The 53342-nt window shown below is 40.7% G+C and overlaps 6 protein-coding genes across 6 annotated transcripts in view; 3 read left to right on the forward strand and 3 right to left on the reverse strand.

The window, feature by feature from the left end:
- Nucleotides 1-3351: 3351 nt before the first annotated feature.
- LOC309326622 (olfactory receptor 11G2-like) lies at nt 3352-4290 on the reverse strand (the record flags this gene model as incomplete). Its single annotated transcript, XM_081835491.1, has 1 exon — nt 3352-4290. One exon carries the CDS (start codon nt 4288-4290, stop codon nt 3352-3354), a length of 939 nt encoding a protein of 312 aa, XP_081691617.1.
- A 5913-nt stretch (nt 4291-10203) lies between these two features.
- On the forward strand, nt 10204-11163 carry LOC309326884 (olfactory receptor 11G2-like; the record flags this gene model as incomplete). The annotated part of the gene is made up of 1 exon (XM_081835916.1): nt 10204-11163. The coding sequence occupies one exon, from the start codon at nt 10204-10206 to the stop codon at nt 11161-11163; it is 960 nt and encodes a 319-aa protein (XP_081692042.1).
- A 2803-nt stretch (nt 11164-13966) lies between these two features.
- On the reverse strand, nt 13967-33706 carry LOC309326885 (olfactory receptor 11H6-like; the record flags this gene model as incomplete). The annotated part of the gene is made up of 3 exons (XM_081835917.1): nt 13967-14732; nt 30945-31159; nt 33701-33706. 3 exons carry the CDS (start codon nt 33704-33706, stop codon nt 13967-13969), a joined length of 987 nt encoding a protein of 328 aa, XP_081692043.1.
- On the reverse strand, nt 18471-25630 carry LOC309328422 (vomeronasal type-2 receptor 26-like; the record flags this gene model as incomplete). Its single annotated transcript, XM_081838423.1, has 5 exons — nt 18471-19372; nt 20345-20471; nt 20589-20816; nt 21391-22248; nt 25340-25630. The coding sequence occupies 5 exons, from the start codon at nt 25628-25630 to the stop codon at nt 18471-18473; spliced, it is 2406 nt and encodes an 801-aa protein (XP_081694549.1).
- Nucleotides 33707-41438: 7732 nt separating the features above from the next.
- Nucleotides 41439-47006, forward strand: LOC309326575 (vomeronasal type-2 receptor 26-like). Its single transcript, XM_081835421.1, has 4 exons — nt 41439-42474; nt 43229-43456; nt 44385-44511; nt 45822-47006. Exons 1-4 carry the CDS (start codon nt 41638-41640, stop codon nt 46721-46723), a joined length of 2094 nt encoding a protein of 697 aa, XP_081691547.1. The 5' UTR covers nt 41439-41637; the 3' UTR covers nt 46724-47006.
- A 2951-nt stretch (nt 47007-49957) lies between these two features.
- Nucleotides 49958-53342, forward strand: part of LOC309328423 (vomeronasal type-2 receptor 26-like) — a gene marked incomplete at its 3' end in the record, with an annotated part of 10385 nt that continues 7000 nt past the window's right edge. The window contains exon 1 of the mRNA XM_081838424.1: nt 49958-50080. Within this exon, the coding sequence (XP_081694550.1) occupies nt 49976-50080 (105 nt within the window). The 5' untranslated portion in view covers nt 49958-49975. The remainder of the gene's footprint in view (nt 50081-53342) is intronic.

Below are 53342 nucleotides of genomic sequence, written 5' to 3' on the forward strand. Positions count from 1 at the left end.
ACGTTCGGTCCCTGGCATCTTCAGACAGGGCTGAAGACCCTTGGCAGAAGCTCTGAAGAGCCCCTGTCAAGTATGTATAGAGAATACCAGCCTAGATGAACCAAAGGTCTGATTCAGTATATCATCATCATCATCAAATTTATTATCCTGCATTCACCAGCCAATCCCAGGGTGGCTTACAACCATTTAACATTGTATACACGGTTAAACCAAATTGGAATCAAAGCAAAAGGGTGAGTCTAGTGAAACCAGGGTAAGTAGGTGTCTCTTCAGCATTCACCAAATGCTGTATAGTGATGCAGCTCTGTGGGGAGAGAATTCCAGAAGACAGGAGCTGCTCTCTCTGGGAACTCTGAGTGATCTCTCCCTGGGAACTCTGAGTTCCACCCTACCATACATTTTACAGAAATTCTATGGAAATTTAATAATCATGGCTTCCCCCACAGAATCTGGGAACCATAATTAACACTTCCCAGAGCTATAATTCCTAGAACCCTTAACAAACTACAAGATACTTTCTTTACTGATGTCCCATCCATGTGAAAGGCACAATAATGTGACTTCATATCTGTTCAGTCAGATATAGGCTGAGATGTATGCTACCTGCACTCTGCCTGTCAACCCTTCTGTTTCATCTCATGTGTAATCAGGTCACAAGACTACCAAAGAGATCAACTTGCTCCACTCCACAGCAATGATGAGGGCACTCAGGAGCTATAGGGTCCATGGTTTGATCCATCTCACCAAGCTACAGTGTGAAATGAGCCCCAATAGGAGCACCAGCCATGTCATATGAAAAGACCTTCAAAGAATTCAGGAATCGATCCACTCCTACAGCACAAAGTAGACATTTTCAGCCCAAAGCTCAGTTGGGAATATGTTCCCCAACCCCACTTTGTGGCAAATACAACATCAAGGATTTGTGCAGCAGCATGTGTTGGACCAGAGAAGTTCTGAAACAGCCCCATATTTGTCATAGAGGCCATGAAGTCATGAGACTGCACATCTGAGGCAGCCTCAGCAAGGCTATTGAAGTCCCTCAACACTACTGTGATTGGGTTATCCAACACGGCATCTAAGACCACCTCTGCCAGCACAGTTAAGGAGGTTATAGTACTGTGGAGTGAATGGAAGACAAACAGCACCCTCATTCTGTCTCTCTGGCCCAACACAATCCCAAACAATCCCTCAAACCCAGACGCTGTGTAAATTACTCTCATGGTGAGGGAGATGGAATTGCTATGTATGATATCAGGTGGTTGGTGCTGCATTGAGTACAAGAGTGGACACTGCTGGAGTAGCAGAGGGCCACCAGGTCTCAGTTGTAGAGGCCAAGTTACCTTCCTCATCCATTATCAAATTTTGGATAGATATTTCCTTCTGGGCAGACTTAGTATTAAGCAACAATACTTGACTAGGGGGTCAGCTGACCAGCATCCCCAATTCTGAGATAGTGGGTAAAGAAGAAGGGACTAGGTTTTTGATATAATTAGTCCCCTCTTGCCCCATCCCCCATATACCTTCAATCACCGGTACCATCACAAGGGTGGCAACCCTTCTCCCCTCTTCCCCCTATCCTTGACCCAGGTACATGATTCCCTTAACCCACCTCTAAGCATAGTGATAGAATGCAGACTAAATAGACAGATCCAAAAATCCCAGGAGGAAACTACCCCACCCAGAGAGCTGCCCAGGGACTCAATAGTGAGGGGCTTGGGAAATTAACAACTAGAAAAAAGAAAAGTGGGATAAACAAACCCTGGGAATTACTCTTAATTTCATTTACAGATAGGTAGCCGTGTTGGTCTGCCATAGTCAAAACAAAACAAATTCCTTCCAGTAGCACCTTAAAGACCAACTAAGTCAGTTCAAGATATCTGAAGAAGTATCTGAAGAAGTGTATCTGAAGAAGTATCTGAAGAAGTGTGCATGCACACGAAAGCTCATACCAAGAACTGACTTAGTTGGTCTTTAAGGTGCTACTGGAAGGAATTTGTTTTGTCTTAATTTCATTGTTTTATTTAGATGGCCCTTCAGCCAAAGTTCTCAGGACAGGATACAATGAATGAAGTAAAATGCAGCATAAATCAACAGTCAAATTATCCAACTCCCACCTCAATTACACAACAGCAGCAATAGAAACATAGGCAGCTGCCTTATACTGAGTCAGGTCATTCTTCCACCTAACAAAGTACTGTTTACATTGTTTGGCAGTAGCACTCCTGGATTAACAGGCAAGTGTCTGTCTCAATTGCCTGGAGATGCCTTTTATTGGACCCGGAACCTTCTGTATGCAGTCAATACTCTTCCACTGAGCTACAACACTTCATCAAATCCATAATGTGGATTTCCTATAGGCAAGACCATAAAATTGTTGTTGCTATTCGTATAAATACGATTAATATGTTACTTGTCTTTCAAACCACCATCTCAATGTGATTTAAAGAGAGTTAAAAGACATTAAAAACAGAAGTACAACAAATACATTTAAAACAGGATTAGGAGCCTAACTAATGGTAAAGACTCATTTATTCATCTAGAAAGTCTGCCGGAACAAAAATGTATTCAACAGTGATGGAAGCTAAATGAATAATCAAAGCTAAAGAAAACAGAGCTGGCCCCACCGTACTGGAAACACAAGGGATAGTGAGATCATGAGGAGTTCGATTGCATCCAACAAGTAATTTCTTTGTGCCTTATGTAGGACCAATATAGGGGCATGAAACTGCTTAGTTACTAATATAAAAATCCTTCTAGGCTGTATCCTTTAAGGAGTTAATAGGGCATAGATATGTATTAGCTCATGATTAAGGGCTACTGGGTTTCTGGTTAAGACCAGGAAGAGCAGTTGTGAGTTTTCCTTCCTGGTTACTGAATTATAGCACTGAACAGCTGCCAGTTACCTTAAGTGCACAGGAAATTGAGCTTTCTCCTTGGCTATCAGCCAGTCCTTTAAAGTAACACATTGGCTCTGCACTTAGCAGCCATTAAGGTAGAAGATTAGGTAGCTTCATCTTAAGACATGAAAACTGTATATAAAGCTGAGTGAAGTTGTCAGACAGACCTTGTGAATAGGAAGGACTTGAGAGGATGTAACTTCACTCTCAGGAGTTTTGTACCATTGCACAGGAGATGATCTCCCAGCAACTGAAAGGATGATATGTTATATCTGCTTTTCTGTGCTTTCTGCTTCATATTCTCATCTACCAATAAAACATGTTGAAGTACACACTTGGTATATCCTTTATTGCCTATCTGATCCCAAAACAATTCCTTGCTCCTTGGCAAGTCACCCTCCCTCCCACTTTTATTCCAGATAAAATACGGTACATCCCTTTCCCCTCCACTTTCCTACATCACCCTCTTTGTTCTCAACAACTGGAACAATGCTTCTTTCACTTGATTATTCCTGAGACAATAGATGAGGGGGTTGAGCATAGGAACCAGAGAAGCATAAAATAGAGTCATCACTTTCGTGTTGTCGCTGTGACTCTCTCCACTGTGCCCTATATACAGAGCCGCCACAGATCCATAAAAGAATGCCACCACTGCTAGGTGGGAAGACACTGTAGAAAAACCCTTGATGCCAGTGCTCTCCTTGGATCTTTTTGCCAGGGTGAATACTACACATGCATAGGAGACCACAATGAAAAGGAAGGTGACCATAATCACACAAGAGGTGACAATGAAGCAGAAGAGGGGGAGGTACCCCAGGGGAGGACAGGCCACTGCTAACAGTTGGTCAGAGTCACACACAAAGTGATCAAGTATATTGGAGCCACAGAAGGACAACCTGGAGATCAAAAACACTGGTACAATGTAGCACAGGAAACCGAAAATCCAACATGCAGCCACCAGGGCATAGCAGAAATCAGGGGTCATAATTTGTGGGTAGCGCAGTGGGTGGCAGATGGCCAAAAACCGGTCCAAAGCCATGGCTGAGAGGAACAGGCATTCAGAAGTACCAAGGGAGAAATAGATGTAAAACTGGAGGAAGCAAGCATGGAAGGAGATGACCCCACCTGGGAAGGACAAGTCAAAGAGCATCCGTGGTGCAGTGGACGTCACATAACACATCTCCAGCCAGGAGAAGTTGCTCAGCAAGATGTACATGGGCAGGCGAGCCAGGCGAGCATCATGAACCACTATCATGATGATGATGAAGTTCTCAGCCAACGTGAGGGTGTAGACTGCTGTGAAGAAGATGAGAAGGAGTAGGCGTCCTTGTGGTCCAACTTGGAAGCCCACCAGAATGAATTCCTGCACCGTGGTCCCATTGGCCAGCTCCATCTGGATCACACACAAAACCGCCTGGAAGCTAGCCTCGAATTATCAAGTGTTAAAATGTTAATCTAATGTTTGGAAGTCTCTGCTGATGTGGCAAGAGTTGTCCTCAGCATTAAGCTACTTCCGACATAAGGGCTGGTATCTGTTAATTTGCAGAAGAAGAATACCAGTAGGGTAGAACTACTGTGCTGGGTGGAGAAAGGGAGGGTTAAAGAAGTTTCTCTGGAACCCTTTTTCATCTACTGCTGTGTTTGAAATGTCTCAGTACCTCTTCACATTGAGGATCTCTGAAGAATGTATAGCAACTTTCAGGCAAGTAGATGACAGCAACATGAATTTGGGTCAGGGAAAAAAATGTCTGCCAAGGCAACAAAGCGTTCAACTGACTGAAGGCTGATCAAGCCATCCAAAGACCTGATGCAGATAAAGTCTCAGTATTTAGATTCCATGGATATTTAATTTTGTCATTGCACCTGCTCAGAACTGGCTTTGGTAACTGAGAAATAAAGGACTGCACTACAGGGTGTGTCTGAAAATCTTAGTTGTGGGTGCCATGCTAAGCTCAGAGCATTATTTGAAAAGGTTTGCATAGGTTTTAATTGAAGAAAGGAAGCACTCTTGAGAATTGCCCTATCAAGGGTAATTCTGTTTTTCTTCAAAGCAAGAGCTCCTCAGAGATTGCTGAAGACCTTAAATTTATAATATCTTAGTTTGCTAATATCCCAAACTCTCCAAATTGGGTTATTGGAAGGTGCTTCTCTTTCTTTTTAATTTTTTTAATTAAAAATGGATTTCTATTTTGAGATAAATTTTAAAATACAAGCAGCAAAACACGCATTACAAATAAAACAAGATCACTAACTAAAGGAAATAGAAAAGTCACTGATTATAATCCTTTGTGTATTACTGTGGTTAAGGTTGTGCAACACTTAGAGAATGGGTAGGCAAACTAAGGCCCAGGGGCCGGATCCAGCCCAATTGCCTTCTAAATCCGGCCCGCAGATGGTCCAGGAATCAGCGTGTTTTTACATGAGTAGAATGTGTCCTTATATTTAAAATGCATCTCTGGGTTATTTGTGGGGCATAGGAATTCGTTCATTATTCTTTTTCAAAATATAGTCCGGCCCCCCACAAGGTCTGAGGGACAGTGGACCAGCCCACAGCTGAAAAAGTTTGCTGACCCCTGACTTAGAGTAAAAGAACCTAAGGAGGAACTCACAAACTATTGAGGAAGTTTGCTGGTGTGCCATGTGGCCAAATCATATTCAGAAATAAACCAATTGGAAGTTTTTTAAGGGAAGGGCCATAGGTTAGTGTTAGGGCATCCCTGGAAATGGCTGAACACCCCGGCTGAAGCCCTGGGGCATAGGAGCCAACTCCTAAGGGCTGAGGGGTCTTTGACTCCATCAACAAAATATTTTGGGGGGGGGAGCAGGGCCCCCCAAAGTTGATGGGCATTGCCATTCAGATGCTGTAAGTGCACCGTGCCATGTGATTATGTGGGGCGGGCCTTACCTACCCCCCCCCCATATCTTATTCAGTTTGGGACTCCTGCCCTGGGGAGCCACTATTAAGTGAGTATAAAAAATACTGACTCATTGCTGCTTTATAGCTTGTTTACTGATAAGATTGCCAACATATAGAATCTGAGCAAGGCCGGTGCCCAAACTGTGGTCCTGTTTTTCAACTTGGGTTCTCTGTGTGTAAAGCTTTGGTTCATTGATGAAGCTTAGGTTCAGGGGAAGGGAAGGGAAGGGAAGGGACCTTCATGTGAGGTCCACAGGGTGGCAACACAAGGATGGACCTTTTCTGTAGCGGCTCCCTGTTTGTGGAATTGGCTCCCCAGGAAGGTTTGCCTGGCGCCTTCATAATATAAATATATTATATTATATCAGGCGCCAGGCAAAAACGTTCTTCTTCAACCAGGCCTTTGGCTGATTAATATCCTACAGCTTTTAAAATGTATCTGTGGGAAGGAGGTGGTTATAGTTTTACAAACTCATTGTTAAAACCGTGTTTATGGAAGACAATCTTACTCGGCTACGAGTGATCGCCGAAGAAGAAGATTGTTTCAGTTTAATTATCTAATTGTGTTTTAACTTTTATTTTATTCTGTGAACTGTCCTGGGATTGCTTGATGAAGGGAGGTATATAAACTTAATAAATAATCTAGTCCAACCCCCTGCAGTGCAAGAAATTTCAGCTAAAAAGTCAATTAAAGAATCTTAAATATTTCATTCCTATCTGGTAACAGGGTTCATACTGTGCTACTATTTTAATATTGTGAATGAAATATAGTCTTTATTTTTGTGGGATTATTTGGGCAAAGGCTTGGTCTGAATCAGTGCTTCAGATCACTTCGGTCACAATTGATTACTGCACATTTAGCTAGTTTTGCTTCAGACTCCAGGAAGCAGAGAGTGGGGGCTTTAGAACTTGCTCCAGATTCCAAATTCCACCACAGAACCTGTTCCACAATGCACCCATCTGATTACTCTTCTTCTTTTTATTTATTTGCAGTAAAGACACCATTATAACATTTTAAAACATTAATAATAAATAGCATATATAAAAATGCACATTAATACAACTGAAAGCACACAATGACAATAATAGCTAGAGGAATCATAAGTGGTCTGATAACAATGGTCTTATTCAATAACATTGCCATTTGCCTTGTGAGTGACTTCTTGGAGTCCTGAAGCAAAGAGATTAATAAGAGTGGCCAGGGAGGGGTTGTGTAATGGGGCATTTTGGATGACAGAATCCACCTTTGTGTTGCTAGAAGGGAAGTATCCATTGTTCATTGGTGTTTTATTGTATCTGCCATCTAATAAATTGGAAGGGAGAACATTAAACCTTACCAGAGGGAAAACCCTGCTATATTTAGGGATTGTTAAGTATCCCAAGTATTGTTAAGTATCTGTTGTCTAACTTAAGAGCCAGACTGATCAACAGAGCCAGACTGATACCCAGAGAGAACTTGCTGCAAGACAGACCCAAAAAAGAAAATAACAGAACACCTCTAGTCATCACATACAGCTCCCAAGTTAAAACAGTACAACGCATCATCAGAGATCTACAACCTCTCCTGGACAATGACAGTTCTCTTTCTCAAGCTCTGGGAGGAAGACCTTTCATTGCCTACAGACAGCCACCCAATCTTAAACAACTCCTAACCCACAATAATACTACAACCAGACCTAACACGGACACTGGCACCAGAGCCTGCAATAAACCCAGATGCCAACTTTGCTGCCACATACACCCGGACAACACCATTACTGGCCCCAACAACATCACACATACCATCTCGGGACTATTTAATTGCTCATCGTCTAACATTGTGTATGCCATCAAATGCCAACAGTGTCCTTCAGCTCTCTATATTGGACAAACAGGCCAGACCTTACGCCAAAGAATAAACGGACATAAATCGGACATCAGGAATCACAAGACAGAGAAACCAGTAGGAGAACACTTCAATCTCCCAGGACATTCTATACAAGATCTCAAAGTAGCTGTTTTACTACAAAGGAATTTCAGAAATAGACTGGAAAGAGAAGCTGCTGAATTACAACTTATCACCAAACTTAAAACCATGGAGAAACCTGGTCTGAACAAAGACCTTTTATTCTTATCTCATTATACATAACAAAGCCATTTTTCACCTTTTCACCCCTTGCTTTTTCCTGTAAGACCTATTGCAGTCGTTAAGAGTCGTCAACAGGCTCATCACAGCTATCTGCCAATCACCCATTCCCACCACCCTTCTGAGTAATACCCCTCCCCACCTTCTCACTATATAGAAGGGTCTGGTGACTTCTGTTTCAGTGTATCTGAAGAAGTGTGCATGCACACGAAAGCTCATACCAAGAACTGACTTAGTTGGTCTTTAAGGTGCTACTGGAAGGATTTTTTTTTGTTTGTTTTAAAAATAACCAAACATTGCCTCAGAGTCCAATGAATTGGGGGTAAATACAAGTCAGCAGCGGAGCCAAAAATGGGTAGAATGAATTCACACAAAGCACGAACAGAATATTCAGTCCCTGTCTAGCCAGAAAGAAATAAAAGGTTTTTAACAATGGAAATTATCTGTGTTTTCACCGTGGTAGAAGGAAGTAACCTGTCTCTTGGTTTTTAATAGCTAATGGCATTGGTTCTTAAGGGACACATTCCCAAGGGACACCTAATATTTAACAGGAGCAATCAAGGTTTCTGTAGTAAATACAAAGACTCACTCATTCTTCTCATATAGCCCATGACTATGACAACTGAACACCCATGTTAGGCAGAGGGAACAGCAACATTTTCCCACCTACAAATCCTGACACAACATTTGTGATGAGCCTTCAGCTGGATGGAGGAATGTATCAAAAATTACTGAGGTAAAGAAATGGAGACTGGAGTGGAACTGGGGAGGATCAGATCTGAACGAGTGCCACCTTCTAAAAAGAGTTGAAGACTGCTTCAAGGAAATGTGATAGATCATTATAGAAGTGTGTGGTCAGAGAGACATAGATGAGTACTTGGGAAAGGCTGTGAGATGTCTCTGGGATTCCTAGCTGCATCCCTGATTTTTATTTAACAATCAAAATAAATAATTTGGTTCTCTGCCTTCATTTGGAGCCTACAAACCCTCTTATATTGCAAATTGACACCACCTTAACTAACTAACTAACTAACTAACTAAAAGTAACCTCACTGGACCTTTTTAAAAAAATCTCTAAATCACATGGGTAATAGTTTTATTAGGTCAACTGAAATGTCACTAAATAGAGTGGAAGCTTCATTGGACTTGATGGTACACAATGAAAGGGTTGTAGGGGGGAGTTGACTGTTCCACTAATCTGTATCTCAAAAGTGTTAAGACAGAACATGGGAGAAGAGTGTTAGTCACATCTCTCCTCCTTCTTCCTATGCTCCATCTTAAGGCCCTTATACAAGGTGTAGGCTCATGGCTTTGCCACCACCCAAAGTTTCTTCTCTCCCCAGCACCCTATGCCACAACTTTGCTTGACATCTAGTCCAATGAAGAATTCTGGGGAACATGAAGGCCTTCGTGCTATTTTGTGATATTTTGGTTGGTCTAATAAAGGTATTGCACTAATATAGAATTTTTGAATAGATCTCACGCAAAAGTATCAATTAAATTGTTTAGTAACATAAGATGGGATGACTTTCATTCAAGGTGCTTCACAGGTCTATGTTTGCTCCTTGTCTCAGGAAAGAGCTGAGAAGCTTTAGGGAGGGGGTCACCCATCTGCAAAAGAACAAAAGGTGGTGTTGCAGGGGTGATAGACTAGGAATAAAATTGTAGGTAGATGAGTGTACTTCTAGTTAATGTCACTTTTGCAGGTGTTCATTCATAAGTCTGTTCAGTCTTGATGCTGCATTAAACTGTATTTTAATAGCTACAAGAAAACTCCCATTTAAAATAGTATTTTTGAATGGATTTTCTTGAAAAATGCACATTTCTAAAATATATCCTTTATGAAAGGATGCCTTTCTAAATATACTTTATCCCAAGATTCACATTTTGTAGATATTGTGCATGTGTGTGTACACACACAAGCATCATTGCAAAATTAGGAGAAAGGCTGATGGACAGCTATTTAATTTCAATGAATTAAATGCCTCAGGTTCCAGCAGCCAAGTGACGATACTTCTATAAGACTGTGAACAATATTCACAATAAGGGTCAAGGGGTCAAGCTTAGATATGTTCAAGACTACACTAACCCAAGCCAAACTATTCTGAATACATTTACCATGTTTACTTTTTATAATCAACTGTGATCTGAAAGAGAAGTTGGAGGCATCACTTTTCCTCTGTCTTTCAGTGGTAACAGAGAGACAAGAAGGCAGACATAACCTCTATGCGGTTTAGAGTGATCATTCATCCATCTGATTCCAAATGGAGATGGACAATACGACTTCTGTCCAGGAATTCATTTTGCTGGGATTTGGAATTGGACAGCACAAACGGTTCCTGCTCCTCATTTTTTTCACCATTCTCTACATGCTCACTTTGGTGGAGAACATCACCATTATCACACTGGTGTTTCTAGACAACCACTTGGCTCAACTTCCCATGTATATTCTACTGAGCAACTTCTCCTGGCTAGAGATGTGCTACGTATCCACCACTGTGCCTCGCATGCTTTTTGACCTAGCTTCCCCTCATGGGGTCATTTCTTTCCATGAGTGCTTCCTCCAGTTCTACATTTTCTTTTCACTTGGTTGTACTGAATGCTTCTTCCTCTCAACCATGGCCTTGGACCGGTACTTGGCTATCTGCTGCCCACTACGCTACCCACACATAATGTCCCCACACTTCTGCTACACTCTGGTAGCTCTATGTTGGGTTGTTGGTTTCCTGTGGTACCTTGTCCCAGCAGTTTTGATCTCCCTGTTGTCCTTCTGTGGATCTAACACCATTGACCACTTCTTGTGTGATCCTGGACCAATTCTGGCCCTGGCATGCCCGCCACTCGGAAATGCTCCCCTCTTCAGCCAGATTTGCCTCAATGGTCTGATTATAGGCAATGTCTCCTTTGTTGTGCTGTCCTACAGCACTGTAATTCTCACCCTGATGAAAACCTCTAGCCAAGGTAATCGTAGAAAGGCCTTCTCCACCATATCATTCCACATTGTGGTGGTCACACTTTTCTATGGCTCAGTTGCAGGGATGTACTTGATTCCAGGTGGAGAAAGCCAATCAGAGGTCACCAAGGCAGTGACCCTCTTCTACACAGCCATCACACCCTTTCTCAATCCTTTGATCTACTGCTTGAGGAATGATCAGGTGAAAGAGGCAGTGGGCAGGTTGCTGAGGAGAAAGGTGAGGTCACTGTGGAGAAAGCAAACAACTTAAAAAGTGGGGAGAGGAGGCAACAACAACAAAGCAAAGCACCCAAGTATGTACAGCTGATATGTACAGAGCTGGATAGAGAGAAGCAACTTTCTCTGCTGATGTGTTTTGCACAGCACATCAAGAAAGGTATGATAAGAAATCAGGAATGAGTTCATAGTTACCTGATGACCACATTCCCCGACAAGGCAGTTCAGTTCTTAGCTTTAAGAAGGAACCCGAAACCATTTGTTGGGATTTTTCACAATTTGTCTGATGGCCAGTTACTAAATTATAATGAAATGAATCTCACTACCCTTGATAACATCTGGGTTGTGGAAGCCTATTCAGACCAAAGGCTGTGTTGCCTTCTTGTCAAGCTTCCAGAGGAGCACATGGGAGTGGGCAGGGCCAGAGGTGAAAGCAGGCAGAGCACTGAATGTGAATTCTAGCTTTGTATTAGTCTCCATACACATTCACACAACCTTCTCTGTTCTCCAGCTAAACAAGTAGGAGGCATCAGCTAAGTTCAAGGAAATATTCCATCAAGGGAAAAACACTTGGGGTGTGAAGCAGGGTTAGTGAGAGTGTGACTTGGGAAGAGGAGTGTGACTGAGGACCCCCACCCTGCATTTGGAGTAAATTCTAATTATTTTCACTTTAATAACAAAAAAAAAATGTCATTGTAAAATGATTTTTGGTACATATCTCCCAGGGGGGCTTATGGAAACAGTGAGGATGTTGGCATAAAGCAGACAGGGTCACTGATTTTCTTAACAGGTGCAACAGGAAGCACAGATAGACGCTTTGCATCATCCTAGTGAGCTGCTATTGGATGAGAAAACCTCTGTCAATTTCTAGTTCTTATCACTTATGTTTAGTCTTTGTTCCAAATCTGTGTATACTGTAATTTGTGGTGGGTGGGTGTTTTGCAGAGTCTCTTTTATTTGTATAAAGGGTAAAGTGATGCCACACTAAGAATAGGCCTGGTATTGGTTGTCCCTTGAATAAATCTTTTTGGTGGGTTAACTGTTCTGGAATGGCTATAAGCCTATATAGACACAGTGGTACCTGGGGTTACAGACAGTTCAGGTTACAGATTGCTTCAGGTTACAGACTCTGCTAACCCAGAAATAGTACCTCGGGTTAAGAAATTTGCTTCAGGATGAGAACAGAAATTGTGCGGTGGTGGCACGGCGGCAGCGGGAGGCCCCATTAGCTAAAGTGGTACCTCAGGTTAAGAACAGTTTCAGGTTAAGAACGGACCTCCAGAACGAATTAAGTTCTTAACCCGAGGTACCACTGTATAAACATACACACAAACACACACGTATCCAAGCTTAGGTCTTTCATTGTTGTGAAGTGATCCATCTGGCTGCAATATAAGCATGAATGGTTTAAAATTGTGTATATTGTGTAATATTTTGCAATTTTTCTTAATAAAAAAATCATTTGAAATTGTGCTCATTGTATATTTATAGATTTGGATTACATTTTAAAATGTTTCTTTGTTGTAAACAGCTTCAAGATCTGCAGACATCAAGTGATCATGAGGTGGACAAAATAAATAAATAAATAAATAATGTATGTTACTAATTCGTTAGATTTAATATCCATGTTATTGTAGCCAAGTACTCTTTGCTATTTGCTCTATATCTTTAGATGACCTCAATAAGTGCTTTCATACACTGTAGATGTTAAACAGCACAGAACATAAGAACTTAACTGGATCAGTCCAGGGGCCCATGTAGACTAGCATCCTCTTCTCACGGACCAAGCAGATGCCTATGTGTAAACACACAAGCAATTCACCCCACCGGTGTCTTCCAGCAACACAACAATGTAGGGAGACTGTAGCCACAATGTCTAGCACCCATTAATAACATTATTATGATTTTTAGTAGTATTTTAAATTTGTATACTGTCCTTCATCTCAGGCACACCAAGTTGGGCACAACATGGGGGGGGGGCAGGCATTCCACATACATGATGTCATATGTGTGATGTATCCTCCCGGTCCGGCCAGGCCTGCTGGGATGGACAGGTGTCCTTTTGAAGATCGCCAGAGTGCAAATCTCTACAGAAGTTTTAACTTCAGTGCATGCATGCAAACATTACATGTTGTGCAAATTAAACTTTAACCTTTACCCCCTGCCCCCCATCCTACCTCTTGTTTTGGAGGGAGCTTTTATCCTCCCCCCACCTTCTACGTTTTCCATACTTTGCCAATTATCCAGATACCTCCCTTTTGTTCATTGTGGTGGGTGTGATTTGGTTACAAAACAATTGGCACAGCCCATCCCAAGTTCAGCACTTGAAGGAAACATATTCAAAGCAAGACTGAAAGTAGAGAATGTTTCGAGTTGTGCTAATTATCATTATATACACTTTTTATAATAATCAGGCAGGAGTAACAGAAAATGATGGGCTTTATTTAAACCAGCTGGCATTCTCTTTCTCTCCCTCCTGCTCAGTCTCTGTACTGTTTGTGCTGAGCCACTTGCTGGTAGCTGCTTCCTTAATCTGTGCCTTCCCTCTGGGGCACAAAGTTTCTGTCTTAACCCTCTTGCTTTGTGACACATTCAGGAAATACCATTTTTGAATATTCTCTTAAGTAAAACAAAGACAAAGACAAAACCATGCTAGTATAAACTTGCCAATGCATCATACTTCTAGCAGCAAGAATTCCATGTAAAAAATATATATATTTCAGAAATGTGATACACCCATCTGCTATAATAAGTGCAACAGCCCAACCTACCACAATTTTGATTGTGGAAGGCTGGTGTTCTGCTTCTCCTTCTTTTTTTCTTCCAAAATTTTTACACTATCGATATTCTCCAGGGCACCAAAATTTCTCCATTCTCTTCAACAACCTCCCTGCTGCCTCTTTGATCTTATCATTCCTCAGACAGTAGATCAGTGGGTTGAGGACAGGTGTGACGGCAGCATAAAAGACTGTTGCTGCCTTTGTGACCTCTGAGTTGCTTTCTCCACCTGGAGCAGCTAAGTATACCCCTGCCACAGAACCATAAAAAATCGTCACCACCATTAGGTGGAAGAATATGGTGGAGAAAGCCTTCTTACGACTTCCTTGGCTAGAGGTTTTCATCAGAGAGAGAATCACTGCACCATAGGACAGGATGACACACAATAAGTTACCCAAAATCACAGCATTTACGAATATCTGATAGATGAAAGGAGCATTTCCTAGTGGAGGGCAGGCCAGAGACAGAAGTGGCCCAGGATCACACAACAAATGGTCAATGACGTTTGGTCCACAGAAGGACATCTTGGAGATCAAAGTCACTGGGACAATGTTCCACAGGAAGCCAAGGATCCAACAGGTAGCCATCAGGGCATAGCAGGCATTCTGGGACATAATTTGTGGGTAACGCAGTGGGTGGCATATGGCTAAATACCGATCCAAAGCCATGGCAGAGAGGAAGAAGTCCTCAGTGCAACCAAGAGAAAAAAAGATGTAGAACTGGAGGAAGCAAGCCTGGAAAGAAATCTTCCCATGAAGGGTTATTAGGTCAAAGAGCATGCGAGGTATAGTGGTGCTCACATAGCATATCTCCAGCCAGGAGAAGCTGCCCAGAAGGAGATACATGGGAAGTCGTGACAAGTGGGAGTCTAGAACGACCAAGGTGATAATGCTCATATTCTCAGCCAAAGTCAGCACATAAAAAGTGGTCAAAAAAATGAGGAGCAGCAAATGCTTCTTTGGCCCACCTCCAAATCCTAGCAAAATGAATTCTGTGACATCAGTCCCATTGGCCATCTCCATCTGCAATCACAAAACAGAAACACAGTCACATACCAAGAGCGAGTATCATCTCCCTGTCTGCCTGTAGACTCAGCAAGCTTATCATTTGTGGATGGTGTGTGCTAAGGGAATAAATCCTTAGGCTGAGAGGAAAACACTACTACAAACCAGCGTCTCCCTCTCTATTTTCATTGAAAAGCAAACACTAACCAGGCATGCTGCTTTTAAGGAGGGCAGCAGAATATTCTGCCTCCTTCATTTTAGATTACATATACTTATTCTTGAGATTGCATATCAGTTATGAGGCATAACAAGTAATTGTGTTGCATCCATTTAATTTATATTTATTTATTGAGGCGAAGATCATAGGCCACTTAATCAGAAGATTCTCTAAATTATGAACATAATAAAGTAGTCAATAGCACATTATAGCTGAATTATACCTCTTAGGACCAAAATATGTAAAGTTTCAGAAGAATATAGGAAGCAGCCTTATAACAAGTTGGGCCATTGGTCCTTTTTCCTCAAAATGGTCCACACTGATGGGCAGCAGCTTCTGAGGTTTCCAGTGAGGTGCCCCAGAGATACTCTGTATGCAAAGCAGTTGGTCTACCATTGAACTATGGCCCTTCCCAAGTATTCTAAACTTACCTATGACCGCTGAAATGTGCATCACCATATCATTATCAGATTGGTATGTGAGAACATGGAATATCTAAATGGCATTCCCCAGATTATGTTGGACTCCCCACTCCCATCAGCTCCAGCCAAGATAACCAACGGTCCAGGATCATGAGAGTTGTAGTCCATCGTCATCTGAAATGCATCCTGTTGACTACCTATGTTTTTATTTCTTTGAAACATCCTTTTAGTCCATAGGAGTGGACTTCCTTCAGCATCTGTTGTCATCAACATAGTCATTTCTTTTTATGTGTGTAGGAATCTAATGCTAGTGTATTGTTTGTTTGTTTGTTTGTTTATGTATTATGTATTTTGTGCTCTTATTTTGTATTTTTTGTTGTTGTGAACCATCCCGATTTAGTAAGAAATCAGGGGTGGACAAGTTTTAGCACTCTGTATGCTGTTGGATAACAATTCTGAGGAATTCATCTGCGAGCCCTGTACTTGAGCCCTGTACTCCCTCCCTCCCTCTGAGACCCTCTTACATTATGATGATGATGATGTTGTCGATGGTGTTGTTGTTGCTGCTGCTGCTGTCATTGTTCTGTAAACTTCTCTGGGATCTTTTTTAGATTATGAGTATGGTAAAGTAAAGGTAAAGGGACCCCTGACCATTAGGTCCAGTCATGACTGACTCTGGGGTTGCGGCGCTCATCTCGCTTTATTGGCCAAGGGAGCCGGCGTAGAAATGTTATAAATAGATAAGTAAAGATATTTCTCTCCTACTTTCCTTTTTCTCTCAGATGATGCTCCATATTGGTGTGTCAACATTTCCTTGCCCATAATCTTTCTGAATAGGGCTACCCATTGAAATACATGCCCTCTGGTCTCTTACCACAGTCTCATTTGCCTTGTTAAAGGTATCAATTTATGTACCTCAGTAGCATGTAAGGAGTCAATCCCTCCAGCAGAAGGCTCACCACCTTGGCTGTGTCGGAGTTCACAGATTGTGCAAAAGAAATATATAGTTGTTTCCTGTGTCGTTTAGAAGGAGATGGTAGACTTGTCTGTGGACTAATGCTTGAATGCTGCTGTTAAATATTCAGCAGCCCTTGGAGATGTGTCTCTAAGGAATGTTCTCATTATCCACTAAAACAAACTCTCTTTTGGGATGGAACATCTTCATTTGCTATAGTGAAACATGGGTAATTCCGCACAGGCAATTGTCTGTTATTTTGAGTTGAAGACACCCAACAGTTCAGGGTGGTAAAAACAAAAGGGGATTGTGAGGAGCTCCAAAAGAGTCTTTTCCCACTGCATAAATGTGCATTAAATTGAGGAGGGGCAGAAATGTAATTCAGTGTAAATAAGAGTAAAGTGATGCACATGGGACCAAAAATCCTAACTTCACATACACACTAATTAGGTGTGAACTGGCATGGAAAGACATGTTGGCTTAATAGTAGAAAGCTTGGTGAAATTGTGGAGCCATGTGTGGCAGCAGTGAATTAATTTCATGTTAGGGATCGTCGGGAAAGTGGTTGAAAATAAAACTGTCAATTTCTTGAAGATTTGCAGTACCTAATCTTAAGCAGCATAGACAGTCTGCTCATTTACGTAATATTATTTTGAACCAGCAAGCTTCGGGTTCCATAATTTAAAATGGAAGATGGTAGAGTTTGAGATTTTCTACAATCCCTCCCTTAACAAAAAACAACAACAGCCATGAACTAATAATAATAATAATAATAATAATAATATTTTTTAAAAAATTTATATCCCGCCCTCCCCAGCCAAAGCCGGGCTCAGGGCGGCTAACAACAATCAAATAATCCAACATTCTAAAAACATTTCATTATAAAAATTAATTAAAATCAAATTGATGGCAACCGTTAAGCAAAATTCTGTGCAGGCTGCCAGAGGAGGGAGTCAGGCTGCGCCCTGACCAAAGGCCTGGTGGAACAGCTCTGTCTTGCAGGCCCTGCGGAAAGATGTCAGGTCCCTCAGGGCCCTAGTCTCTTGTGACAGAGCATTCCACCAGATTGGAGCCGCAGCCAAGAAAGCCCTGGCTCTAGTTGAGGCCAGCCTAACCTCTCTGTGGCCTGGGACCTTCAGGCATAACCAACCTTTTTGAAGTCAGATTTGATGGTATAGAAAGAATGGAAGGCAAAACTGCTACCTCTTGATGCACCCTTACTCCCAATAGCTAAACATTTGTCATTCTGCAGCGCAAGTAGATCATGCTCATTCACCAGATTGGAATCAATGGGGTTTACAAATTAAAGGATTTTTTAAATAAATAAAAACCTTAAAAAAACCCTTACAGCTCCAGAAATTAACTTTATATTGGGTGACATACCCTGCAGCTGGCTATAGATTTACCAGGTCATACACTTTCTAAAACAATCAAGTATATCACCTCAGGTACCATGCAACCGAAATAGTTTTGAATAACTTGAAAGAGCCAAGCCTCTAGGGAAGGACATTGTTTTTCAAATATTCAAAATTGGCAGAAAAATCCAAACAGTGATTTAGACCTCCATTCCAATTAAAATATAACACGATGGTGGCAATTGAATATGATAATGAACAAGACAGTTGCGTCAATTCTTTATTTTTCTAAGCTGCTGCCTTTTGTTCAGTTCAGTCCTCGACACAATAAAAAAACATTTTGGGGAACATATGAATTCCAGTAACCCAGCACTGGAGGCCAAGATCTCTACAGTAGCCATTCTGTATATTATCCTTATATGCTCAGATATGTTAGAACAGAGGAATTTAACAAAAATATATCACAGATTTATAAAGAATTATTCCTCAAGTAAGCATACAGATTGCATTCCATTTACATTTTATTGAGGGAATAAAAATAGCTGCAAATATCCCATTGGTTTATCACAGCTGATTTAAGATGTATAAGGGCTACAGAATGTTAGATATGTCAATCCTTTCTTCTTCTTAATTGCTCCCTGCTGTTCAGCTGAGGCCTCACCAGAATAATATAACACTTTGGGGAAAATATACAGCTTAGTAAACCAGCACTGGAGGCCAAGATGGAGAAGATCTCCACAGCCACCATATATTTTCCTCTTGTGCTCAGATAGGTGGGAACAAAGGACAGCCACACACTGCAAAATACCAGCATGCTGAAGGTGATGAACTTGGCTTCATTAAAACTGTCAGGTAACTTCCTGGCTAGGAAGGCTACAGTGAAGCTGACAATTGCTAGCAAGCCCATAAAGCCCAAGACACAGTAGAACATGGTGACTGAGCCTTCATTACATTGCAGAACAATTTCTTTAGTCACAGAGTGCATATCAAAATCTGGGAATGGGGAAGACGTTGCCAGCCATACACAACAAAGAACAGCTTGAATCAGGGAGCAGGAAAGAACAATGGAGGTGGCCTGTTGTTTCCCCACCCATTTCCTCATCTTGGAACCTGGTTTGGTGACCCTGAAAGCAAGGACCACAATGATTGTCTTGGCCAACACACAAGAAACTGCCACTGAAAAGATGATGCCAAATGCTGTTTGTCGAAGGAGACACGTCACTTTCTCAGGTCGACCGATGAATAGCAAAGCACAAAGGAAGGCGAGAAAGAGGGAGGTGAGGAGAGTATAGGTGAGGTTCCGGTTGTTGGCTCTAACTATGGGAGTGTCTCTGTGTTTAATAAAGACCCAAAGTACCAAAGCTGTGGTGAAAGAAAGGGAAAGAGCAAGAACTGCCAAAGCAATCCCCAAAGGTTCTCCATAAGACAAGAAACTGATGTCCTTTGGCATGCATGAATCCCGTTCCATGTTTGGGTAATGATCTTGTGGGCACTGAAGGCATTCATCCATGTCTGAAAACAAACAACAAACAGCATGATCAGGTTTCTATATGTTGCAGCAGAATTTGTGTTGTTGTGATGTAGTAATATGAAATATCAGACTTACAAATGTCAAACTTTCATTGGCTAGAAATAGATTGATCCCTAAGTAGATTAAATAATGTTTAAATAGATCCCTAAAAAGATTGTGTTGCACATTTATAGATGTGCAAAATTCAATATATAATTATACTCCCATCCACATATGGGTCCAATCACTTTTTTTAAATATACAGCAGAGTTTTCCAAACTGTGTGTTGTGACACTTTAGTGTGTCAGCTGCAGTGTGTAGGTGTGTCAAGTGAATGCTCCACACACTCCTCCTGGGGTTGGAAACGAAGCGGGCAGATCATGAGATATGTTGTGTCCCCATACATTTCATTATTAGAATTTATGTATGTGTCTCTATATCTTATAAGGGGTTAGTTTAACCTCCAGTTTGCTAGTAAAACTGAATTCCTGTGTCACAAAATGATGATGCATGTCTAAAGTGTGCCAACAATATGAAAAGCTTGAAAAGCTCTGATATAGCAATATAAATTTATAATTCTTTCTTTTTTCTATTTTCCATGACTTCTCACCAGATCATTCTTTGGACATTGAACATGCTCAGTCCCTTTGTGTTTTTTCTTTAAAAGAAAAGGGTTTGTCAAAAAGAATTGTGTTCCAATTCTGCAATCATGCTTTTTTCCAAAATAAACATTATACCTCCTTCTTCTGAATGAGTGTGGTTTTGTTTTTTTCCTCTCCTCCCTGTTTGGTGTACATAATGACCAGCTCTGAATGACTTGGGACTGCTATTGCTAAGTTTATCAGGCTGTATCCTCATATGAGGAACCATAAACTTTACTGAATTCTGAGGAAAGTTCTCAATTTAAGGGAAATGAATGTCTGAATACCTGAATGACAGTACATTTGATAGGCTGTGTACATGATGTCTCTTACCCATCTGGTTGGAAAACTTCCCTTGTGGACACAGAATGCAATCATAGCAGCAAAATGGTTCCCCTTCCTTCTTTGCTTTATGGTAACCCAAAGGGCATTTATCATTACAAACAGAAAGGGGCTGCACCTGTCCACAAATGAAAGAAGAGAAGGTTTTCTCTTTTGCAAGCTTGTATATCAACATTGGGAACTGTGAATAACTCTGGAAGTAATAGATATGGTACAAAATATGAATGGACCTCACCTGGTTAAAACTGCTGGGCCACACAAAGTCTTCATCCCAAATCCTCAACACTTCTCCTTGGGGAGCCATGGAGTCTATATTTCCCACTTTGATTCTCTGAAAGGACTGATTTGGAAATGTGATCCAGTTTATAATATCAAATCCAGCCTCTAGCTCTCCATTTTCATTGAAGGAAACCTTTTCCCCAACAGTATTATTAAATACTATTCTCTTAACAAAGTGGTTAAGCTAAAGAAAGAGGGGATAAAGAAAAAAAGTCAATGGATATGTCAAAGGCTGTGGATCATTCCCACTTTATTCCAAACTCTTGAAAAACTTTATGCCAGATAATCGTAAATATAGAGAGAAGATGTGCACATACCACCTTGAGGTAGTAATTAGTAAAGCAATCTTAACCCTGCAGGGCAGCAGCAGGATATGACAGGGAGGAATAGCCACCACTGCATCCACAGCCATATCACTCACACCTGCTGTGGTTGAAGGCAGGGACAACAATACTCTACACCTTGCTCATCATCATGTCTTTTTGGAATTTATACAGATTTTCAATTATTTTTATAATCATTTGAATCTGGTGAGACCTTGAGCTTCAGCAAATTCATGAAGGAAGCAGGAAATCTATTGCTAGTATTCAATGCTGCTTTATACATTCTCAGGAAACAGAGACATCATGCATCTGAAAACCAGGCCCTAGGGAAAAACAGTGTGAGAATACTATTGCTATCTGGTTGGCTGGTAAAGGAAGGCTCTGTACTGATCGAGCAGGATCCTTCCTTTGTTCTTGGTGTATTCGGGACATTACCTTCCATAATTCTTGATGCTGAAGCTTTACTCCTCCATCTACTATCATTCTGCCTTTGTATCTAGATGAATCCATGGCCTGCAATGCATGTGCTATTGCAAAGGCAGCTGTGTAGACACTGTAGCTGTGGCCAGTCATGCTCATTTCAAAAACAGATGCAGGAAGAGTCTCCAACTTCTCCTCTCCACTGCAGATTTCTTCATTCTGTAGGTCTACCATAGCTCTGGGGAACAGACACCCAAATGCCTGCTCCCAGAAAACCCTAACGAAGCCATCTTCCTTCTCTGAAGTGGGGTTTCTCATCAGAAGAAATTTCTGGAATCCTAAAACTTCACTGGAGTGAACAGCAAAGGATATAGCACCATGTAGGAAGTCTATGTCCCAATCTCTTTGAAGAGGAATGGAAGTGAACTCCATCTCAGCTGTCATTATCCAGACTTTACCATTTCTCTTTGTTGATATATGCTCATATGCTGAAACCTTAGAAAATATCCTCAGGATGAGCATGGTCTCTATTTCACCATGAATGACCAATGCAATGACAGTGCTCTTCATAATGATTTCAGTCTTCTCAATTACATCTCCCACCATATCATTAATAGTACTGGAAAAAGACACTTTGAGAAGTCTTACTATGAAATCAAAGCAGATACCTTTCTGGGCAAACATGGGGATAATATTCTGTTCAAACCTCTCTCCATTGTCATCGTGCCGAGAAATTACTCCAATCCATGTCCACTTGAAATATAGCAGTATGTGGAGAATTGTCTCATATTGAAGCTTCAAATTTGGGAACATTTGGAGATAGAAAGCAGCTTGGGTTTTCTTATCTATCACCACAGGAGAGCCATATATGATCTAATGGAAATTTAAAAAGTTAAGAAGTGAGGAGACCTGTAGTGGCCAGCAGGGTAGGACAAGTGTGCTCAGAGATTCCGTGATGTTCTGGAAAGGTGAGTAGCAGGGTGAAGCAGCAGTAAGATTTGTGCAGTGCAGATACACTGATGAAGTCAATATGACACTCCCACCTGCCTCCCCACCTGAAACATTGCAATGACTCAAGTTCAGGGAGGTTAGGTGAGCACTCTGCTGATTGTTACTGGTTGTTACTTCAGCAGCCCACAGAGTGTGGACCTAGAGTTTAGCAAATACTTTAATATTTTCATTTTTTATATTATCACTTACCGTCCAGCTATTTAATATTTATTTTAATGTATGCATGGCGGGTGAGTTCAGGTGGGAAGTGGTTCCAGGTCCCAATGAGAATTGAGAGCATCTTTGAATTGGAGTCTATGTCAGATGTCAAAACAGAAGTTGCAAATTTAAGCAGTGCCTTTTGCAAATGAGGGAAGAGTTTGCCCTGTCCTTTGTCCCTATCAGATGACAAAATTTCCCCCTATGCTCTCTTTGGGACATGGGTGGCACTGTGGTCTAAAGCACTGAGCCTAGGGCTGGCCGATCGGAAGGTCAGAGATTCGAATCTCCGCGACTGAGTGAGCTCCTGTTGCTCAGTCCCAGCGCCTGCCAACTTAGCAGTTCGAAAGCATGTCAAAGCAGCTTAGTCATGCTGGCCACATGACCCGGAAGAAGTGTTTGTGCACAAATGTCGGCTCCCTCGGCCAGTAAAGCGAGATTAGCACCGCAACCCCAGAGTCGTTTGTGACTGGACTTAACTGTCAGGGGTCTTTTACCTTTTTTTTTTTTTAATGCTTTCTTTATGGAATTAGTTTTGCCATGATTTAAATCCTCTTCTATTTTCCGAGCTCTTGAATGGTGCATCTTAATGTACAACAAACTGTCTGAGGGGGAAAGAGTTTATTCTCCTTTTCTCTCCTCCTTAATTTAAATCTAGTACATCTAGCCTTTGGCTAAGAGGCTCTAATCCCTGTTTTTATAACTGATTTCATCAATTTAAATGGAATTGTTCATCTTCTTAAGGATTTATTTGTTCTTGCATACAAATGCATCAAACGTCATAACTATGAGTCTCCTATTCCTATAATCTTCCTATAATCTTATATGGAGAAATGGGGTAGGAACAATGTACACAAACTGGCCAAGAAGGGGGAGAAACCTGAACACAGAGAGATCACTTCTGCAACAGTGATGGTGGAAGCAGTTAATGACAAAGAAGTCCACACGCCTCTTTATTTACAGAGTGGGGGAAAGCCTTTAATGCTGTTAAAAATAATCTACAAAAATAAGTCAGAAAACACACACAAAAATAGAAATAACTCCAAATGAAGCTACAGAACTGAGTGTGGGGGGAAATCTAATCTTTCTAAAATGTAAGAGGAGAATTTAAATTTAATATTCTGAGACACTACAGAAGATACAGCAGGAATTAATTTTTTTAAAAAAATAAATCTTACTAACGTGATGGGCAAGAAAAATGCTAGAAGTCCTCATAACAGTCAGACATAGAGATTGCTCGTTGCAAGCAAAAAATGCAGTATTTTCCCATCATATTATTATTATTTGCTTTGAGAAATTTCTCATTAAGGACAAATTCATGAAAACAGTGGCCAATAGGTAATCAAACAGGAATGCTGCTGCAAGAGAAAGAGAAAGGCAGGCCCTGAACTTTGCTACAGAGAAATTACAGACACCTCAAATACATTATTATTGGGGCAAATATTACTGGGGCTTAGGAAGAAGAAGAAGAAGAAGAAGAAGAAGAAGAAGAAGAAGAAGAAGAAGAAGAAGAAGAAGAAGAACCAACAACAAAAACTTGTGAAGCCACTCAGTGTTTTATGTTGGAAGTCACCCACTTCTAAGAAATGTAAACCTCACATCTGGCAAATGAGAGAAGAGCCCAGAAACATCGATCCATTGCATTAAAATTCTTTCTCCTTATCTCTCATCAATTTAAATATTAGCTTTCTTAAATTCCAAAACCTAAAAAGTAAGTGCTCTTCCTCACTGCTCTTATTCAATTAGCAACTTTTGGTTGATAGGTTAGTTATAATAAAAAGTTATTTATATAATAGAGTTAATTCCTCATGCAATCCATAGAATTAATATGATTTACTTCCAATATGCAGAGGAAGTGTAGTTCATAATTTTTCATATATTATTCACTTTCTTCTCTTCAAGTTAGTGTTGTACCTTTGCAGGCTAAAACACAGTTTAATTGTCATGTTACAGGATTCCAGGACTCTGCTTAAGGTCCTTTGCATATTGTTCATTGTTAATGTTCTCTTTTATTTTTTGCATGCTTGGAACCCTGACTGGGCACAACTTCACTGAAAGCAATATATTTGCTGATCATCTGGATAATCCTTTTTTACTATACGTTGGGATTTGCTATTTATTTGATAGTGTTGCATGACAGATCTCATTTTCAATTATATATTTTATATGTCTGAGTTTTTACAAGGTAATACCTTGAAATGTTAAAGGTTTTGGCAATCAAATTGAATACATCTTAACTGTGGGATCTTATGTACAGTGATACCTCGGGTTACATACGCTTCAGGTTACAGACTCCGCTAACCCAGAAATAGTACCTCGGGTTAAGAACTTTGTTCAGGATGAGAACAGAAATTGTGCTCTGGAGGTGCGGTGGCGGCAGCAGGAGGCCCCATTAGCTAAAGTGGTGCTTCAGGTTAAGAACAGACCTCCAGAACGAATAAAGTACTTAACCCGAGGTACCACTGTACAAGCATACAGCATCTTGAATTAGATACTGAATGCCAATTGCTGGGTATGGCAAATGTGGACAGTGACATTGCACTCATGTCTTACTTATGGACTTCCTCCAGGTATTTTGTTGGCCTCTTTGAAAAAAGAATTCAGGGCTAGGTAGGTTCCTGGTCTGATTCAGTAGGACTTTTCATATAGTCTTACTTCTGGAAGCCTCACTTGCAAATACAACTGTTAAAAGGAAAACCTTTACAAGTAAACAGATGAGCAAATGGTTTGTTTATCTTTCCTACTGTCTGCATACCTGAGGAATTTTATAGATGCACAGGGTATCTGCCATGTAGAGACAGACTTCAGAGATAGGTCCCCCAATGACTGCTCCTAGATTGTTCTGACTATCACATTTGTAGTTGGGGGTGAATCTGTCCAGTGTAGAGAAAAGTTCCAATGATGCTTGATAGGTCCATCTTGTGTCAAAGTAGCTATTATAGATATGAAAGCCCAAGGTGACGTTAGGTAAAATCTGGGGATTTTCATTGATCTCTTTTAAAGCAAATATCAAGGCCAGGCTATGCTGATAGATCTGGGTCATCATCCTGTAATTAGAGTTACTTGCACTGTGAGAGTGGATTTTTTTCAGAATGTGACATATGCTTCTCTTCAGTTAAATGCATTATTACTGAATACATTATAGTATAATGGTTCTGATCTAGATAAGCATTATAGAATCATAGAATCATAGAATCATAGAGTTGGAAGAGACCACAAGGGCCATCGAGTCCAACCCCCTGCCAAGCAGGAAACACCATCAGAGTACTCCTGACATATGGTTGTCAAGCCTCTGCTTAAAGACCTCCAAAGAAGGAGACTCCACCACACTCCTTGGCAGCAAATTCCACTGTCGAACAGCTCTTACTGTCAGGAAGTTCTTCCTAATGTTTAGGTGGAATCTTTTTTCTTGTAGTTTGGAACCATTGCTCCGTGTCCGCTTCTCTGGAGCAGCAGAAAACAACCTTTCTCCCTCCTCTATGTGACATCCTTTTATATATTTGAACATGGCTATCATATCACCCCTTAACCTCCTCTTCTCCAGGCTAAACATGCCCAGCTCCCTTAGCCGTTCCTCATAAGGCATCGTTTCCAGGCCTTTGACCATTTTGGTTGCCCTCCTCTGGACACGTTCCAGTTTGTCAGTGTCCTTCTTGAACTGTGGTGCCCAGAACTGGACACAGTACTCCAGGTGAGGTCTGACCAGAGCAGAATACAGTAGCACTATTACTTCCAATATTATGAAATATTATCACATGCATCTGTACTTTTATATTTTGTTTTCACCTGCACAATGCTGATACAGTATTTTGGGTCTGGATCTTTGAAATTTCCAGGTGTTGGAGGACTTTAATTACATAAACTGAAAAAAGTAACCCAATTTTCTTGATTTCAATTGCTTTAGTTGACTATGACCCATAGAGTTGCTGTTCAAAATGGGATCAGATAGAAATCAAATGAAATGAAATACAACTTAGGAAACCAAAAAGCTGACATATTGTCTACATTGGCTGTCTGTGGATCTCTGACATTTCTATTAAAGAAACTTTCCCTGCCCTATCTCACGATGCCAGGCATTGAAAAAGTGACCTCCTGTGTACCATGATGCTCTCCCTTTGAATGACAGCAATTTCCACTTATCAATACTTTCTCTGAAAATATGACCATATTAAAGTAACAATCCAGAGAAAGCAGTAAACATAGTTGCTCAAAAATAAAAAGGACCAAAATTTAAAAATTAATCCTCAACCCCAGTCACAGCTCTCTCACAGTTCCTTCACTACAACCTGGAAATTCTTAAATACTTAACGCTCCTAAGCAGAAAACAGTAGGGTCATCAAAATGCTGAAGGGTAATGTGGCATAGCTAGGACAGATATATGACATTATAAAGGAACTTTTTTAAAAAGAAAAACAGCAAAGCCTTACACAGTGCCTTCAAAGATGTCATTAGAAGGCAGTTCTCTGAAATTGATTGGAATCGAAAATCTATATATCTGAGCTATAATGCTGGCAATGATGAAGTCTCCTGGTTGATAAAACTTGTGAAGAATAGGAAGAGAGTTGCTGACACTGCATTTGATGTCAGGCGTCTTGTATGCCACCAGAGGCAAAAAGAACAGGACTGCCAGTGGCAGTAGCTTCTGTGAAAGAATTCCTTCTCTACACCCATTCTGTTGCCTCCACATTATACCTAACTGGGTTCTGTGCTGAGTCCCACAGCCTGATTTGAATGGCCCCACACAGGATGATGTGTGGCTCAGACTATGCCTTCTAAAATGTCCATGATCTGATTTACAAAGCCCTCAGACCAAACTGGATGGGGGATAGTTATTGAATCCTTGTATCTTGTAGTTTTCGTCTTGGTTACTACAGCTGCCTTGAGACCGGAAGAAGTAGTAGCATGTAATCACAATTAATTAGATAATTATAAGTGAGATAATCACCTATTCAGAATTACAATTTCTGTGAGACATTGCAGACATTTTGTCTCCCCGGATAGCAAGAGATATTGAGGCATCTACTGATTCACATAAAAAAGGCCTTCTGTATAATGAGATATTCATAAGAAAAGAGTACCACAGAAAAAGTTTGCATTTGTCTTAAAAGTGGACATGTTATTCATTCATGTGTATATATATATATATATATATATATATATATATATATATATGCTTTCGTAGATTTTCACGGGTACAGGAATGCAGGTTTTGGTGTCCTCGGGTGTCTTCCCGTGTAAAAGTTGGGGTGTCTAGGCGACGTTTCGACGAGGTCTCACTCGTCATCTTCAGGCTGGTGCTTTCGGCTTCTTGTTACTGGAACAGAGCAGGATCTCAGTGTTTGAGTTCCTATAAATACTGTAGAGGGGGTGTGGTGTATAACCTCCAATGTTCTGGGCAGAGAGGAAGTTCCCAGGCTATGAAATACCCTGCAAAGTCTGCCCAGCCACGTACATTGGACAAACAAACAGACGAATAAATGCACGTATCGCAGAACACAAGAATGCCGTCAAAAAAGAAGAAAAAACTTCCTCTCTTTTCCAACACATGAAAGAAACAGGACACGAAATTAATTTTGCAGATTCCAAATTGCTCTTTAACACGGAACATCACCACAAGAGAATAATCATGGAAGCCATCGAGATAGAGAAACACCCTCACAACATGAACAAGCGTGACGACACATCCCGCTTGCCAGACATCTGGAAATTAGCCCTCCCCACAAAAACTGACACCAGATCCAGAGACACACAGAACGCCAACACCAATCAACCACACCAGACCCAAACCCAGACCCTCTCCACAGATGAATTACAGACACCATCCAGTAGCCAATCCATGGTGGCACCTCCGGATGCTGCACCCCCCTGCAATCCCTACACAGATCTGGCTGACACAAGCCACAAAACCACAGCTCGCCCCTATACACGAAGCCAAGCCAGAGCACAACTAAGTACAGTACAGCCATCTTCTCAGGAAAACTCTTCACAAAGTTCAAGAGGTCAAGACACAAAGACTTTAACAACTAATCCACACCTAATGACCCACCTAAGTGGTACTCAGGATATCACTCAAGAAACCACTCAAGATATCTCTCAAGTAATTAAGGAACAAAAGAAGAAAAGGCACACTAGCCTGGGAACTTCCTCTCTGCCCAGAACATTGGAGGCTATACACCACACCCCCTCTACAGTATTTATAGGAACTCAAACACTGAGATCCTGCTCTGTTCCAGTAACAAGAAGCCGAAAGCACCAGCCTGAAGATGACGAGTGAGACCTCGTCGAAACGTCGCCTAGACACCCCAACTTTTACACGGGAAGACACCCGAGGACACCAAAACCTGCATATATATATATATATATAAAAAAAATTGCATGGTTAAGTTCTCTTGGGTGGCAAGAGATACCAAGGTTCCTGCTGACTAACATCAAGAATGAAGGGTTTCGGTATAATAAGATATTCAGAAAAGAGCATCACAAGAGAAGTCTGCATTTGACAGACATTTTATGCATTCATGTCTGTTCATTCATTTATATTCTTGTCTTTTTAGCTGTTTTCAGAAAGAACAGGCAACAGGTGTGCATCATAGATCAGAACAGAGGAAGAAAATTCTGAAAGCCCTTCTTTGATTTGCTATGGAACAGGCACGTAATATTTTACATGTTGTTGTTGTTAACGTTAAGTTACTGATTCTCAGGGCTTTATTGGGTTCACAGAAGGACAACTTGGATATCAAAGACACTGGGATAAGAACTCAACAAAATCCAACAATCCAACAAGCAGCCACCAAGTCATAGCAGGCAACTAGGGACATTTTTGGGGTGGGGGCCCTTCCACATAGTTGGTACATATAAGTACATGTGGTGGGACTGCTCAAAGAAGGCTGAATGTATTCACTGAGAGCTCTTTGACAACCAAACGATTACCCAATAATTTCACCTGGCACTTTTGTATCTATATGCGGTAACAGAATGAGATTTGAAAAATAAAGAACATACTTATCATCTCTTAACAGCAGTCCGGGGCTCTATTGCCAAATCCTGGAAGACCTTTAATCTTAATTATTTGGATTGTTGGTATTCAAGGATTTGTCAAGCTGCCCTTCTTGAACTAAAAGTATCTAAAAGGCAGAGTTTGACTTATTTTGTGTGTGTGTGTGTGTGTGTGTGTGTGTGTGGCATGATTATATTTTTATACAAATACTGAGGCACATGGTCACTCAGTGCCATTAGTATATGCAAATGGCTGGTTCATTTAAGGCTATATAGAACATTTAGTCTTAAAAATAATAGAATTCACAGTTGGAGAAAACTTTTATTTTTCTAAATCTTTATTATTTGAAAAGGAAATCTTTGTATGAATTAATTCTTTATCATCCCCTTGAAGCAATGTTGTATCTTTGTACTTTTGTCCTTCCAGCCTGTGATGCATGATGGTTTACATATTGGATTATTTGTTTATTTTTTTTATTTTTTTTGCTATGTTGCACTTTTTAAGTAACTAATCAATGCAATTTTTGAAAAGCAAAAAATAGAATATGAGTTTTATCTCTTTGGGTGACTGGTTGGGTCTTCCACTTCATTTTCTTCTCCCAACATCTTCACACCATCAGTGTTCTCCAGTTCACCATCATTTCTTCATTCTCTTGAACAACTTCCTTGCTGCCTCTTTTATCTGATCATTCCTCAGACAGTAGACCAGGGGGTTAAGGAAAGGTGTGATGGCAGTGTAAAAGAGTGCTGCTGCCTTTCTGACTTGGCTTTCTAAGTGGCTTTCTCCACCTAGATCAGCTAAGTATACACCTGCTACAGAACCATAGAAAATAGTCACCACTACTAGGTGAAATGATACTGTGGAGAAAGCCTTCCTACAACTGCCTTTGTTAGCAGTTTTCATCAGAGTGAAAATCACAATGCTATAGGACAGCACGATGCTGGATAAGTTGATGAAAACCACCGTTTTCACAAAAATCTGATGGATGAAAGGAACATTTCCTAGTGGCGGGCAGGCCAGAGACAGAAGTGGCCCAGGATCACACAACAAATGGTCAATGACATTTGGTCCACAGAAGGACAACTTGGAGATCAAACTCACTGGTATAATAAACCACAGGAAGCCAACAATCCAACAAGCAGCCACAAGGGTATTGCAGGCACTTTGGGACATAATTTGTGGGTAACGTAGTGGGTGGCATATTGCCAAGTACCGATCGAAAGCCATAGTTGAGAGAAAAAAACCTTCCATTCCACCAAGAGAGAAAAAGATGTAGAACTGGAGAAAACAAGCCTGGAAGGAAATTTTCCCATGACGGGTCACCAGATCAAAGACCATGCGGGGTACAGTGGTGGATATGTAGCACATCTCCAGCCAGGAGAAGTTGCTCAGAAAGAAATACATGGGAATTCGTGACAAGTGGGTGTCTAGAACCACCAGCGTGATAATGATTATGTTCTCAGCCAAGGTGACCACATAAAGAACAGTCAAAAAAAGGAGCAACGACAAATGTTTCTTTGGCCCTCCTGCAAATCCCAGCAAAATGAATTCTGTGACATCAGTTCCATTGGCCAACTCCATCTGGAATTACAGAACAAAAACACCTTTGCATTTCAAGAGCAGGTATTATTTGCCTGTTTGACTATAGGCTAAGCAGGTTTGCCCTTTAAGGGAGCGGTGTTAACGGAATAATTCATTTTCCTCCCCCAATGTGTGTTTTGGATCCTAGTGTTGGCTTCAGACTTACAGTAAGTCAGGTTTATGCATGCAGAGTTATGTTCATAGGAAACGTCTTCAATTCACTGGTTATACTCTAAACAGAACAGAACCCATATATTATTACTCTTCAGAAACAGCCCGTTTCTGAATTCTTTATTACACAATAGAGTTATGTGCTTTAAATATGCATTGGATGTGTTTTAAAAGTGTGGTCTGCACCTTTTCTAAATGTGCTTAGGAGTCCAACTATGCATGTTCCTCTGCATTAAGTGGTGTTTACTTTGGAGCTGCAACGCTCTTAGTGAGACCTACTGAACTAAGGGATCATCCACACTTCTGCTGGTCCTGTGCCTAGAAAGCACAGGTCTGAGTGGTTTTGTGCTTGTCTCATGCTTTTTGGGCATGAGTCCTAGCAGTTTTGCCTTTGCCCAGATTCCTTCCCTTGGAAAACCCACTCTTTAGCACTAAATCATAGCAAACGTCAATCCATAGAAATCCTGATTGACATTTGATCCCATTCAGTGGTAAACTGCTGGTTTTCCTGGGGGGGAATGGTAGACCAAGCAGAAGTGTGCATGAGTCCTAGATAGGGCTTCCTTCAGAGTAGACCTTTCTAAGACTCCTGCCTATTGGATTGGGTGCAGTTGGAGGAAAAAATGAGTGGTAACCACTCTACACTCATTGTTTTGTTTTCTTTCAGATTCCCGCTCTGCAAAACAGCAAACCTTCAGTGATTTCTCCTGGTTGCTTTTGTAGATGTCAGAAAACTCTCTCTCTCCTGCCTCTCCACTTGCCTCTAAACCCCTTTTTGCCCCAACTGCTGCAACACTTTCTCCCCACCAGCTTTACCATGTGAATAGCTCATCCATACAGCCATTTAATGTGAAAAGAAGAAGAAGAAGAAGAAGAGTTTGGATTTGATATCCCACTTTATCACTACACTAAGGAGTCTCAAAGTGACTAACAATCTCATTTCCTTGGCAGATGAAGGTAATGGAGTACATGGAACTGGCGGAAATGACTGGCAGAATCCGAGACCAGGGTGAAGAGTCGGTAGAAGAAGATTGGAAGAAATTTAAAGTCTATTTACAGAAACACTGTAAAATTAAGGAATGTTAGAGGGAGGTTGGAACGAAGCTAAGTGGTTTTAGCAATAAGGTGGTTAAGGGGTATGTAAAAATGGATTGTTAACATGTAAAAATGCAAAGCTATAATATATTACGATAAAGTATCAAGATAAATGCAAAAAGGGTAAGGACTTGCTGAAACAGCAATTGAACTAGAATACAAAAGAGGGAGGTGTGAGGAGGTCAGGGAAATAAGTAAAAGAAAGATAAGATATGGAAAGATTCAAATGTTTTTAATTGCTTTTTTTATTTATTTTTTCTGTATTTGGTATTTTTTGTTTTCTTTTTCTTCTTTCATTTTTGTAACTCTTTTGAAACTTTAATAAATATTATTATTTTTTAAAAAATCCCATTTCCTTCCCCACAACAAACACCCTCTGAGATGAGTGAGGCTGAGAGACTTCAGAAATGTGTAACTAGTTCAAGATCACCCAGCAGCTGCATGTGGAGGAGCAGGGAATCAAACCCGGGTCACCATATTACGAGTCCACTGCTCTTAACCACTACACCACACTGGCTCTCAGTAGTACTCTTCCTGTACTTCCATTAATTCTCCATAGTCCATGTCCCTCTATTCCAAATTGGTGCTTTCCCACACGCTTCCCCTTCCTCAAACCAGATTTTTGTATACCAGAATACTCCAAACATAAGAAGGTATGAGAAAATCTGGATTAAGGGAGGGGAAGAGTTTGGGAAGGCAGCAATGTAGATGATGACATCATATGGACAATGGAGAATTAATGGACGTTCTTACTATCCATATTAAACAACAGTATGGATGAGCCAAGAGACATTCCTGTTTCTCCATCATATGATATGAAAACAACTACAAAGCTTTCTATTTTTTAAAAAAGTGATATTTATTAGAATTTTCAATATTAATACAAGAAAAATCAAAAAGAAAAAAGAAGAAAAGAAGAAAAAGAAAAAAATAACAAAAATACAAAAATAAAAGTAGTTAAAAACACATTATTTCCATATCCTAAACTGTCATCACCTTCTTTCTTAGACCTCCTCCTCCTCCCTTTCTTTGTATTCTAGTTATTGATTATCCCAGCAAATCCTTCCCATATTTCATAATATTCTGTCAACACATTACCCTAAAATATTTTAATCTTAACTTTCTATAATAAGATGAATCTTAAAACTTAAAACTTTCTAAACCAGAATGAAGAAGTAGCAAATTCATGAAATATGAACAACTGTGAACTGGTATCAGAGGAAGATCCCTGGAACAGCGAGTGAAGATGTTTATTATAGCAAATCGGATTCTTACCTTCATGCGACCCCAGCCCACCAATTTTGGCACCGCACCCATTCAGACCCGCCTCTCTTTCATTCTTACCTCAGTCTCCTTTGACTGATTCTTTGCCTCTATCGCATTCAAAACATTGAACCATCACCCTGAAGACATCTCATAAATGTTGTGTTTGTGTGCTCGCTGTCCTATGTGTCTTATAGTGGAACATGGAGGGAAGAAAAAGTGGGCCTGTTCACATATCACAGCTTTGATGCATCTGACACATATCTAATTGGTTCATGGGAATGAGTACCTCAGTAACCATGTCATTAGTATCCACCAAAACACTGATTGCCTCCCTCTGGCATACTGAAGCACTGGGGAACCTCTGCACATAATTGCTGTTTTTCTGGGCTCAGCTTCCTAAGCATGGACGTGTTGAAGCAAACCAAATGGATACAGTGTGTTATGGGAGAGGTTCCATGGTCATCCGGAATTGTGACAGAAGGGGTATTCTGATCCCAGTCACGTCCCATAGAAAGAAATTGTCACAAGGGACTGAGGGAAAGAGCCTCCCTTCCTGGAGTCTCATGTGGATACAGACCCTTGGTTCAACATCTTTCCTTTCCTTTTTGGGCTGCTGGTGGTAGAGATAAATAAGCAATGGTTTTAAAAGGAGGGACAACACCGTGGTAGGAAGGCTAGTCTTTATCTTTTCTTTCCCCCCTCCCCTTTGAAACATCTACATGAACATCTAAGAATGAACAAATCTACTGAGTCAATGATTTCATCTATCTATCTATCATCTATCATCTATCTATCTCTATTTTACAATTTCAAATAAACATTTTACAGACTTCCAAATGACTTCCCTTCTTCTCTTTCCATGGTTCATTTTACATATCTTACATCCCTGCACATTTTATTATAACCATTCAAATCAGTTTTCCACTACAGTGGTACCTCGGGTTACATACGCTTCAAGTTACATACGCTTCAGGTTACAGACTCCGCTAACTCAGAAATATTACCTCGGGTTAAGAACTTTGCTTCAGGATGAGAACAGAAATCATGCAGTGGCGGCGCAGTGGCAGCAGGAGGCCCCATTAGCTAAAGTGGTGCTTCAGGTTAAGAACAGTTTCAGGTTAAGAACAGACCTCCAGAACGAATTAAGTTCTTAACCCGAGGTACCAGTGTATTATATCGCTCAAGAATTATTTAGTTATTATAAAGATTGAATTTCATGCTTCCAGCATTTTCAGCCATACACACTTATTTTCCATATACTCAATAAATTTTTCCAATCTTCCTTAAATGTATATTCTTCTTGCTCTTTTATTCTATATGTTAAGTCTGCCAGTTGTGCATATTCTGTCAACTTAGTTTGCCAATCCTCTTTAGTTGAAACACCACTCACTTTCCATTTTGGGGGCTAACAAGACATGAGCTGCAGATGTTGAATACATCAATAATATTTCTGATAACTAGGAATTTCAGTCTGGGTTATCCCCAGCAGAAAGGACTCTGGGTTTAGGGGAAAAGTAATATTAAACATTTTTTTTAGTTCATTATAAATCATTTCCCATTATTCTTTTACCTTTTTACATGCCCACCAAATGTGAAATAATGTTCCCTCCACACCTTTACACTTCCAACACTTATTAGATTCTGTCTTGTAAATCTTAGCCAACCTGCTTCGAGTTAAATAACATCTATGAATCATTTTCAAATACTTCTCTTTCAAAGAATAACATGCTGTAATTTTCAAGTCACTTTTCCAAAGTTTCTCCCAGAGGTTAAGATCTATATTGTGTCCTTTATCTATTGCCCAGTGCGTCATTGAAGCTTTAACAAGCTCATTTTTGTTTCCCATTTTAATAAAAGATAATGTGTTTTAGACAAAAAATTATCTTTGTTTTACAAGAGTTCTGTTTTGAATTGTGAGCTATGGTCCAAAAAACAGTTCTTTCTGTCTAATTTAAACATATCATGTAACTGATGATATTGCAACCAGTCTGCAACTTGACTACTTAGGTTTTTAATTGGTTTCAGTTTGGGTTTCACCCCACCCACCCCCATCCCGGTAAAATCCAGCAATTCCCTGTAAGTCACTTATTGTCTATCCATATTAACTCTTTAATTGTAATTGCCTTGATAGGAGAAAGCCATAAAGGTGATTTTATTTCCAGCAGTTCTTATATTTCTCCCAAACTCTATACAGATTCTTCCTAAGAATGTGGTTCATAAAACTCTTACAGGGGCTGGTAGTTTTGCTTTTAATCTGCTGTGTTTTCTAAATGTTGTTGACTGCCTTGAAGAGTCGAGTAAAAAATGGGATATAAAACAAAAAGCTATGGAAGCCTCTTCCCCTACCACCACTGAACTCTAAACATATTCAGTAAACATATTCTTTGATTTTTTTTCCCCAGACATGGATGATTGTTTTCAATATCCAGAAGATCAGTACCCAAACATTGGCCAGGATATATGTCTTCCAAAAATATTAACTTCCTGTCTTACGATGAACCTCTGGGAATCAGTTGCATCATTTCCGCAAATATGACACAGAATGAGAGATGTGAAGGGGAAATGTGGACTAGTCTACATGGGCCAACAGATACTTGCCTTGTGCGAAGGAATAACAGAGCAAAAGAGACAAGCAAAGACCACATCAGGGCCTTGTTCAGTTGGCTAAAGACAGGGCTAACTGAAGAAAGAAACATCTGATGCCTGCTGCTGTTTCAAGGGGCTGGTAGTTTTGCTTTGTGATCTGCTGTGTTTTCTAAATGTTGTTGACTGCTTTGATGAGTCGAGTAAAGAAGTGGGATATAAAACAAAAAAGCCTAATCCCCTTACCACCACTAGACTCTAAAAGTCTTCAGTAAACATGTTTTTGCTTTATTTTCAGACATGGATGACTGTTTTCAATGTCCAGAAGATCAGTACCCAAACATTGGCCAGGATATACCGCATTTTTTGCCCTATAGGACGCACTTTTTCCCCTCCAAAAATGAAGGGGAAATGTGTATGTGTCCTATGGGGTGAATGCAGGCTTTCGCTGAAGCCTGGAGAGCGAGAGGGGTCCGTGCGCACCAACCCCTCTCGCTCTTCCACTGCTTGCGGAGATTTGCCTGCATGCTGAAGCCTGCGCGCACTGAGCTCAGCGCGCCCAGGCTTCGCGGACCTCTCCGCAAGCAGCAGGAGCCAGCGCTGGGCTCCCATGGCTTGCAGAGAGCTGCCTGTTTGGGGGCTGGGGTTGGGGGAAGCTCGGGCCTCCCCCGCCCCAGCCCCGCGCCTGGGGGGTAAATAATTTTTTCCCCTTTATTTCCCCCCCAAAAAACTAGGTGCGCCTTATGGGACGGTGCGTCCTATAGGGCGAAAAATACGGTATGTCTTCCAAAAGATATTGGCTTCCTGTCTTATGATGAACCTCTGGGAATCAGTTTGGTCACTTTTGCTCTTTTATTGACTTTCATTACAGCTTTGGTGCTTAGGATCTTCATCAAGCACAAAGAAACTCCCATAGTCAAAGCCAACAATCGGACCCTCACCTATGTTCTCCTCATAGCCCTCATTCTCTCCTTTCTTTGTCCTTTGCTATTCCTTGGCCAGCCTACAAAAGTAACCTGCCTCCTTCGACAAACTTCTTTTGGAGTCATCTTCTCAGTAGCAGTATCTTGCATCTTAGCAAAAACAACTATAGTGGTTCTAGCTTTCATGGCTACCAAGCCAGGCTCCAGAATGAGGAGATGGGTGGGGAAACATCTGGCCATCTCCATTGTTTTTGCAGTTTCCTCATTCAAATGATGATGTGTAGTGCCTGGCTGATAGTTGCTCCCCCACTCCCTGATTTAGACAAGCACTCAGGGACTAAAGAAATTATACTGGAATGTAACAAAGGATCAGTCACCATATTCTACTGTGTCCTAGGCTTCATGGGAATGCTGGCCATGGTCAGTTTCACTGTGGCTTTCCTAGCTAGGAAGTTACCAGTTTTAATGAAGCCAAATTCATCACCTTCAGCATGTTGGTCTTTTGCAGTGTGTGACTGTCCTTTGTTCCTACCTACCTGAGTACCAAGGGAAAGTACATGATAGCTGTAGAGATCTTTTCTATATTGGCCTCTAGTTTTGGGTTACTGGGCTGCATCTTCTTCCCCAAATGTTACTATATCATTTTGGTGAGGCCAGAGTTAAACAGCAGGGGACTGCTTATTATAAGAAAGCATTAAAGCATGAACAAGTCTGTTTGACAAAACTGTTCCCTAAAGCCAATACAGCAGCCCATGTAGCTGGTCTCACTGGACTTTCCCCTGTCAAAGTATTGTGATACCATCAAGGAACACAGACAGCTATGTGGGCATGAACCATAGCAGAGCCACTCTTCCAAGTTCATTCTTCTCTGAATTTGATGTTCTTTCCCCCTCATACTAAAGTTTAAAAAGGAACACTTTTGTACAAATATTTTAAATTTTGAATTAAAAACTAAAGCTTGCATTTCAGACTACTAAAGATATTGTTGTAAAATTCACCATATTTTACAAGTGATTTTAAAAATCATGGAAGCTTAGTCCCAAGTAACTACTATGTGTAGGGTTGCAGTCATGCCACATGGCTGGTGTGAATCCAGGTCTCCTCAGCCAAATTCCAAGATCCTGACTACACCATACTACATTTTGGGATCTTCATTGGTTACAAGGTCTTCTGTGATGAACTTCTAACTTCTAACTTCACCAATACACCACTGGCCCCTTATTATCTAATGAAAGGAAATTAAAAATAACAGTCCTGAATATGTGACAAACACATTTCCTTCAGCAATTCCACAGGGAATCCCTAAAACTGAATACATACATTCCTCCTTGGTTATTAAAAGGGCTATAATTAAATCTGCTGCTCCTCAAAGATCCCTCTGGATTTTCACTGGAAACTGGCAACATAACACAAAGGATGCTGCAACTTAACCAGAATTACTTAAAAAGAGTCTGGGATACTCCCAGATTGCATCCTCTCAGGAAACTTAATTACCATTGAAATGAGACAATTTTTATCTTGGAGAAGCTGATTATACTATTGCCAGAGAAATCATGGTTTCTGCATAGAACAAACAGTTGCCCTTGTATGAATGGTGGTTTTAGTGGTCTTACTGCTGAAACTGATTTCTTACAATGTATGTCAGGCTCGCATAGTAAAATGCAGGCTCCAAAGTCCACACCATCCACTTCAAATGTATCATCAGCCAGGAGAGTTCCTCATTGGTGGCATTGTTTTCCATGGTGGCTTCCTCTCCTCTGCAGCAACATTGACTGAGGAACCCCCACCAGCGCTGCCTGAAGAGCTTGTGTAAGAACTAAGCCACTCATTTATTACAGCACAGGAATGATCAAACCTAGAGTTGCAGTCTCAGCATAATGGCTGAGGCTTCAAACTTCTACCCATTGACCTAGGGATAAGCACTTTTGATTTCAGTGGGACATATGCTGATGTAAAAATACGTCGGAATGTCTTCTGAATTAAGAGAATACTCTCTAAGTTCCCATTTCTCAACAGGGAAATGAATATAATTGTATTGAAATGTATATATATTTATTAGCCCTTTTGAACAACCGATTTTGATAGACTTTATCTGAGCAGGAGTGTTAGTTAAAAAAAACTTTACAGAAGCTGAATGCTCTTACTGTTTCATTTCCTGATCTTAGGCTAAAGTTTGTTTCACAATGACGGCATATACAGTGGTACCTCGGGTTAAGTACTTAATTCGTTCTGGAGTTCCATTCTTAACCTGAAACTGTTCTTAACCTGAAGCACCACTTTAGGTAATGGGGCCTCCTGCTGCCGCCGTGCCGCCAGAGCACGATTACTGTTCTCATCCTGAAGCAAAATTCTTAACCCGATGTACTATTTCTGGGTTAGCGGAGTCTGTGACCTGAAGCGTATGTTTCCTGAAGCTTATGTTACCTGAGGTACCACTGTAATATGAAGTAGAGAATTGTGTGAATTACAACCACCATCTCTGCATCATGAATAAGGAAGGGGGCATTGCAGGAGAGAGCTCAGACACTTTGTAAATGTCAGGAAAAGACTTCAGATGTTTCAGGGAAAGACCCCAGGGGTTCCAATGTTCCTATGGGCACCACATTAGCAATCCCCTGGTCTAGATACCATTGGCCTTAACAGGCCTTAACTGGGACAAAACAAAATGAATTTCAGTAGGGACAAATGTCAGGTTCTGCACTTAGGCAGGAAATACCAGCTGTACAAATATAAGATCGGGAACACCTGGTTTGCCAGTGCTATGTGTGAAAAGTCTGCATCAACAGAAGCATAGTACCCCAATAAAAACAACAACAGGGAAGAGATCTCTTCTGCGCTGCTCAGAACACACCTGATATATTCTGTTCAGTTGTGTTCAGCACAATTTAAGAAAGATACTGACAAGCTACAACATGTGCAGAAGAGGTTGACACATATGATCAAGGGTCTGGAAGCCAAACCTTATGAGGAAAAGTTGAGGGGGTTTGGTATGTTTAGCTATGAAAATAGGAGACTGAGGGGATATAGCATAGCCATTTTCAAATATCTCAAGGGCTGTCACCAGGAAGATGGAGCAAGCTTGTTTTTTCTTACTCCAGAGGGTAGGACCCGAACCAATGGATTCAAGTTGCAAGATAGGAGATTCTGTGTAAACATGAGGAAGAACTTGCTGATTATAAGACCTGTTCAGCAGTGGAATGGACAGGAAGTACTATTGTTAATCATATCTGTTCCTTCTGATACTGTTTGCAAATCTCATTCTAGGGTGGTGCCTAAGCTTTACCAGCACATTGTGGCCTTGGCATTTGCAGTCAAGGAGATCAATGAAGACCCTCACATCCTACCCAATATTACCTTGGGCTTTCACTTATATGACAGCTATAACAATGCAAGGAGCACATATCTTGCCACACTGCTGCTTTTATCCATGGTGGAGAAATTTGTCCCAAACTATATATGTGATGTTGAAAATAATCTGGCAGGGGTCATTGGGGGACTGGATTCTGAAATCTCCTTTTATGTGGCAACAGTTTTGGATATCTATAAGATTCCACAGGTAAGACACCCATGTACGATACCTCTCTAAGCTTGCATAGAGAATGAGGCTGAATTCACAGCACCAGTTCAGACTGTGTCACCAGTTCAGGACAAGGATGAAATTAGGGGCAGAACCATGCACACCACCCTCACCAGCCATTTTTGGATTTGCAGCATTTCCTGCTTAACGAGAAGGGCATCTGAATTGAGTTGCAGGGGAAGCTGGGGAATTGCTTCTAGGATAAAAATTCACAAGTATTTCCAAGTACAATAATTATTTACCTTCACCACACCACACCCAATATGTGAATGTTTAGGGGGAAAGGACTTTCAAATTAAACACACTCTGGAGCTTTGGCAAATTGCAGATACTGTCCAGTTGTGCAGGAGAACAGCAATAGTATTGAGCAGCTGGTTCCAAAGTGAAATAAATGTTCATAGATGAAGTCTAAGAAGTCTTAAAAAAGAAAAGGCAGAAATGGCAGTTCTGCTGTGTGTTGGGGTATGTCCTTTGTGAAGACAAAAGACGCTCCAGAGAAGAAATGTGCATCTGACCCAAGTTGCAATTCTGATGTGGTTGCAGTAAATAATCTCTAACGCAGTGTTAGGCAATCCTTTGTTTAGGACATCGTGTGTCCCTATGTTCAGTTTAACCCTGCCAACAGAACAAATGTTTAACCAGCAGGAATGGGAGATGACCTCAGTTTTCAGCCCATCTGCATGTGTGTCTTTTGTATAAATGAGTAAGGGCATGCAACCCCTGGTGGGTGGCAAAGGGCATGTCTGACTAACAGGATTCACCACAAAATGTATATTAATATTTTGAAAGAACTATGCAAATATTACTTGGCCTCTTCTCTTCCTCCATTCCCTCTTTAGCTCATTTATGGATCTGCTCCAGTGATGAATGATAAAAGCCCAGGGCTTCCCTTCTACCAGATGGCAGCCTCAGAATCCCTTCAGTATGAGGGAATTCTCTCTTTGCTTCTGCATTTCAGGTGGACGTGGATTGGAGTCATTGCAATGAAAAATGAAAATGGAGAAAGATTTGTGCAAACCATTTCCCAAATGTTTACCAAGAGTGGTGTCTGCTTTGCATTCATAGAAAGAATCCCCAATTTTAGTTTTATATCTGAAATGTATGACTTGCTACAACAAGCGGCCAATATAGAAGATCAAATTTTTAGCAGCAAAGCTAACGTAGTGGTTGCCTCTGGAGAATCTTTTTCCATGGCAACTTTTAGATATCTTTCATACCTATCAGAACATGATGACATGACCAAGAATGTAAAAAGTAAAGTATGGATAACAACTGCCCAGGTTGAGTTTGCTTCATTTGTCTTTCAAAGGTACTGGGGTTCAGAAATATTCAGTGGCGCTATAGCCTTTGAAATTCACTTTAGAAACCCACCAGCATTTTATCAGTATGTTCTGCACAGAAACCCTTCCAGCACAGATGGGGACGGTTTTATCAGGAACTTCTGGCAACAGGCCTTTGAATGTGTATTCCCAGATATCACTTCAGACAAGGTGGAGGGGAATATTTGCACCGGAGAAGAGAAGCTGGAGAACCTTCCTGGGTCTCTTTTTGAAATGAGCATGACAGGCCACAGTTACAGCATCCATAGTGCTGTCTACGCCATGGCCCATGCCTTACATGCCATGTCCACATCCAGACTCAGGCACAGAGGAATTGCATATGGAGGGAGAGGGAAGAATCCGAATCAAGAGTTTTGGCAGGTAAAGGCTGAACATCCTCAAATGTGAAAGCCCTGTTACTTCTTGGCACTGTATGGGTTCCCAAAATGCTATCAGCTTGCTCTTTCCTCTCAGAGTTCAAACACTGTATGTGGAAGAAGAACCCAGAACTGAATTTATAATTCTGCAGACACAGTAGAAGGTACACTGATATGATGGTATCCTAGATGATTTCCCCATATATTGTTCTGCTTGCAAATAGCTGTAGAATCTATAGGGAAGGGAAATGATGGTTGTGTCCTTCTTTGGGCAGTTATTGCCCCATGTCTGAGGAGAAAGCATTTGTTATGATGGAAGCTTTGCAACCCAATGAGATCCCATGCCATTCATAGATTGAAAGCAGTGGTAATGGTTGAGAGAGATGTTCAGCACTCCCTCTATCCCATATCAACCAAATCCTTTCTTAGAGCTGGTGGTCACAAACCACTGCCGTGTCTTCTGAGATGCTCAGGGAGGGAGGGACGGAGAGAGAGAGAGAGAAAGATAGAGATCGCTGCTTAAACATATTTAATTTGTGGACAATCAGAGAAAGAATGATTGTAAGGAAGATTGAGAGAGATGCATGTGTGTGAAAGAAAATTGGTTGACCCTCTCCATGCTTGGACCTGAATCCACTGACAGTTGACTGAATCAACCCTACCATTTGCTGTAGGTTCTTCCCAGAGGGAAAAAATGCTCCTCCCTGCATTAGACTGCAGTCTTTTCTAAACCCCTTTCTTTTCTGCTTTCAATATAGCTCCATCACTTTCTGAGAAGCATGTCATTTAACAATACAGCAGGAGATGTGGTCTTCATCAACCACAATGGAGAGGCAGCATCTAGCTTGGATATTGTGAATTGGATCATATTCGCCAACCAAAGTCTGCACCGAGTGAGAGTTGGGAGGATAGATCCACAAGCTCCTCCAGACCAATCATTCCTCCTTGATGAAGATGCTATCACATGGCACAGCTGGTTTAACCAGGTAGGGTTGCATTGTTAGCTAATTCAAAAGAGATTCAGTATTGAATAAGCAATCATTATTCATCTGCAGGTCTACTCACTGTTTTTTGAGCCACAAGTTGAGCAGTGGTGTATGACCAAAGCACAAAGTATCAAATTAAGAGCCAAAAGCTTACTGCTAGAAGCGCACATGGATTAAAAGCAAATATTTTATTAAGGAGGCTACAAAACAAAAGGACCCTTTTACTACAAAATACAGTTAAGCAAGGCTAACAGTGTAAATATGCCTTAGGAGATCCTAGTTCAAATTAAAATAACAAAAACTAGATTATCTCACCCTAATCCCACCCATTCACAGACCCCACTACAAGTGCATCCATGCAAATGTGGTTTTTGCATCACACAATTCATCATCTGAATGTGGGTCATTAGGTCCACATCAAATACCAGTTTTTCTTTGGAAGGGCGTGGATATAGAAGGGCAGGTTTTCTTCCAGTCAAATGAAGCCTCTGGGTATATTCCCCCAGCACAAGAGGGTATACAGGCTCAGAGACCATGAAGCTACAAAGTGGATTTGGAACACTTCCCCAGGAAGCATCTGATGGATCTATGAACAGATGTACCTACTGGCACCAAAATCAGTTCTAGAGCTGTCTACCTAGTGGGCTACAAACTCAAATCAGCAATTATAACAAAATTAACAGGGTAACTTCAAAGCGTACCTTATGGACAGAGCAATTTTTGCAGAACAGATGCACACCCCAGAGCAATATAGAGGGAACATCACATAATTTCAAACATTACTACTAATAATAAGAAAATAATAAACCATTACAGATTACTGAAAAGCTGTGTCAGCTTAGTAACACAGAGAAAGGACCGAGAACATAAAGGGTTCCAAATTCATTAGTGTCTTGATGAACCTTCTGCTGTTTCATTTATGGATTAGATTCAGCCTCTTTCTGTCTGTACTGAGAGATGTCTTCCAGGATTCAGCAAGAAAGTGAAGGAGGGACAGCCCCCTTGCTGCTACGATTGCATCCCATGTGCTGAGGGGAAGATTGCAAACCAGGATGGTAAGAGAAATAAATAGATTAGTACTTAGCATTGAAAGGTGCTGTAAGGATGACTGAGTTTGTTTCAAAAGAGATGATCTACTATGTGAAGAAGATGTTGTTGTTGTTGTTTAGTCATTTAGTCATGTCTGACTCTTCTTGACCCCATGGACCAGAGTACGCCAGGCACTTCTGTCTTCCACTGCCTCCCACAGTTTGGTCACACTCATGCTGGTAGCTTCAAGAACACTATCCAACCATCTCGCTCTCTGTCATCCGCTTCTCCTTGTGCCCTCCACTTTCCCAGCATCAGGGTCTTTTCCAGGGAGTCTTCTTTTCTCATGAGGTAGTCAAAGTATTGGAGCCTCAGCTTCAGGATCTGTCCTTCCAGTGAGCACTCAGGGCTGATTTCCTTAAGAATGGATGGGTTTGTTCTTCTTGCAGTCCATGGGACTCTCAAGAGTCTCCTCCAGCACCATAATTCAAAAGCATCAATTCTTCAGCGATCAGCCTTCTTTATGGTCCAGCTCTCACTTCCATACAACACTACTGGGAAAACCATAGCTTTTACTATAAGAAGAAGATAGATAAACTTTATTCGCATTAGCCACCAGCCATAGTAACATAAAACAAGCAATATATACAAATAAAAAGACAACAATGGGTAAAAAGGGCAATCAAATGACCAAGATTATCGTTCAGATAGCGGCCCTTAATCTCATTGCACCCTCAATAAACCTAGCAACCTTTGCTGTTTTCTGATCATTTTGATCTGATAAAAGAAAGAACGATGTGGCCGCAGATGGGCGGCCTGGGATGGTAAGTAAGAGTGGGGTGATGATCTCATTCCTCAGATCTTTATAAAGGGGACAGGACAGGAGAACATGAGCCACTGTTTCCAGATTGCCATCTCCACAGGGGCAGAGTCATTTCTCAGTTGTTTGTGTGATCCTGCCTCTTTGTGATCATTGCCCTTCAGATAGTCTAAATATGTTAATCTAATGAGAATGACTCTGCATTGAGAGTAGCAAGGTGGTACGTGGTTCAAATCATATCTAGAAGGGGCTTTTCATTCCTTTTGACTTACACAGGCTACACCCAGGCTAGTGTAATGATATGTTCCAAAATCGTGAGGAGAATGGCCCTGGCTCTGCAGTCTACAGACCAATATCTCTGAACCAATTAAATGCAACAATACCACATTACAGAGCATCAGACAGTATTAAACATGTTTTAATTTGAGCAGAGCTCTTTTCTTCTCAGACAGAAAATCAACATTTCAGGAAGCTGATGTGATATGAACTAAAGGTCATTTCCTTATTTTTTTCCAGATATGAATGACTGTAATAAATGCCCAGACAAAGAATATCCAAGCAAGAACCAGGATGGATGTCTACCCAAGGATATCAGCTTCTTGTCTTATGAAGAACCTTTGGGCATCAGTTTAGCCTGTTTCTCTCTTTCCCTTTCCTTGATCACAGCTCTGGTAATAGGTACATTTATAAAACACCATGACACACCCATTGTCATTGCAAACAACCGAAACCTCACCTATGCTCTCCTCATCTCTCTCCTGCTCTGCTTCCTTTGTGCATTGCTCTTCATTGGCCAACCTGAGAAGGTGAAGTGCCTCCTCCGACAAACAGCTTTTGGCATCATCTTCTCAACTGCTGTTTCATGCGTCCTGGCAAAAACCTTCATGGTGGTTTTGGCCTTCATGGCTACAAAACCAGAATCCAGGATGAGGAAATGGGTGGGGAAAGGACTTGGCCACTCCATTCTTCTTTCCTGCTCCATAGTCCAAGTAGGCATATGTACTGTGTGGCTGGCAACCTCTCCCCCATACCCAGATGTGGACATGCACTCTGTGATGGAAGAAATCATACTTGAATGTAATGAGGGGAGTGTGGCCATGTTTTACTGTGTCCTCATCTACATGAGCTGCCTGGCAACTGTTAGTTTTGCTGTGGCTTTCCTTGCCAGGAAGTTACCAGACAATTTCAACGAAGCCAAGTTTATCACTTTTAGCATGTTGGTCTTCTGCAGTGTTTGGCTGTCCTTTATTCCCTCCTACCTGAGCACCAAGGGAAAATATATGGTGGCTGTGGAGATCTTCTCCATCTTAGCCTCCGGTGGTGGGTTGCTGGGCTGCATCTTTTCCCCCAAATGTTACATAATCATTCTGAGGCCTGAGCTGAACAATAGGGAACAGCTAATAAGGAAGAGAAAGTAAGCAAATAATAACCTGTACTTTGCTGTATCTTGTGCTTTTTTCTTTGTGTCCAGTTGAATATTTGCAAACACTTGTTCAGCAGCTGCCTTACATAATTTTTCTAGATTTTTTTCTAGATGTTTTTTCCTAGATGTTTTTCCTAGATGTTTTTTCTAGATTTTCCTTGTGGTGATTGATGTTAGGCAATCATAGATATTGACTATTGAATTCACTCTGGAGACAAGCATGAACAGGGGAACTACCCCTGATGCTCTGAAAAATGCCATTTTCTCTGTTGGGGAACCAGGAAGCTGTCAGCTCCCAGGAATCCTGATAGAGCTAAGAGAAAGTAAAGAGTAGAAGAACCATCATCCTGCCTCATTTTTGGATATATTGAATAATTCCTCAATGTTCAAAAAGTCACATTGTTTCCTGATTTTGAAGTGGATGTTAAAATGCTGAAGACAAATGTACAGAATTCAAGTGACACTGTCATAATGTCTATTTTGTCTCTTCCTTTCTTAATGTGGGTGAAGGATTCCAGTTATAGGGAAGTACACCACATAAATACGATGTACACTCAAGAATTCATATTATTTCCATATGACAGTATCAATCCATTCCTTCACTGCAGAGAAATAATTATGAAATAAATGCTCCACAACTTATGTTTGGGTTGTATAAAAACTACTTTATCACTTACTAACAGATATATCCCATTTCCATATGTAATGATCACTGCAGTTCAGGTTATAGAAAAGCTAAAAAAGAAGGGAAGGCATTTTGCTGCTATGATTGCTTTCCAATGTCCAGAAGTAAAGATTTCAAACCAAAAAGGTGAGGAATGTCATATGTAGATGTGTTCTATTTGACAGTTGCCACCTATTTAATAAATGGGTGTATTCTATTTTATAAATAGGTTGACTACAATCTACCTGGCTCCCATCAGCGTTTTAAATGCTTAAACTAATTGCTCTAACATTCACATATGTAAAGGGTTAATGGAAAGAACAGTAGAACTCTGGAATGTCATACACTCTGTGGCAGTTATGGCAGTTAGTGGAACAGTCTTAACAGTTCGAGCAGCAGGTTTGTTGTGCTGGGCTGCTGTCTGCCTGAGAGTTATTCAGTCTGTAACAGTTTAATCTATGTAAAATGTATTAGCAATTTAACTATCACCTACCTGCATTGAACATAATATTCTGCAACTGCAAATATACTAAGTCAAAGTTATTTGTTCTTTAAACTTTAATAATAATAATAATAATAATAATAATAATAATAATAATAATAATATTTATATTTATACCCTGCCCTCCCCAGCCAAGACCAGGCTCAGAGTGGCTAACAACCAATAATAAAAACAAGTTGATTAAAATACAATTTAAAAGATTAAAATACAACATTAAAATATTAGGGTTCAATCTCTTAATAGGAGCAGAAAGGGGAAAAAAAGAGGGGGAGGAAATCAAACTGATTCCAAGCCAAAGGCCAGGTGGAACAACTCTGTCTTACAGGCCCTGCAGAAAGAAATCAGATTCCGCAGTGCCCTGGTCTCATGAGACAGAGCATTCCACCAGGCTGGAGCCAGTGTTGAGAAGGCCTTGGCTCTGGTTGAGGTTAATCTAATTTCCTTAGGGCCCGGGTCCTCTAGGGTGTTGCTATATATGGACCTTAAGGTCCTCTGTGGGGCATATTTTTTTAATATTAATAGTACACTAAAATGAAAAAGAAGAAGGGATCTAGCATACATCTCTCCCACTTAAGAAAAGGCTTTGGCTGAGATAGGATGAACATGTTTTCTTTCAAATATTACACAGAAACTGTCATTCAAAGCAAGTGATTACCTCTCCTGTAACTATTCAGAATCACATCTTCTCCCCTTCCCTCTTCTGTGCCCACATGCAAATAATGAAACTAAGAATGGAGGGTCTTATTAATAACTATGAACTATACATGGTTGTGTCTATAGATATACAGAGACTCATGAGTCTGGCTTTGAATCAGCTGTGTGAGTGACTATTCAAGTTAGTCTCTACAGCTCACAGTCACTTGAATGACAGTAACAGAAGAGGTGAACTTGTGCCTAAATGAATAATCCCTTGCAAGATGGTAGTGTTTAGGTTGCTGGTGCTCTTACTGCCACTGCAGGGGATGTGCAAGTTTCTTCCTCTTACCTTTACCTTTTTACCTACACACACAGAGAGAGAGAGAGAGAGAGAGAGAGAGAGAGAGAGAGAGGGAGAGAGAAGAGAGAGAGATAGAACTCACTACTTACACACATCACACATTTAACTTGTGGGTATTCAGCTTTATGTGTCTGGCAAAATTAATAAATAAATAAAAAAAAAGGGGGTGGAAGTCGGGTGGGGGGGGGAGAGACTTTGGCCATCACACCCACCATTGAATCCAATGTGTCCTGATTATATGCAACTTTAGCTTTACAAACTATCCCTGGAATTTAAACCCCTAATAAGCTGAGTGTTGGCTGTAGAAGTATAAATGGAACTGGTGACGACACACTTCTTACAATGGACATTTACTTTTGTTTTGAATTTGATTAAAATAATTATTTTAAGTGTTTGTGTTGCGCAGTTGCTGTTTTGTGTTGTTAACCATTTTTTGACCTTTTACTGAAAGGTGGTAAATAAATTTATCAATAAAGAAATAATTTATGCCGGGCCTCAATAATCTAATAAATAAAAAATAATGTATTTATTTATGGGGTTATTGAGGCCCTACATATCTGAAGGCCTGTCTCTTTCCATAAGTACTCTTTTGGGTATAAAGATAAGCAAAAGGTCCCTCTTGGTACTTCTGCCACCCTAAGAAACCTGGGGGATGGCATTCTGGGAATTGATGCTCTCTGTGACAGCTCCCAAAATATGTCCTCTTCCCCACAGGGGCATGTCAAACATCCTCATTTTAGAGTTACTATTGATTGGTGAAGATGCAATTGATGACAATTAATACCACCACTTTTGTTTGATGTACATTCCTTTGGTTTGTTTTAAAATGTGTTATAGATTTTAATGACTATTTATTATTTGATTTAATGACATATATATGGCTGTATTTATGTTGCTCACTGGTTTGGTGGCCTTTGATCTAAAAAGTGTTTTATAAATAAACCATACCATAATGTGAGCCAAGGACTCAAGTCATGCATTCACAGTACTCTCTAATGTTCACAGTACTCTCTAATGTTCATGATATTACCTAAAACATTATGTTCTAATATTTATGGACAGACCTCGCCCATTTCTATATGTAATGATCATTGCGGTTCAGGTTATAGTAGGACCAAGAAGGAAGGGAAACCATTTTGTTGCTATGATTGCATTCCATGTCCAGAAGGAAAGATCTCTAACCAGAAAGGTAAGTTACAGATAGGTAGCCGTGTTGGTCTGCCATAGTCAAAACAAAATAAAAAAATTCCTTCCAGTAGCACCTTAAAGACCAACTAAGTTAGTTCTTGGTATGAGCTTTCGTGTGCATGCACACTTCTTCAGATACACAGTATCACAGATACATACATATCACAGATACTTCTTCAGATACACAGATACACACTATCTGTGTATCTGAAGAAGTGTGCATGCACACGAAAGCTCATACCAAGAACTAACTTAGTTGGTCTTTAAGGTGCTACTGGAAGGAATTTTTTTATTTTGTTCAGAAAGGTAAGAAAAGTTTTAAAATGTTATATAGAGATGTATGTATGCTACCTATTTCAAACATGATTTTAACCCTCCCTAGGGTATACAAACGTTCAAGAAGGTCACTCTGGGCTGCTAATGAGTCTTGTATTTTCTTTAATCTGTATATGCTCTCAGCTCAGCTAAAGCCTTACCAAACACTGGTCTGCTTAAACCATGAGCCAGTACTTTCTTGTCAAAAACTTTCCTCTATTTACCTTCATCATGCACAGAGATTCACCCTTAAAATAAGCTGCAGTTCAGAAAGGGTAGAACCACCAATTTAGTCTCATACCCTCCAACATTTCTCTAATCAAAATAGGGATGTCCTATTCCATAATAGTAATAACAATAACTTTACTATTTATACCCCATCCATCTGACTCGGTTGCCACTCTGTGCAGCTTCCAATATATATAAAACATAATAAAATATTAGACATTTAAAAAAATCTTCCCTATTTAGGGCTGCCTTCAGAAGGCTCGGGTGTCAGATAACTCCATACCCTTCAACATTACTCTGAAGTAAAAAGGGACATCCCACCATACCCTCCAACATTTTTCCTATGAAAATAGGGACATCCTAAGGAAAAGTGGGACATTCAGAGATCAAATCAGAAACTGATACAGCTTCTGTAAAGCGGGGAAATCCCTGGAAAATACATACACTTGGAGGGTCGGTAGTCTGTTGAGATTTAATTGCATTCCACCAAAATATTGAAGTAGTTTATGAAGTGTGCAGCTATCTACATTATTTCCACAAATATGACACTGAATGAGAGATGTGAGGGGGAAATGTGGACTAGTCTACATGGGCCAACAGATACTTGCCTTGTGCGAAGGAATAACAGAGCAAAAGAGACAAGCAAAGACCACATCAGGGCCTGGTTCAGTTGGCTAAAGACAGGGCTAATTGAAGAAAGAAACATCTGATGCCTGCTGCTATTTCAAGGGGCTGGTAGTTTTGCTTTGTGATCTGCTGTGTTTTCTAAATGTTGTTGACTGCTTTGACGAGTCGAGTAAAGAAGTGGGATATAAAACAAAAAAGCCTTTCCCCTTGCCACCACTAGACTCTAAACATATTCAGTAAACATGTTTTTGTTTTATTTTCAGACATGGATGACTGTTTTCAATGTCCAGAAGATCAGTATCCAAACATTGACCAGGATATATGTCTTCCAAAATATATTAGCTTCCTGTCTTATGATGAACCTCTGGGAATCAGTTTGGTCACTTTTGCTCTTTTATCGACTTTCATTACAGGTTTTGTGCTTAGGATCTTCATCAAGCACAAAGACACTCCCATAGTCAAAGCCAACAATCGGACCCTCACCTATGTTCTCCTCATAGCCCTCATTCTCTCCTTCCTTTGTCCTTTGCTATTCATTGGCCAACCCACAAAAATAACCTGCCTCCTTCGACAAACTGCTTTTGCAGTGATCTTCTCAGTAGCAGTGTCTTGCATCTTAGCAAAAACAACTATAGTGGTTCTAGCTTTCATGGCTACCAAGCCAGGCTCCAGAATGAGGAGATGGGTGGGGGGAAATCTGGCCATCTCCATTGTTCTTTTCAGTTTCCTCATTCAAATGATGATGTGTAGTGCCTAGCTGATAGTTGCTCCACCACTCCCTGATTTAGACAAGCACTCAATGACTAAAGAAATTGTACTGCAATGTAATGAAGGATCAGTCACCATGTTCTACTGTGTCCTAGGCTTCATGGGAATGCTGGCCATGGTCAGTTTCACTGTGGCTTTCCTAGCTAGGAAGCTACCAGACAGTTTTAATGAAGCCAAGTTTATCACTTTCAGCATGTTGGTCTTTTGCAGTGTGTGACTGTCCTTTGTTCCTACCTACCTGAGTACCAAGGGAAAGTACATGGTGGCTGTGGAGATCTTTTCTATTTTGGCCTCTAGTTTTGGATTACTGGGCTGCATCTTCTTCCCCAAATGTTATATTGTTTTGGTGAGGCCCGAGTTAAACAGCAGGGGAAAGCTTATTATAAGAAAGAATTAAAGCATAAACAAGTCTATTTCACAAAACTGTTCCCCAAAGCCAACAGAGGAGCCCATGTAGCTGTTCTCCCTGGACTTTCCCCTGACAAAGTACTCTGATTAAGGGAAGCAGTGGTTCATGTATCCTAGACTCATAGAGCTGGAAGGGACCCTAATTCCAAGATGCTGACTACACATTTTAGAAACTCCATGGGTTACAAGGTCTTCTTTAATGAGGTTCTAACTTCTAACTTCTAACTTCTAACTAATAAGGGATCAATACACCACTGATCCCTTATTAACTAATGAAAGGAAAATTAAAATTACATTTCTGAATATGTGACAAAAACATTTTTTTCAGCAATTCCAGCGGGATTCCTTAGCATTGAATGATTAACTACATATGATGATTAACAGGGCTATAATTTGAGCTTCTGTTTCTCAAAAACCCCTGTGGACTTACAGGTACAGTGGCCACTGGCAAACCTAATGCAACGTATACTAAAATTAATTAGAATTAAACAGACTTGTGATCCACAAGTCACATTTTAGATACTCCCAGATTGTGTCTTCTCAAGAAAATAAACTACCATTTATTACCATATTTATCTTGGAGAAGATAAAACGTTTTTTCTGCGTAGAACGAACAGTTGCCTTTGTATTGAGAATGGCGGTTTTAGTGGTCTTGCTGCTGGAACTGATTTCTTACAATGTATGTCAGGCTCACCTAGCAAAATGCAGGCTCCAAGGTCCACACCGTCCACTTCACACGTATCATCAGCCAGGAGAGTTCCTCATTGGTGGCATTGTTTATCATGGTGGCATCATGTCTTCTCCAGCAACATTCACTGAGGAACCCCCACCAGCGCTGCCTGAAAAGCTTGTGTAAGAACTAAGCCACTCATTTATTACAGCACGGGAATGATCAAACCTAGAGTTGCAGTCTCAGA

The sequence above is a fragment of the Podarcis erhardii genome (assembly GCF_964252035.2).
Source record: "Podarcis erhardii genome assembly, chromosome: 13".
Taxonomy (NCBI): domain Eukaryota; kingdom Metazoa; phylum Chordata; class Lepidosauria; order Squamata; family Lacertidae; genus Podarcis; species Podarcis erhardii.

Excerpts from the sequence above, each read along its gene's own strand:
- LOC309326575 (XM_081835421.1), top strand. The coding sequence starts at position 41,638 with ATGAATGATAAAAGCCCAGGGCTTCCCTTCTACCAGATGGCAGCCTCA. Across the intron at positions 43,457-44,384 it reads GGCACAGCTGGTTTAACCAG|ATTCAGCCTCTTTCTGTCTG; the intron begins GTAGGGTTGCAT and ends TTTATGGATTAG. Across the intron at positions 44,512-45,821 it reads GAAGATTGCAAACCAGGATG|ATATGAATGACTGTAATAAA; the intron begins GTAAGAGAAATA and ends ATTTTTTTCCAG.